Raw genomic sequence first — 72,089 nt, forward strand, 5'->3', positions numbered from 1 at the left:
TTAGTTTCAGGTGTACAACTTAGTGATTTGATATCTTTATAGATTACACATCTAACAAAGCTATTATAAAACATTGACTATTTTTCCTGTGTGTATGTTACATCCCTGTGACTTACATATTTTATAGCTATCTGTTTTTACCTCTTAAGCCCTTTCACCTATTTCAGCTGGTTCAGCTCACTGCCATCTCCTGTGATAGGCTTTGTGTGGGTAGGATCATGTGCAAAGCTCTTTTCTATTGTTCTGGGTTCCAGAGCCCTGTGTCTTCACTCCTCCACTCACTTGAGTCACCCTTCCTGACACACTGGGGCCCTCTGGCCACACTCTCCTGCCTTTTCACTCTAGCAGCAGCCAGTCCCCTGGCTACTTTGTCTCCCAGTGGTCATCAGTCTGGCTGCAATCCAACTTCTCACTGATATTTCACAGCTGCATATTCCTGCCTTGCCTCAGAGCAAATTCATGTAAAAGGGGTCGTTAGAGGCTGAGAAGGAGCACAAGTACAGAGAACTTTTAATACTTAACAAAAGTAAGACCTTATTTAATTCTCCCATTTATACTCCAGAAAATAATTCCTTTATAGCATAGTCATTCATATCCAGCAACACTGTCATTACCTATCTTTTGACACAGTTCAAGCCCCAACAACTTAATCTAAGTCTTTTCTTATCCACAGTATGTCAAAGATGACAAAACTTCCTCCTATTTTGCTAAAGGCTGATTTTCTGCCTTCCCCAGGGCCAGTTACATAATTTATGTTTACTTAGATCTCAGAATTCACTCACATGGTACATGCCCAAACCACACGGTTTGGTGAGCATGCTCAAACCACACGGTTGAGAAGTTAGGTATCTCTACTGCTGCTAAGTTGCTTCAGTTATGTCTGACTCTGTGCAACCCCATGGATGGCCCCCCACCAGTCTCCTCTGTCCTTGGGATTCTCCAGGCACGAATACTGGACTGGGTTTGCCATTTCCTTCTCCAATGCATGAATGCATGTTAAGTTGCTTTAGTCGTGTCCGACTCTGTGCGACCCTATGGGCAGCAGCCCACCAGGCTCCTCTGTCTACAGGATACTCTAGGCAAGAATAAGGAACCTGCTTTCCCTGAAAGTGCCTGTCTGTGGAAGTGCCTGATCTGTATGATTTCTGCAGAGAGCCTCAAAGGATGCAATCATGGGGGGCACAGCAAATGAAGAAGTATTTAGGAGCAAGGACAAGCTGCTGAACCAGACCAGCCTGGGATGAAGGCAGACTCCTGCTTTCTGGGGGGAGGAGTAGGGGGAGGGCCCTTTGACTGGAGGATGAACAAAGCCATGTAATGAGGAAACTACCAGTTCTCCAGTTCTGGTGATGGGACCCAGAGGATATTAAAAGCTGAAAATGACTACATTTTTAGACAGAGTGTATTCAGCTGAACTTTTCTAAGTTAGGGAAACAGAAAACAGATAACATTTTTGTTCATCATCTTTATCTCATTTATTTAAAACCAAGTAATATGGGACTAAAAATTAATTAGAAGAGTAAACTTACTGTGATGAAAACCATGTAATAGATTTCTAAACTGAATTTTATGGGCTAAATATTTTTTATTACAGAGAATAATGGGTTTTAAAGAAATGGTTCCTGTAAGAGTGGCAAGAATTCAAGGGTGTTGGAAGCAACACCTGGTGATCTTTTTAATTTCCTTCCTAAGAGTTGTTCCTCAGTGCATGACCCTACTATCAGGTGAGTGGCTGTATATATCACTCAAATTAGTGTCTTTAAATTAATTAGCTGGAGTCAGTGTTTTATAGCCCCATTAGGATTTTAACTAGTTTATCTTTAAATAGTTGTATTTTTAATGTTTAGATAATGGATAAACAACACTAGTAAATAATTTAGTAATATACTCTGAGTCAAAGATGAAAAAAAAATCACAGACTTCAAACAATTAAATCACATTTTTAGTTACTTGTTCTTATTTGCTATGTATATGTCAGAGAATTCTCTGAGATAATGTCTGTTGGAAATACGTCAACTCTCGCATGGCCATCAGACCCTATTTAGATGGTTTCACTTGTCCTCAGTGTTATACTTTTTTCTTCGTCTCTGAAAAGGCTGTTCTTTGTCTGAGAACTGTATTCTCTCAGCCCACACTTACCCTTCCAGTTCCTTGTCTGACTCACTACTGTCACACTCGTGATGTACTGACAGGCTACCTACTGGCTCTCTCAAAAATGGGGAAGATTCTATCCTGTTTAACATTTAAGTGATCCATGAGCATACTTTTCTTCTTCTTTATATATTACAGTCATGCCCAATGATACCGATTAGAAAGCATTCCTTGGATATGATAGTTAGGCATGTCCACTGTCATTCCCTTCTTTCATCAGTCTCAACAGTGGGCAGTTTCATATCATATGACTTGTGCAATGAAATGTGCTGCCAACGTATCTTCCCTGCCACCTTATTCCATGGACCTCACTAAATTATATGCCCAAGTAATAGTGTTCTTAAGTGTACTTGTACCACTTCTCAAATTGCCCTTTTGAAAATCCATGTGCTACTTTCACAGGAAACATCTGTTCCATCCCCCCATCTTCTTTTTTGTCTGTTTGACAGTGACATAGCTAGAAGGTTGTGTAGCATAGCAGAATAAACCTTGGTTTGGGATGAAAAACACTTCATCTCTGATTCTGAATTTTCTACTTTTTAGTAATTTAAGCCCCATAACCTTTGTTTTTCCCACCTGGAAATTGCAAATAATAATATCTATATCATGAGTTCATTTGGACAGCTTTTAATACAGATGAGTCTCATTTAATACAGATGAGTCTGACTGGTGTGCAATATAGTAGTGGCAATTATCGATGCAAGGAAATTCATGAATTTTTAAAGTAAATTTAGTATAAAGGAAAGGATCACAGACACAAATCAGGATGTGACTTCTGTTCATAAGAGAGAGAATGAGGACCTATCTTAGTCTCTTTGGGGCTGTTACAAAACACCATAATATGGGTGGCTTATAAATGACCCACTCCAGTGTTGTTGCCTGGAGAATCCCAGGGAGGGGGGAGCCTGGTGGGCTTCCGTCTATGGGGTCGCACAGAGTCGGACACGACTGAAGCGACTTAGCAGCAGCAGCAGCAGCAGCATAAATGACAGACAGGTATTTCTCACAGTTTTGGAGGCTAGGAAATCTACGATCAAGGTGCCCACATATTCAGTGTCTGGCTGAGGCCCACTTCTTGGTTGATAAACTGTGTCTTTTCTCTGTGTGCTCAACTGGTGGAAGGGGAGAGGGATCTTTCTGGGATTTCTTTTATAAGAGCACAAATCCCTTTCGTGAGTACTCCATCACCCTGGTGAGCACACCTAGTCACTTCCAGAGCGCTCACTTCTAGATACTATCACATTGGGAATTAGGATTCAACATATGAATTTTGGGGGTATACAACCATTCAGACGATAGTAGGATCTTAAGTGTAAGCAATAAAAGAGAGTATATGATACACATGAGATATCTTATGGTGACAACTTAAAGGTACTTGTTTAAATGATCAAAAGAATGGTGATAACTTTCTTGCTGTTATCTAATGCCAAGATAGTATTAATCAGAGTAGAGAATAAGGAGAACTGGCTACTAAAAAATATATATTATATATATAATATAAAATTTAAAAATATATAAAATAAATATATTTAAATATTAAAAAAAGAGATGAGACAGCACTAAGTTGTGTCCTACTCTTGTGATCCTATGGACTGTAGCCTGACAGGCTTCTCTGTCCTTGGGATTTTCCAAGAAAGAATACTGGGATAGGTTGTCATTTCCTTCTCCAGGGGATCTTCCCCACCCAGGAGAGGAATTGAACCCAGGTCTCCCTCATTGCAGGCAGATTCTTTACTGACTGAGCTTATATATATATATATATATATATATATACATATATATATATATATATATATATATACACACACACACACACACACACACACATATATGCAACCAATCCACCCTAAAGGAGATTAGTCCTGGGTGTTCATTGGAAGGACTGATGTTGAAGCTGAAACTTCAATACTTTGGCCACCTGATGTGAAGAGCTGACTCATTTGAAAAGACCCTGATCCTGGGAAAGATTGAGGGCAGGAGGAGAAGGGGATAACAGAGGATGAGATGGTTGGATGGCATCACCGACTCAATGGACATGGATTTGGGTGGACTCCGGGAGTTGGTGATGGACAGGGAGGCCTGGCGTGCTGCAGTTCATGGGGTTGCAAAGAGTTGGACACGACTGAGCGACTGAACTGAACTGAACTGAAATGATATATATAGTGTTTCAGATGGCAAAGAATCTCCCTGCAATGCGGGAGACCTGGGTTCAATTCCTGGGTTGGGACGATCCCCTGGAGAATGGAAAGGTTACCCACTTCAGTATTCTTGCCTGGAGAAACCCATGGACAGAGGAGCCTGGCAGGCTACAGGCCATGGGGTCACAAAGAGTCAGACATGACTGAGCAACTTTCACTTTCATTCATATATAAATATATATAGCTGGTTTTGAATGTGTTAAGTTTGATTTGTCTGTAGGACATAGTGGATTCATGAAGCATCTGACTAAGAATTGGATATATAGCTCTGAATCTCAGGAGAGGTTTCTGCGCTGGAGAATCATGATTTGTCATTACTACCAAGTGGGAGATGAAGCTATCAGAATTTGTGAGGCCACCAAGGGGACCACATGGAATGAGACAAGCAAGGTTCTAATTGTTTAACTCAAGAAGTTTTCAATTTCATGTTTCAAGTCCCAGTGTTCAGGATTTAAAAAATTACATTGCTCATTCAGTTTGTTTTTCTGTGATATGTGTGGAGTGTCCCCAGATACTAACATATGCAAAACGGTATCAAATTGGGTGCAGCACTTGCATAGTGTCACTGGATACCTGAGTCTTTAACAATTTACTGGGCTTTACTAATTTGCTATAAATATTTCTTTGCCATTGACCAAAATAGAAATCATTGCATTGATAACTGGAGAAGGAAATGTGAATCCACTCCAGTATTTTAACAGCTTTGTGGAAAAAAAATATTTTTAAAATCAGGAAGCAGATTACAATTATAACATTGAAATGTGGAAAACATATGCACTTTGGAGTTGAATAAGTACAATGTACTTGTATAACAGTGCCAGGAAATTTAACTTGTAACTTTGTAAAGGACACTTCCATGAAATGAGAACTATGTATATTTCACTACACAGATAATTTAAGCAAATGTGAATACTTTATGGCAAAAATTCATTATCAGATTTTAGTGTTTCTTAACTAAAATGGTAAACCTCTACAGGAAAATTTAAGGGAATAGTCGTTGATTCTGTAGACTTTTTTTTTTTCTTCTTCCAGTGTTCTAAACTATGATTATTCATTTCCCTTAGAGGAAAGTCTATAAAACTTCATTTGTGGACTGTTTGTGTATGTCAATTATAGTATGTGACTACCCAGAATATTTTCACTGTATCTCTTACTGAGGGAGTTTTTCCAGGTGTGAAGTAAGAGGGAACAGAGTTCTCGAGACCACCTTTACTTCTGTCACTGACTGTAAGATTCCGGGGTGTTCCGCAAACCACACTCTAAGTAATTCATTAGACTCATGAAACACTCCAAAAGCTGTTAAACTTACATTGATGTTAATTACAGGGAAAGCAGATAGATCAAAATCAGCTGATGGAAGAGATGGATAAGGTAGAGACCAAACACAGGGCTTCCGGGCCCCCTCTCCCTGTGTTGTCAGGACAGAGTTGTTTTCTGGCATTATGAAGCATCACCAGCCAGAGAAGCTCTCCTGAGTCTTGGTGTCTAGTGACCTTATCAGAGCTCTGTCTTGTGGGGGTGGTTGACCATCCACATGACTGACCTGTTTCCAGATCCTCAGTGGGTCAAGTTGTGTGACCAAAAATACCCACCCCAAGTCACACTGTTGGTGTGGCTTCCATGCCCTACCCTGCACCATATTGTTCCCATCTTGTTGGCTCAGGGACCACAGGAAAACATAGACATTCTTGTCAGGCATGACATTTTAAGGATTTAGAGATTATCTCCCAAATGCTGAAGGCAAAAGACAGACCTCTCTTTAGTCGAGGTTAAATTCTTCACTGTACACAATTCTCCTGTTTTCTCTGGTGGCTCCTCCCCTTCTCTTTGTGAAGGAGCTAGTATTTATGTGTCTTATACTTTGTCTGCTGGGGTGGAAAATGTCATCCAGCTTGACCAGTCAGCAGTTTCCATGGGAATTTTGTTTTGGACATAGGGATGTAATCTACAGTGTCTTTCAGTTACCACTCTGTTATGTGATTGGCTTTCCTGGTGCCTGTAATGCAGGAGACCCAGGTTTGATCCTTGGGTTGGTAAGATCCCCCTGGAGAAGGAAATGGTTACCCATTCCAGTACAGTCCGTGGCGTCGCAGAGTTGGACACAACTGAGCAACTTCACACTTTTTTATGTGAATGAAGTCTTAGTGCAACAGAAGAAATCAGAGAAAACTGGAGAGAAGTAGAGAGACAGAAAACAAAAGAGGGATATAGACATGAAGATGAAAATAGGAGTGAAATCAGACACCACCACCCCCGCCCCCCACCTTGAGGCTTTGTGTCAGTGTGAGGCTACATCTTGGTCAGTTGTATATAGTATATATCAAGCGTGCATGCTGCATCTCCAGCATCTTCTGGATCTCCTGCTTTGGCACATAGGTTCTTTACTGCTAGCACCACCTGAGAAGTCCAGTATAGGGCATATATACAGTTAAATCTCCTTCTTTACCTCCAATATTTTGGAGTAGAGTTTTTCACCTATAACAGAAAGGCCTCTGACTAATTCAAAGGTCCAAAGTATAACCATCAGTTATTGTTGGGAAGCAGTTGAAACTAGAGAGCTCACTGACAATTGAAACAGTTAGGTCTAGGTGGAGTAATAAATGGGCCATTCTTTTCTGTTAAGTTCTTATGACCTAATCCCTAGAGTATGAATCCTTTTTCATAGTGAAACTCCCCGTCTCTGGCTTTACTTCTCAGCTTGGTCCTGCATCCTTAATAAGAGACACTACGTGTGTGTTTACTGAGTTTCTAATAAGGCTTTAGAGGAAAGGTTGCATCAAAAGTTCCAGAACGTCTGTATGCATCTAATTTGCCATTAGACCCTCCTGTATCAACCCATTCATTAAACGGTAACTCGTGAAAGAAGAAATTTGCTAAAACAGATTTTGGAAACAGAAGTGGAGCTTAAAATAACAATGTTTAATATAAAATGTGTTAAAAGTTAGCAGTGGTTCTAAAGTATATCCATGCCTCTCTGGTGTTTAGGTCTTGTAAAAAATAGATGTAACCTATGTTTCAAACTTTATTTATGTATGTAGACCAGGAACACCTGTTTTAGGAGTAATACCGTGGGCCTACTTCTGACAGAACAACTTGGAGAATGTACTCTTTCTAACATATGGTGTCTTATCTCACACATGTAATATGCAACACAGCTTTGTAAAATTAGTGTACGTAGGCATACACTCCTCATACAGAGCTCTGGCATGTAGGCCTTCATGGTTTTGATTCAGAAATACGTAACAGTGGTCTTGGACAGTTGGTGATGAATATGTAGCTTTATGTACTCCTGTTCACAAAACTAACTGAAGGAATGCCCAGATGTCCATTAGGAATAGAATGAATTAACTGTATTATAGACATACAATAAATGTCATACTGCAATGAACATGATGAATTATAGATGCATATAACAAGAATGAATCATAAGAGATAATATTGAATTAAAGAAGCCAAACATCATATAATAAATATTTTATTATTCTCCTTACATAAACTTCAGAAAACAGGTAAAATTAAACTACATTGTTTAGGAGTATGCAATTTGGTTAGCAAACTATATGATACATATGCAGAAATTAAATCCCATGAAGTTCAGTTGTATTGGTACTCCGAGGGAGGAGGGAATGGATTTTGTTTGAGAAGGAACATGCAGAGGGCATCTTGAATCCTGTTGATATTTAATTTTTTTTTCTTGCCTTGGACAAAGGTTAAATAGGTGTCTAATTTACAGTTCATTAAATTGCACATTTATGCTTTATGTACTTTTCTGTATATTTGTAATATTCCAGATAAAAGAGGTTTTAAAAATGACAGCAAGATGGTCCCTGGTACAGAAGAAGGAAAGAGACAAGAAGAGAAGTCTGCCACTCCTTGTCTCCATACAGGACTGACTGAGCCCTGGATTTTTCTTCCAGTGATGTGACCTTGGGGTGACCGAGATCTCAGAGGGGAAGATAAGAGAGAGTGGTTCTTGCCGAGAAGGGAACAGAACCGTGGGCTGTTTTCTGAACGCCCTTTTTAATCTCCAGGGTGAGCATACTGGGTGTCTGCCCAGTAACACCTCCCCATAGCAGTGTGTGCCCACTATAGACTCTGTTTATAAGGGCCCTGGACTTCCCTGGTGGCTCAGATGGTAAAGAATCCACCCACAGTGAGGGAGACCTGGGTTTAATCCCTGGTTTGGGAAGATACCCTGGAGAAATGAACGGCTACCCACTCCAGTATTCTGGCCTGAAGAATCCCATGGACAGAGGAGCCTGGCAGGCTACAGTTCGTGGGATCACAAAGAATCAGACACTGAATGAGCGACTTTCACTTTTCATAAGGGCCCTGCTCTGTCTACTCACCCTCCCACCAGTTCTCTTGGCATAAAACCCAGACAGAAAGGGACTCACTTAAAGCCCTAAGCTAGCACCTTGACCTCTCCCTGAAGCTTCCTCCTCTCGGATGGGCCCCAGCCTTCCCTTTTGCATCGGATAAGCTATGCCTACCTCCCTTGGCCTGGTGGGAGGTAGGCACAAATCCTCTCAGTTTGCATCACATGCTTGAGCCATTTTTCTTTTTCTCTATTCCACAGTATGGCTCCCCAGGGATGGAGGAAAAAGAAAGTAACTCCTGCTGTGGCTATTGGAAGTCATCAGCAAGCTCCCCACACTGGGCCCTTCTGTTCTAAAATGTGTCTGGCAAATCCCCTAGCAACAGAATTAGTGACTCCCACTAGAATTCTCTGGGTATAGAACCAAGTTGACTGAAATGATAATGTGGACTTCCTTGCTCAGAAATTATGACGGGAGTTTGCTGTATGGCTCAGGAAACTCAAACGGGGCCTCTGTATCAACCTAGAGGGGTGGGATGGGGAGGGAGATGGGAGGGCGCTTCAAAAGGGAGGGGATATATGTATACCTATGGCTGATTCATGTTGAGGTTTGACAGAAAACAGAAAAATTATGTAAAGCAATTATCCTTCAATAAAAAATAAATTAATTAAAATAAATTATGATAGAGAAAATCTAAGACTGTTTTGGACTGAGGGAATCTGTGGTAGAAAATGCATTACTTTGTAATTTTTTTCCAGCTTGAGTACAGTTTTGGATATTTCATAAAATAATTCCATAATTACCTTTGGAAGGAACCCTTACATGGTAGAAATAACACTGATCCCTCTGGGGAGGTCAAGATGTGTAGATAGGAGTCCCTTCCTCTGTAAAGAAAAGTATCTATTGTTAGGTAAGTGAGGGCAAGATAAGAAGCAACAAGAAGAACACAAGTTAGAACATGAAAGGAAAGAAACTGCTTAGAGTTCAAAGGAGGCAGAGATTGCATTAATTCAGAGAAAACAATATAGACTTCAGAGAGAAGAGGGCATCTGGTGTGGACTTGTAGTATGAGTTGTTTATCAATCATCACAGAAGTTTCAGTGTAGAGAGAACAATACAAGTAAGGGCAAAAAGGCAAGGTATTCAGGGCTTAGTCTAGGGTGCCTGGGGTACTTGGTCATGGACAAGGAAGCCTTGGGTCATTATAGTGAAAGCACTGGGACCAGAGGATGAAATGCTGTGAATATACGACTGAAGAACTTGGTCTTAAGTTGGAATGCAGCATAGGTTTACTGAAGTTTTGGGATAGGAGATTGTGAATACTAAACATATATATTGTTAGAATATGTCTTATTTCTCCTCATGTCTGCTTTTATGGGATGTAACAGTAGTGGTTTACCTTTCTTCTTTTTAAAAATTATATATCTTGTTATTTTCTTATATTTCTTTTTTTTTCCAATTCTTTTTTAAGAAACAAGTAGATATTGTCCTTTTCTGCTCTTGGTTGGCCACAAATAGAAAAACACCTACTATTTCTTCAGACTCTTGATTTGTGGAGCATATCCTCCAGGCTTATGGTTACTTTTGTGTTATGACACTCATATTGAAAACATATATTTCCTAGTTTTGTCTTCCAAGAGCCATAATACCCCAGGAGCAATCAGCATACCCAGCATCCAGTTCTTGGTTTATCAATACCATTCTCCAATAAAAGGAACTAGGCTCCTTGAAAAGGTATTTGATTGCAGAGTCAGGGCAGGGAAAATCCAAAATAGATACGGAAAATTTAGTAGTTGTAGAATTAATGAAATCCAGTTCATACAACTCAAGGTTTAGGATTTAGGAACTCTTGGATATTCTAGAAGGTTTTCGATTTTTGCTTATAATCATTTTTCTTTCTTACTGTACCTGGAATTCCAGTTCATATGATAAAATCTTTTATTTTGAAATAATTTAGACTTCAAGAATTAATTATAAGAACAGTACAGAGAGTTCTTATTTATTCGTCACCCAGCTTTCCCTCAGGTTGACATCTTATATAACCATAACACAGTTATCAATACTGTTTTCTAAATTAAATCCTTTTATTTGATTTTCACCAGTTTTTCAATAAATATCCCTTTTTAAGTCTCAGGTTTCAATCTAGGATCCCTTATTGCACTTTATTTTCCCGGGCTCCAGAATCACTGCAGATGGTGACTGCAGCCGTGAAATTAAAAAAACACTTGCTCCTTAGAAGAAAAGCCATGACAACCCTAGACAGTGTATTAAAAAGAAGAGACATTACTTTTCTGACAAAGGTCTGTCTAGTCAAAGCTATGGTTTTTCTAGTAGTCATGTATGGATGTGGAGTTGGACCATAAAGAAAGCTGAGCACCAAAGAATTGATGCTCTTGAACTATGTTGCTGGAGAAGACTCCCAAGAGTCTCTTGGTCTGCAAGGAGATCAAACCAGTCAATCCTAAAGGAAATCAGCCTGAATATTCATTGGAAGCACTGACGGTAAAGCTGAAGCTCCAATACTTTGGCCACCTGATGCAAAGAACTGACTCATCTGAAAAGACCCTGATGCTGGGAAAGATTGAAGGCAGGAAGAGAAGGGGATGACAGAGGATGAGAAAGTTGGATGGCATCACCAATTCAATGGACATGAGTTTAGCAAGCTCTGGGAGTTGGTGATGAACAGGGAAGCCTGGCTTGCTATAGTCTATGGGGTTGCAAAGAGTTAGACATGACTAAGTGACTGAACTGACTGATTGCACTTAATGGTCATATGTCTTTGGTACCTTAATACCACAGTCTTTCCTTGACTTTGATGAACCTGAAAGTTTTGAAGAGTAGTGATCAGGTATAGAATGTTTCTCAGTTTGGATTTGCCTAACTTTTTTTTTCATAGTTAGATGTAGGTTATGTGTATTTCACAAGTGTTCTGCAGAGGTGATGCAGCTTTCTTAATGCAGTATATCAGGGGCTAATAGAACTGCTCACTGGTCATGTTAACCATAATCACTTGGTGTCTTCCAGGACTTCTCCACTGTAAAATTACAAATTTTTCTTCACAATTTTTAAATATTTGGGGTAAATGCTTTGAGACTATGTGAACATCTTGTTCTTAAATTCTCATCAGTAGGTCTTGTTCTAATAGTAATGTTTGATTTCCCTAATTCCATCTACATTTAGTAATTGGAATGCTTCTGTAAGGAAGCATTTGCAAACAAAGATCCGTCTAGTCAAAGCTATGATTTTTCCAGTGGTCATGTATGGTTGTGAGAGTTGGACTATAAAGAATGGTGAATGCTGAAGAATTGATGCTTTTCAACTGTGGTGTTGGAGAAGACTCTTGAGAGTCCCTTGGACAGCAAGGAGATCAAACCAGTCAATCCTAAAGGAAATCAGATCTGAATATTCATTGGAAACACTGATCCTGAAGCTGAAACTCCAACACTTTGGCCACCTGATGCAAAGAACTGACTCACTGGAAAAGACCCTGATGCTGGGCAAGACTGAAGGCAGGAAGAGAAGGGGATGACAGAGGATGAGATGGTTGGATGGCACCACTGACTCAATGGACATGAGTTTGAGTAAACTCTGGGAGTTGGCAATGGACAAGGAGGCCTGGCATGCTGCAGTCCATGGGATCGCAAAGAGTCGGACATGACTGAACAACTGAACTGAACTGTAAGTAAGAATTATCCCCCCCACCTTAATTTACCACATCAATGATTTATTTTTGTCATTATGGTGTCACTGATATTTATTCTTTGATTGATTATGATCCAATATTATTGTTATTTATATTTTTGCTCAAAATTTTCCAGTTTTGGTCCTCGAGTGCTCTTACAGGTTGACTCTGGTGTTCTTTTCATGTATTATCACTCTCTTCTCCATTTTTGAGTACTTCCTTACCCTCTAGACCACTGGATGTTCCAGGATTCTATTGGATTTTCCCCAGGTGTAGAATTAACTACTTCTCTAAAGAGCCTGATTCCTTTTATTGGAAGTAGTATTTATAAACCAAAATCTAGGTGCTAAGTGGGCATATTGCTATTGAGGTATCATTGCTGTCAGAAAACAGAGCTAAGAATTATCTCTTTGTCTACCAAACTGTGTGCACATACCACAGATATGTTTATTAATGTGTCAATATATCTGAATAGATATTGCAAAATATACCCCTCCAGACTCCATGAGTTCACACTGATACCTCTAATTCCAATCTAGCAACTCTGGATTCATTATAGCAATCTACCTTTGCTTACCTATAACTTCTTCCTCCAACAGTGAGAAAGCTGGCTATTCAATATCTATATTTCCCTATGCCTATTGTTTAACCTTGTATACATAGAAAGTGGCTTCAAAATTACTCTTGTGCATAAGGCTGTGAAAAACATTGCTACAGTGTTTGTGTACAGTCCTTTTTTTGTCTTTAATATTAAAACATCCAGTCAGAACAAAGATTTTCTAAGTCAGTTAGGTCGACTCATTTCTCCCCAACCACTTCAATGTGGTTATGTCATTCATTCAAATTACAGTTCAGTGCATTTGCCACAGTCTGCATTCCATCTGTAGTTCTCCTCACAGTCTGGTTGATATTTTAAAATTTAAATGAAACAGAATTCACTCTTTGTGTTACACAGTTCTGTGGTTTCTGAGAAATGCAGAGAATACCAAAGAGAACAATTCCATCACCCCAAAATTTTTCTTTTGCTGCCCCTTTTTAGTCGACTTATTCTCCATACAACCCCCAACAACAGTGATCTGAGTCTCAATAGTTTGGGCTTTTCTAAAATTTACACAAATAGGATCATATAGATTTGAGGGCCTGGTCACTTTTTTATGAGCAAAATTTACTTAAGATTCATGAATCAGTTGTTCTTTTCATTGCCATTTAGTGTTCCATTGTATGGAATAGTTTGCTTATTCACTCGCTGAAGTATTAATATATCAGACTTGTTACCAGGATTTTGTGCTTAAAGATGAAGCATCTATAAATGTTAATGAACAGGCTTTTGTATGAACATAATTTTCACAAAACTTTACAATATAAGTTCATTTGATGAATAGGAGTAGGATTGCTGGATAGTAGGGCAAATGTATGCATAATTTGTTAAAACAAATGAAAAAAAAAAACTGTTTCCTAAAGTGGCTGTATCATTTTGTATGACCCTTAACAATGAATGATAGTACCATTTATTTTCTATCCTGACTGGCACTTGTTTTGTTTTATTTTTAAATATGGTCATTGTCATAGGTGTACAGTTAGTATCTCATTGGGATTTCAATTCGCATTTCCCTAGTGGCTAATGATGTTGAACCTCTTTTTTATATGCTTATTTACCATCTGTATATCTTCTATGTTTAAATAGAACAGAACTTTTGCCTATTTTTACGAAGAGGTTTTCATACTGGTGAGTTTTGAGAGTTCTTTCTATATTATTAATATGCCTTTTATCAGATATACAGCTTTCAAATATTTTCTGTCAGCGTATAGCTTGCCTTACTTTCTCTTAACAGTACCTTTCATTGAGAAAACAATTATAATATTTACAAAGTACAGTTTATCAATTTTCCTTTTATGGGCTCTATTTCAGGTATCATATCTAAACATTTTTACTAAATTAAAATTCATGAAGATATTTTCCTCTTTGCTTCTAGAAGCTTTATGGTTGTACTTCTTTTTTTTTTTTCATTTAGATCTATTTTGAGTTATTTTGTGTAAAGTGTTTTTGTGCATGTGGGTGTGTAATTGTTATAGTACCATTTGTTGAAAAGATTATTTTTTCTTCTTCAATGAATTGCTTTTGCACCTTGATCAAAATTCAGTTAACTGTGTATGTCTATTTCTGGGCCCTCTGTTTGGATCCATTGACCTTTGTGCTAATTATTTTTCCAAACCATATTTTCCACATGTAGTTTTATGGTAAGTCTTGATATCAAATAGTATAACACATCCTACTTTGTTGTCCTTTGCCCAAAATGTTTTGACTATTCTATTTCCTTTGCATTTTGGTGTATATTTTAGGATAGGCTAGTTGATATCTATTTTATCAAATTGGAAAGAATTGATAACTAATCAATATTTAGTTTGACAACCCATATAGTTTGACAATCCAATTTCTCTCTTCATTTAGTTAAGTTTCCTTTGTTTTTTTTTTTTCTTTCAGTGTTTTGTAAGTTTTCGTCTACGTAAATTTGATAAAATAAAATTGAAGTATTTCAATTTTTGTGGTATTTTAAGTGGCATTTTAAAATTTAGGATTCTGACTATTCATTACTAGTCTGTAGAAATATAGTGGATTTTGGCATATTGACCTGTGCCCTTGCTGAGTTCTTGTAGGGTTAATTTCATTCAGGGTTTATTTGTAAGTTATTTGGGATTTTCTGTACACATTAATATTTCTTTGGTGGATAGGTACAGTTTAATTTTTTTCCTTTCCAATCCATATGCTTTTTGTTTTCCCCACTATATTATATTGGCTAGGATTTACATTTTGGATAGGAGTACTGAGAGAGGACATCTTTTCTTTGTCCTCAGGCTTATGTGAAAAGCCCTAAGTCTTTCACCATTGCATATGATATCAGTGACAGGTTTTATGTAGACACCTTTTTATCATTCATCAATTATTGCACTTTCATCATGAATGAATGTTGAATTTTGTCATATTCTTTTTCTCCCTCTATTGCAATGACCATGTGATTACTCTGCTTTAGTCAGTTAATAGAGTAGATGTGATTGATTTTCAAATCTTAAAGTAGAGAGAATTGATCATTTCACCTTTATTAAATGTTTGGTAGAATTTGTTAGTAACACCATCTGGGTATGGAGTTTACTTTGTAGTTATCAAATTTTGAAATAAATATCTTTAATAATACAGTGCTATTGAAGTTATTATTTTCTTCTTAAATGGGTTTTGTTTAACTTACAAAGAGTTGGCCCATTTTTAGCTACTTTGTCAAACTTATTGGCATAGGTTTACTATAATATTTCCTTATTATTCCAAGTAATAATAAGTGCTGAAGAATAATAATGAGTGCTGAAGAATTGATGATATTGAACTGTGGTGTTGGAGAACACTCTTGAGAGTCCTTTGGACAGCAAAGAGATCAAACCAGTCAATCCTAAAGGAAATCAGATCTGAATATTCATTGGAAACACTGATCCTGAAGCTGAAACTCCAACACCTTGGCCACCTGATGCAAAGAACTGATTCACTGGAAAAGACCCTGACGCTGGGCAAGATTGAAGGCAGGAGGTGAAGGGGATGACAGAGGATGAGATGGTTGGATGGCATCACTGACTCGATGGACATGAGTTTGAGCAAGCTCTGGGAGTTGGTAATGACAGGGAAGTCTGGAGCACTGCAGCCCATGTGGTAGCAAAGAGTCAGACACGACTGAGTGACTGAACTGAACTATTATTCCAAGTACTGCTTTGCCTGGATTGTAATGACCTTTCACTGACATACTTCCAATTCTTGCAGCTCATCTTTTTTGCTCCTCCATACCCTTCTGTCAGTGGCTGCAGTACCTTTTCCAGTTCTGCACCACAAAGGAGACTTCCCCAGAATGTTCTCAATGTTTTCTGTGAATATATGTTACATATATATACATTCAGATTTAAATTGAAGAAAGTAGGGAAAACAACTAACCATTCAGTTCAGTTCAGTTCAGTCACTTAGCCATGTCCGACTCTTTGTGACCCCATGAAAGACCATTCAAGTATAACCTAAATCAAATCTTTAATGATTATACCGTGGAAGTGAGAAATAGATGTAAGGGACTAGGTCTGATAGAGTGCCTGATGAACTATGGACCAAGGTTCATGAGATTGTACAGGAGACAGGGAGCAATGCCATCCCCAATAAAAAGAAATGCAAAAAAGCAAAATGGCTGTCTGAGGAGGCCTTACAAATACCTGTGAAAAGAAGAGAAGAGAAGCAAAAAGCAAAGGAGAGAAGGAAAGATATACCCATTTGAATGCAGAGTTCCAAAGAATGGCAAGGAGAGATAAGAAAGCCTTCCTCAGTGATCAATGCAAAGAAATAGAAGAAAACAATAGAATGGGAAAGACTAGAGATCTCTTCAAGAAAACTAGAGATACCAAGAGAACATTTCATGCAAAGATAGGCTCAATAAAGGACAGAAATAGTATGGACCTAACAGAAGCAAAAGATATTAAGAAGAGGTGGCAAGAATACCCAGAAAAACTGTACAAAAAAGATCTTCACAACTCAGATAATCATGATGGTGTGGTCACTCACCTAGATCCAGACATCCTGGAATGTGAAGTCAAGTGGGCCTTAGAAAGCATCACTATGAACAAAGCTAGTGGAGGTGATGGAATTCCAGTTATCCTGAAAGATGATGCTGTGAAAGTGCTGCACTCAATATGCCAGCAAATTTGGAAAACTCAGCAATGGCCACAACACTGGAAAAGGTCAGTTTTCATTCCAATCTCAAAGAAAGGCAATGCCAAAGAATGCTCAAACTACCACACAATTGCACTCATCTCACATGCTAGTAAAGTAATGCTCAGAATTCTCAAAGTCAGGCTTCAATAGTACATGAACCATGAACTTCCAGATGTTCAAACTGGTTTTAGAAAAGGCAGAGGAACCAGAGATCAAGTTGCCAACATCTGCTGGATCATCGAAAAAGCAAGAGAGTTCCAGAAAAACATCTATTTCTGCTTTATTGACTATACCAAAGCCTTTGACTGTGTGGATCACAATAAACTGTGGAAAATTCTGAAAGAGATGGGAACACCAGACCACCTGACCTGTCTCTTGAGAAACCTGTATGCAGGTCAGGAAGCAACAGTTAGAACCGGACATGGAACAACAGACTGGTTCCAAATAGGAAAAGGAGTACATCAAGGCTGTATATTGTCACCCTGCTTATTTAACTTCTATGCAGAGTACATCATGAGAAACGCTGGGCTGGAAGAAGCACAAGCTGGAATCAAGATTGACGGGAGAAACAGCAATAACCTCGGATATGCAGATGACACCACCCTTATGGCAGAAAGTGAAGAAGAACTAAAGAGCCTCTTGATGAAAGTGAAAGAGGAGAGTGAAAAAGTTGGCTTAAAGCTCAACATTCAGAAAACTAAGATCATGGCTTCCAGTCCCATCACTTCATGGCAAATAGATGGAAAAACAGTGAAACCAGTGGCAGACTTTATTTTTGGGTGCTCCAAAATCACTGCAGATGGTGACTGCAGCTGTGAAATTAAAAGATGCTTACTCCTTGGGTTACGACCAACCTAAACAGTGTATTAAAAAGCAGAGATGTTACTTTGCCAACAAAGGTCCATGTAGTCGAGGCTATCGTTTTTCCAGTAGTCACGTATAAATGTCAGAGTTGGACTGTGAAGAAAGCTGAGTGACGAACAATTGATGCTTTTGAACTGAGGTATTGGAGAAGACTCTTGAGAATCCCTTGGACAGCAAGGAGATCCAACCAGTCCATCCTAAAGCAAATCAGTCCTGAATATTCATTGGAAGGACTGATGTTGAAGCTGAAACTCCAATACTTTGGCCACCTGAGGTGAAGAGCTGACTCATTGGAAAAGACCCTGATGCTGGGAAAGATAGAAGGTGGGAGGAGAAGGGGATGACAGAGGATGAGATGGTTGGATGGTATCACTGACTCAATGGACATGAGTTTGAGTAAACTCTGGGAGTTGGTGATGGACAGGGAGGCCTGGTGTGCTGCAGTCCATGGGGTTGCAAAGAGTTGGACATGACTGAGTTACTGAACTGAACTGAATGTTACATACATTTCTATATAATTTGTCGGGTGACTACATGTCAATATCTTAGAATTGCTGTATGATATTCTCTGTTGTTACTGTTTAGTGGATAAGCCATGTCCAATTCTTTTATGACCCTGTGGACTGTTGCCCAACTGGCTCCTCTGTCCATGGGATTTCCCAAGTGAGAATACTGGAGTGGGTTGCCATTTCCTTCTCCGGTGGTCTTTCTGATCCAGAGATCAAATGTGTGTCTCCTGCACTGGTACATGGGTTCTTACGCATTCTTCAGGACCATGCTTTTTTTTTCAGAGTGAGACAAAAGAAATCTAGAAACTAAAGAATGAGTGATCATGATATGAAATGAGAAATCTCTGTTTTTCCTATAGAACCATGGAATTCATATTTCATAATAGTTAGTATAATTATATCTTGTCATCTTGCTTTGAAATAACTTTTATATCTTTTCTAACACTTATGATATTTTTCAATTTTCTTGCTATTTTCACTTATTTGTTGTTCAGAATTCCTCAAAAGTACCTGTATTCTATTTTATCTTTTATATATGCCAAGTGTTATATATTTCATTTGGCTAGCTTTCATCTTTTATTTGTGTAAAATACATTGATACATTTTAATTTCTTTAGAAAATAAGGTATTTGATATGAATTAAATTTGTGTTAAATTATTCCTAGCAATATAGTTAAATGAAGCATAATGATAAGAATTTTTCTTTTTAGTGTATGTAGTTTCTTCCTATAACACCTGAGAATATATATAAAGCAAAAGACCTTTCTGCAATAGGATGGGAATCAGTAGGGGATAGGATTCCATTTTCATAAGAAAAGGAAGAAGAATTCTATCCATGTGTATTTTCACTTAATGTTTCCTAATCAGGAGATTGGTTGATTGATACCTGTCTTTAGATAAGGTCTTTAGACCTTTAGATAAGGTCTCAGTGGGCTTAGAATAGTATTGGACCCTGATCATTTATTCCAAATGTGAAATTCAAGTTTATTTTTCTGTTTTCTCATATGACAAAAGACAAAGAAAAATAGGAGCAAATGTAATAGTCTGGAATCAGAAGGGAGTTAAAACTTTGATTCATTTTAGGAATATGAACTTGAGAGATTCACAGAGGGTCTGAAAGATAGCCTTACATTTTTCTAAATTATATGTTCATATTTTTTCACATTGACATATGTGATAATATGTCGGTGGAATTTTACAATCAGAGAAAACAGGTGGGAACAAGATAGTCGAGTAAAGACTTTCTTTACTCTTCAGGGTTATTTAAACAAGTAACATTTTTCCTGTGTATATAAATAAAGGTATTGACTTTAGTAGCATGAGACCACAAAAATTGTACCACAACACTTCTTGGTATAATAATACTATTAAAATATAATAATACTTTAAAGTAGTATAATAGCTAAATTCCTGTTAATTTCTAATTTTGTGGCAAAATTGTCTTCACAACCTCAAAAGTTTGGTGCAGACTGTAGAATCAGAAATTTTCATGATTGATCTTGAGAAGATACAACAACTAAATCAATATGAACTGCAACTTTATTTTTATATATAAACCAAATTGTACTTTTATGTACAAAAATTTTGTAAGACTCACTTTTAACATTTGGCAGACTGTACTTGCCACAAGTTATTTTGAAGTGATAAAAGGGTTTTGCAAATGCTGTCAAATGAAATATGTATTTCCAAATGCTGCTAGGATGACCAAATGTGTTTTTGTGTGTAAGATGTGTCTTGTAGTCACTTAAAATTGTTAATTGTCTTGGACATGATCTTAATGATACATGTCAAATGGTAATTCTTCTTTAACTTGGCTTTTGAAAAAAATTGGCTGCTCTTATATTGCTTCAGTACAGATAGCACCAACTATTATAGCTTACCCACTCATCATATTATACATTAAATGAGCCACAAAAGTACTCCTGGTGGTATAATGCATGTCTAAAATGAGTTTTAAGATCATGAAAAATTTGGATATGTGCACCAGTCAGGACTTGACGTAGTAAGAGAAAATGTTCAAGTATTTTAAGCATTTGTTGTTGTTTAGTCGCTCAGTTGTGTCTGACTCTTTGCGACCCAATGGACTGTAGCCCATCAGGCTCCTCTGTCTGTGCATTTTCTTAGGCAAGAATACTGAAGTGGGTTGCCATTTTCTTCTCCAGCGGATCTTCCTGACCCAGGAGTCAAACCCGCTTCTCTTGGCAGGTGGGTACTTTACCACTGAGTCACCAGGGAAGCCCAAGCATAAAGCTTTTTAAGCATAAATATATTTAATACAAGTAATTACATATACATAAAAATTAAGTAAATATGAGCTAGATCTAGACTGTGCCTACAGAAATGATTTCTAGAATGCTATATAACCTACTTGCCATAAGAGTGATTCCCTTTGAGACTGCAACTGAAATTTTTTTTATTTTAAAAAGCCTCACTTATAGCTATGATCCCAGGATTTGGAAGCCACTGCTGCAACTTCCTCTCAACACTAACAAACTGGCTGGATATAGAGAGATGATAGAAGAACTTTATTTGGTGGCTAAAACCAGCCAAAACTGTCAGGAATATGGGTTAAATTTTATCTCCCCTGCCCTACCCCAACAAAGTAAGTTGAATGCCTAATCCCTAGGACATAAAACTGTGAGCTTAATTATAAATAGTCTTTATAGATACAGTGAAATTAAGATGAGGTCATTAGGGTGGACCCTAATCTAACAAAACTGTTGTCTTTATCAAAATAGAATATTTAGACACATACATACACAGATATACATAGAAGGAAGACAATGGTAAAAACACAGAGGCAAAGCCATGTGAATGTGGAGACAGAGATTGGAATAATGCTGCCACAACCAAGGGACATGTAGAATGACAGGCACCACTGGATTCTAGGAAGAATCAAAAAAGGATTCTTCCCTATAGATTTTGGAAGGAGCCGGTCTCGCTGATACCTTGATTTTTGGACTGTGATACGATACATTTTTGTTACTTGAACACATTCAGTTTTTGGTACTGCTATGGCAACCCTAGGAAACCAGTTGCCTATGCCAATCTTCTGCTTTCAGATATTGAAATGGCATTTGATTTATGGAACTTTATTTGCTCCAGAATCTTCACTGCAAGGGTGTCTATAAAATGGAATGTTTAGCATTCCACCCTAGGCAGTATATTCAGACATTCTAGAACAAGGCTAGAAAGGAAGCTGATTTAATCCACACTGTCCACCTTGTCCCATCCCCGCCCCCCAAATTATCAGCAAATGAAGATATGGAGCAGTCAAACATTTTAATGTTCCTAATTTTATCAAAAATTTTTTCCATCATTTAATTTTGTTTGTTATAACAGAGTTAGAATATCATTGATAAAAATGGTACAAGAAGGAATCAGGGACGAAAGTGTGGGAAACATATATTTTGATTGTACTTTCCTAAACTCTTATTTTGTAAACATAAGCATTGAATGTACAATAAGGATTCAGACATGTTTTCAGCCTGAATAGAGCTCATAGATGACTTATCTGTGAATTCAATATAGGAAATGTGTTTCAGTAGAATTTGTGGCAGAGAGAAATTTCTTAATGAGCAAAAAGAAGGAGAGAAATATGGGTTTTCTAATTTCAGAAATATGAAATCTAGAGAATTCATGCTATTTATTTGCCACTGATGGAAAAGGTGACAAGGAAGAAAGCCTGACCAGATCTGCAGAAGCAAAATTAGAACAGCAGGCTCAAGAGGGGACTTATTGAACCATGACTGTAATGAGAAACACCAAGCAGTGAAAAGGTAAGAAGAGTAACAAATAAATGTAATATCCACATAGTTATTAAAAATTGAGCAATGAATAAACAGATAAAGGTGAGACCCTCATGGAATGGAAAATACAAGGACCTGGGATGGTAATGTGAATTGGTGTGTGTGTAGAGGGTGCGTAGGTGTCCTGGGGAATAGAGAGGTGCGGTGAGAGAATGGAGTAAGACAGTCAGTGCTAGAGTTCTTTATGTATTCTCCTCTTCCAGTACCTTAAGATGAACAAAGCCTATCTCCCAAACCTGTGATGACCCAGACCTCTGGTACAGAAGTTCTCTGGAGTAAATTCAATAGTTACAGAAGTCCTGGCTTTATGAAGTGCTGATAAGAACCGGTGAGGACAAAGTAGTTAAGAGCAGCCACTTTCCCATCACCCCCACTCCAAAATCCAAGGCCTATTAAATTACAATCTAGGAAATCTCTCCTCTGGTATTACTTGTGTTTAGGGAGAAAAGATGAAGCCTTTATTTGAGAAGTTGTTCTGTAGTGAGAGGTTGTAGTTCTGTAGTGAGAGAGTTGTGGTTTTCTGGTGATTTGATCGTCTACCAGAGTACTCAATGATTCTCTACACCACCACCTCTGGGGTTTTGGAGATACATATGCATTGTCAGAATTATTGATATTTATGAGGAGGGAAAGCTTAGGACTAAAATAACAAGACATTTAAGGACTTTTAAAAACAAAAAACAACACATTTGAATATGCAATTTGACAGAATTAGAAATATTAGAACAGATGCACCAAAAATTTAAAATCACGCTAATAAATTTCAACAATAAGAAAGGGAACATTTTAACCACCTAGACAAGAAAAAGAAAATAAAGTGGTAGAAACACTAATTATGAATAATCATCATTGAAATAAATATTTTAATTAACACTTCATTCAACTTTTTGTACAACTTTCAAAGATCATCATAAAAGTTCTATGGAAAAGAATCACCTGGTACTTCTGTGATGTGTGGGCAAGAGACACTTGTCATATCTAACACTCTCAAGTTGTTGTAATTAGCATAGTGTGGTATTAGTGCAAGAATATGTAAACTGACCAATGAAACAAAATACAAAGAAACAAAATCACAGATGTATGGAGTTTGACATATGACAGAGGTAGCAGGTGAGATAAGTGTGAGAAGAAGGGAGTGGTCTTTGATTGAAAGTAGGAAAAGGGTTATACATGAAGAGAAAAATTGTACACTGACTTCAATAATCAACTGCAACTGGACTAGAGACTTAAACATAAAGCATGACTTTAAAAAACAAATAGAAAAGATTTAATTAAAAAGAAACATGTATTGGCTATACAATAAAAGATTAGTAAACTTGAATACATAAAATTAAAGTCAAGTCCCTTCACTGTTCTGCTTTTGCCCTACTTCTCTGGCCTTATTTTCTTCCTCTGTTTCTCACATTGCAGCATTCTTTCTTTGCATTATTTCATTATACTTCTCTCCAGAGGCTACTTCCTACATTTTCTAACCCAGAAAATTCCCAGTGCACTCAGAAAACTAATGTCTGTTTAGATGCATAATCCACCTTTGATGTCAATAGTAAATATTTTTCTACTGCAACTATCACAGTATATTTCTGAAATATAGAAAATTAGAGTATATTTCTAAAAGCATAGAAAATTAGTGTATAGAATGCAATTTATAAGTATGGTTTTTTAAGAAGAAAGGAAGGTAAGCAATAAAAACACTGAAGTTCTATAGTTAAAAGCAGTGAGGAAGAGACATAGTGTTATCTATGATACTACTAAATTGCATAGAATCTCATCAATAAATAATAGTAATAATAGTTAAGGATTATAAAGGGATAATAAAAAGTGGTTATATATAATAATATAAAGTGATCTTCACCTGGGAATGTGAAGACCATTCAGTTGAGGATGATTTCTGAATTCAAACACAGAATTTCAAGTTTCTAAAGTCAGTTTTCCCAGGAGTCATCCAACAGTACATTTTCGTCAAACATATTTTACCAAATGGTCTGAAAAAAACCAACTGTCTTCAGAAGCAAAGTGTATCTTTTCTAACAAGGACACAAAAAGATTTTATTAATAATGCAAGAAAAAATGTGCCAAACTAACCCATGCTGATGAAATATCTTGAATTTTAGGTTTAAGTGCCACCCTATACATTCCAATATCATTGTGCTACATTTGACTAGATTTAAAAAACAAGAAAAAAATAACAGGCAATGCTATAAGGGCTTGAAATTGAAAATATGTTTTCAAATATTGGAGATTCTGAACATCATTGGATGTTTGGACCAGACATGTAATATCTAGGAGAAATCACTCCCGAGGATTCAAAAACAATGAGATGAGGAGTGTAGTAATCTCTTTATCCAGAAAAAAGTCATGTAACTAATAAATATTTGTAAAAAATTTTAAGTTTCCAGAAATTGTTCTTAGGGGCATAGAGCAGATGAAGAAATATTCACTAAAGGAAATCTGCTCTACCTGGGTAGGAAGAATGAGAGACAATGGCGTTTGAGCCACGGCCTTCTCCCTTGCCCTTTATGCAAGCTCTGCTTTATGGGGGCTCCACTTGCGGTGCTCTACTCTCAGGGGAGGCAGTCAAGTGTGCAGGGTTCTCATCCTCCCCAAACCCATGTTGCAGAAGTTCTGTTCTTCCTGAGTGTTGTTAGAAGACTGAGGTCCTTTAAATCACTCAGCTCTTTTGTGTACGAAGGGAAAGGTTACTCCAGGAAGAGCAAGCTGAGAATACTGGGAACCTGATCATCCCTGAACCAACTTACTTATAGTTTCCACACCAGGAGGGGCGATCTGAAAAGACAGGGGGCTACCACCTTCCCCAGTGTCCATTTGTAGAGCAGAGATGTCACTCTGAGATAAGGGAACTGCTTACTGTTCCTGTCCCCAGTTCTTGTGTAGTGGCAAAGAAGTGCTGCCTGGGAGAGAGGCAGCATATAGGATGAAGATGTGAGGAGGCTAACTTATTACGGTAAGAGCATGAAAAATTCCATGACTGTGTTACTGTGAACAGTGGAAGCCTTACTGAAGATTAGTCAGGAAGATTCTCCATAGCTCCATGTTACTAGCAGAGACTAGCAGAACGGCAGAGCAGTCAGCTAGAAGTTTAACAGAGAGAACAAAGGAGAAAGACAACCAAAAAGAACCTGCTAGAGTTAGAGGCAACCCTGAGCATTGAGAATTCTGAGAGCATTCATTAGTCTGTAAACATTTAGGAGCAATAAGAATAGAATGTGGGACAGACTTGAGTGGAAAGGAAGAAGTAAATTGTACTTGCTGGTAATATAATCTTATATGTAGAAAATCCTAGGAAATATGCTAACATTTTCAGAATAACTAAATACATTCAGTTAGGCTTCAGGGCACAGGATGAATATATAACAATTGGTTATATTTTTGATAAACTAGTAATGAAAAATTTGAAAATGAAATTAAGAAAACAATTTCACTTACAATGACACCCAAAAACATAATACATAAAAGCACTCTCAGCACTGAATAAGAAAAAGACAAAGGACTCAATTTAAAAATGAGCAGAAATTTTGAACAGATACTTCTTTGAAAAAGATAAATGATTGGTCTATAAACACCTGTAAAGATATACATTATTAATCTTTAGGGAAATGCAAATCTAAGCTGCAGTGAGATACTATGTCACATTCACTAGGCTGCCTAATCTCAAAAAGATGATAACAAGTGTTGGTGAGAATATAGACAACTCTCACTTCCAATACCAAGTATAAAATCCAGGGACCCCAAAACACCCTCAGGTTCAATAATTCACTAGACAGGGAGGATACACAGAATTCACTGACAGCTGTTACACTTGTGGTTACAGTCTACTACAGAAAAAGGACACAGGTTAAAATTAGTCAAGGGAAGAAGCACAGGGGTGGAGTCTGGGAGAAGCACTTCGGTGTTTGTCTACAAACATGGCCTATCGCCAACCGTGAAGTTTGTCTGAAGTAGGGAGTTTTATTGGGGGTCTTTTACATATTACACTCTGATTGATTTATTGACCACGTCCTGAGTGTAACTCCATCTTAAGTCACATTTTTATTCTATCTATACTGGCCTATGGTCTCCAGGAAGACTCCTGTCAGAGATGACATAAGAGATTACCTCACAGAGGAAGAGGACAAATGCCAAACTTCTTTTGAGGCACACAAGTTCAGTTCAGTTCAGTCGCTCAGTTGTATCCAACTCTTTGAGACCCCATGGACTGCAGCACACAGGCTTCCCTGATCATCACCAATTCCCGGAGCTTGCACAAAGTCATGTCCATCGAGTTGGTGATGCCATCCAACCATCTCATTTTCTGTCGTCCCCTTCTCCTCCTGCATTCAATCTTCCCAAGCATCAGGGTCTTTTCCAATGAGTCGGTTCTTTATGGGACACATAAAGGGACCTTTTAATATACAGGGGTCCATTTTGCATCACATTGGCGAGAATTAACTCCCTTGGAATCTCTGCTCTCCTGTCTCGTCTGTCTCAGATTCCTTCCTTTCTACACTCACTGAATGAAATCGTTCCCTTTGTAGAGATATGCTCATTGAAAGTGAAAGTGAAATCACTCAGTTGTGTCCGACTCTTTGCGACCCCATGGACTGTAGCCTACCAGCCTCCCCTGTCCATGGGATTTTCCAGGCAAGAATACTGGAGTGGGTTGCCATTTCCTTCTCCAGGAGATCTTCCCAACCCAGGGATTGAACTCGGGTCTCCCACATTGTAGGCAGACGCTTTACCATCTGAGCCACCAGGGAAGTTCAATGAAGTGGTACTTGTAATGGTGTGTAATCCTGGTGCTGCTCATAGCCACCACAGAGGGATCAGATTGAGACTCCTGTGATTGTCCAGGTTTATTTGATTTATATATTCTTTGGAATTAGCTACCATTGCAGCAAAACAAGCATTAGTGTTTTAGACTATGTATCATGAAAACATTCTGAAGAGTAATATTAACACATTTTTTAAAAAATAAAAAAATTGTATTAATAATTTATTTTAGAAGATACTAAATTTATCTAGGAAGATACCAAATCCCACTTTTATACCACTGATTTCTTCCTTTTTTTTTTTTTGACTTCGGCTTTATCATTCTCATATCGCACTGTTCTAACTTTCCAGTTCTAATCCTGTGGAGACATTCCATTGTACTCAGAGCCCCTCTAACTCTGAGGTATACAGGTAACAAAGAGAAAGCCTACAATGTTCTCAAACAGAACTTTTGTCCTTTGCTCTGTGGTTACCATCTTTCTTTTACTCCTTCTCCTCTGGGTGCCACCTCATTACTCATGAGTCATTGTGGTCTCCAGCTTCATGGAAGCTATTTCTGATCCACCTGGTCCAGCACCTTCCACTCCTCACCCCCACCTTTCCCACAGAGGTGCATGGGAGCTGGCTGGGGCAGGCATCTTTATGGTTCCACTCCACAGTTATTCATAATGCTGGAAAGAACTTGAGAGAGCTGTTTTATTCCCACAGAAATGAAGTGACTTGCTCTAGATCACACTGTTCTGGAACTCAGAGACTTGGCCCTAAGACCAGTTGTTTTTCTGCAAAGGGAATGTCTTCAGCTTTCAAATCAAAGCATCAGATGAAGCAAACACTGCTGAGAGGTGCCTCAGAGACTGGTAATAATTACACAAATTCTCATATGGCAAAAATGTTCAGTGTACATTTTTCTTTTATTCTAAAGTTCTTCTGAAAACCAGTGCTTTCTGTAAGTTCTTGACATTATATTGGAGGAGACTGATTCGAGAAAATGAAATAATTTCATCTTACTATATTATCAATGTTTCCTTCTATCCTCAAAATTTTGCCTATTTCTTATAAAGTTGCGGTATTGAGAATATATTTCTTAGAGTTTAGCAGCTTGTGGTTTAATTTACTATGTTTTATGGCATTCTCCTAGTAAGTTTGTAATGGTCTTAGTAAACTATACTTTAAAATTTAATATAGAAAACATGAACATTTTATGAACAAACCAATTATTATGCTTCTAAATTAACAAAACTGCTTTAGATATACAAAGAGATGCTAAAAAGCAAGCACTGAGTTTGTTTCTATCTTCCTTGAAATATCTTTATTTTAACTATAATAACAAAACAAATGGAAAGAATTTTGGTCACTCCAAAATCTTTGTAAATTAAATCTCTACTCCTATGGGATTCTAGTTCCTATCTCAGACATTTGAAAACAACTAAACACATGCTTTTTCCTATATACAGAAGAAATGAGATAAATAATGAAGGAAACTAGTATTTAAACTCTTGACATATTCTTTTAGGGTCAAGTCCACATTTAATAATTGTTTCTAAAACTCAGCATCATTTGGCCACTGCTTTCTGTTCTGTCCATCAACCCTTTTGAACTCCTTACTGCGGTCAAACTAGTACGACTTGCTTTTATAAACACAATGGGCTTTGTCTCATAGGCAGGCCTTTGTAGATGCAGTTTCCTCAATCTGGAACACTCCTTCCTACCCTCTTAAATGGTTCAATTTAGATATTGTTTCTTTCATGCCATAGGGCCTATTTAATAGTAAAAATATCATCAAATCTGTCAGAATGATGAACAAGTAAATGAGTGAATGATGAGTGATATCTTCTGGTGGTGAGAGTAACCCATGTTTTGCTGTATCCTTTCAGTCCTTGCTTCACGAGTAGCAGAGACCAGGGCTACAGAAGACAATGACAGGATGATTGTGGGAAGATGCAGTGAGGGATTGGAAGTTTTGTAGCAATGGACAAGGGATAAGTGGAAAAGATCAAAATTCTTGGAAGATGATATACAGGCCAGGACATGCTGAACCTTTGCAATACCCTTAATATTCTTACAGTCCTCATCATATTACTATATACCAACATGTCTGGTATTTTTCTTGGTACATTTTGCTTTCATTCCTCTTTATATCTTAGAAGAACTTAAATACTTTGGGCAACATTAACCTGAGCATTAAGTTGTCAGTCTCATTTCTGAATCCTTCTTCCTCTCCAACCCTCACTTCAGTGCACCGCTATCTGGATTTGAACATGGCTAAACAGTGTGTTGGGGATCTGTTCACTATCATAGGTCACCTTGTTTTCATCAGTTCATCTCCAGTCTCACTTCTGGAAGATCCCTTGATCTTCAGAAAGATTCTCCCTTATTTCTAGGCTTTCTCTGTTTGCCACAATCACCAAACGTGTTCAGTTCAGTTCAGTTCAGTCACTCAGTCGTGTCCAACTCTTTGCGACCCCACGAATCCCAGCACGCCAGGCCTTCCTGTCCATCACCAACTCCCGGAGTTTACTCAAACTCACATCCATCGATTCAGTGATGCCATCCAGCCATCTCATCCTCTGTTGTCCCCTTCTCCTCCTGCCCCTATTCCTTCCCAGCATCAAGGTCTTTTCCAATGAGTCAACTCTTCGCATGAGGTGGCCAAAGTATTGGAGTTTCAGCTTCAACATCAGTCCTTGCAATGAACACCCAGGACTGATCTCCTTTAGGATGGACTGGTTGGATCTTCTTGCAGTCCAAGGGACTCTCAAGAATCTTCTCCAACACTACGGTTCAAAAGCATCAATTCTTCAGCACTCAGCTTTCTTCACAGTCCAACTGTCACATCCATACATGACTACTGGAAAAACCATAGCCTCGACTAGATGGACCTTTGTTGGCAAAGTAATGTCTCTGCTTTATAATATGCTGTCTAGGTTGGTGATAACTTTCCTTCCAAGGAGTAAGTGTCTTTTAATTTCATGGCTGCAATCACCATCTGCAGTGATTTTGGAGTTCCCCAAAATAAAGTCTGCCACTGTTTCCACTGTTTCCCCATCTATTTCCCGTGAAGTGATGGGACCAGATGCCATGATCTTAGTTTTCTGAATGTTGAGCTTTAAGCCAACATTTTCACTCTCCTCTTTCACTTTCATCAAGAGGCTTTTTAGATCCTCTTCACTTTCTGCCATAAGGGTGGTGTCATCTGCATATCTGAGGTTATTGATACTTCTCCCGGCAATCTTGATTCCAGCTTGTGCTTCTTCCAGCCCAGCTTTTCTCATGATGTGCTCTACATATAAGTTAAATAAGCAGGGTGACAATATACAGCCTTGATGTACTCCTTTTCCTGTTTGGAACCAGTCTGTTGTTCCATGTGCGGTTCTAACTGTTGCTTCCTGACCTGCATACAGGTTTCTCAAGAGACAGGTCAGGTGGTCTGGTATTCCCATGGCTTTAAGAATTTTCCACAGTTTATTGTGATCCACACAGTCAAAGGCTTTGGCATAGTCAATAAAGTAGAAATAGATGGTTTTCTGGAACTCTCTTGCTTTTTCGATGATCCAGCGGATATTGGCAATTTGATCTCTGGTTCCTCTGCCATTTCTAAAACCAGCTTGAACATCTGGAAGTTCACGGTTCATGTATTGCTGAAGCCTGGCTTGGAGAATTTTGAGCATTACTTTATTAGCGTGTGAGATGAGTGCAATTGTGCGGTAGTTTGAGCATTCTTTGGCATTGCCTTTCTTTGAGATTGGAATGAAAACTGACCTTTTCCAGACGTGTGGCCACTGCTGAGTTTTCCAAATTTGCTGGCATATTGAGTGCAGCACTTTCACAGCATCATCTTTCAGGATTTGAAATACCTCAACTGGAAATCCATCACCTCCACTAACTTTGTTCATAGTGATGCTTTCTAAGGCCCACTTGACTTCACATTTCAGGATGTCTGGCTCTAGGTGAGTGTGAGTGATCATACTATCGTGATTATCTGGGTCATGAAGATCTTTTTTGTACAGTTCTTCTGTGTGTTCTTGCCACCTCTTTTTCAATATCTTCTGCTTCTGTTAGGTCCAAACCATTTGCATCCTTTATCAAGCCTATCTTTGCATGAAATGTTCCCTTGGTATCTCTAATTTTCTTGAAGAGATCTCTAGTCTTTCCCATTCTATTGTTTTCCTCTATTTCTTTGCATTGATCACTGAGGAAGGCTTTCTTATCTCTCCTTGCTATTCTTTGTAACTCTGCATTCAAATGTGGATATCTTTCCTTTTCTCCCTTGCTTTTCTCTTCTCTTCTTTTCACAGCTATTTGTAAGGCTTCCTCAGACAGCCATTTTGCTTTTTTGCCTTTCTTTTCCATGAGGATGGTCTTGATCCTTGTCTATACAATGTCACGAACCTCTGTCCACAGTTCATCAGGCACTCTGTCTATTGTGTAGGATGCATTAAATCTGTTTCCACAGATGTAATTTAGTTTTCCTTACATAGGTTTCCATGATCCAGTCAGGTTCTTATATCTCTACTTGTTCTTTAGTGTAATTTTTTCCCTTATTAAACCATATTTCTGTTATCTTGAAGCATTGCAGGCAGATTCCTTACCAGCTGAGCCATGAGGGAAGCCCAGGAATACTGGAGTGGGTAACCTATCCCTTCTCCAGGGGATCTTTCCAATCCAGGAATTGAACTGGAGTCTCCTGCATTGCAGGTGGATTCTTTACCAACTGAGCTATCAGGGAAGCCCAGAACTTGAAGAATAGTCAATAGGGAATGTGAAGTAAATGGCAAGGTGTGAGTTGGCTACAGTGCTTGGGCGAAGAGTGGTGGAGACTATTGAGGACCGAGCAAAGTGTGGAAGTCTGGGGGCACCAGCGTGTCTGGATTCTTTTCATGGTATATAGAACATACTTGCTCTGTGGACCCATGCCTTCCGGTCAGAGCTCTCTCACGTGCCACCTTTTCATGCAATCTGTTCTGCTTTTTCTATTTTGAACTTGCTTTTCTGTGATCTCCTGAAGGACTAAAGACTATGCAACTTAAATTACAGTTTGTACTTTTGAATTCTTATTAATATGTATTTACCTAGACTCTTTAAGCTGAACTGTGTATTTTCAAAATCATGCATGCTTTATGGTTGGGGTGATGCCTCAAATGTATTCTGTCCCTCTAACAATATCTAACACAATTTTAGATACAAGTATAAAATGCCCAAATCTATAAAGTTGGAAAAAGACTTAAATGGGTTAAACACATGCATATTAAACTCTTATATGCTGAGTACTTCTCTGGAATGCAGTAAGAACTCTGCTCTTAAGGAACTGAAAATTGTTTGTGGTAAAAGATCCAGCACATGAAAAAAAAAAATTCAGCACGTGGTTTAAAGGTACAAATATGTACTATGGCAATTTAGAGAATGAATTCAAAACTGGAAACAGATGCTATCCAGAGAGACTCACAGAGGAAGGAGGCTTTGAGAGGAATGAGAGTAGGCACACTTTATGCTGAGGATATACTTACATGCTGCTTTTTTTTCCTATGAAGTATTTTCAATAGAAATTAGTTTTAGTGAATAGTACAGGTCACTTAAAGGATTATATTTATAAATATGCCTAGAGAGTACTGAGTTAAAAGAGAAATTTTTTTTCGTAAGATTTCACAGTATTTCTTATTTTGATAAGTAATATGAGTCTCTAAGATCAGCATAAAAAAGTATTTTTATCATTTGTTTGATTTTGAAACCACTAATTCCCAAAGTATCTCCTGAGACTAGGGTTCCCTAGAACACATTTTGGGAAATGCTGAGCCAATTGAAAGACCCTGAGAGGTGAACATCTGTGGCATGTGCTGTGGATACTCTAGCACCTTGTTATAAGCAATTTATGGTAAACATCTGTGTTGATAGTGAGAAGTATTGATGCAGTTATAGGTTGGAACATAGGAAAAGACCTGGTTTTAATCTGCCTTTCTAGTTTATGAAGAGACACAAAAGGGATTTGAGGATCAGAGTAAGATCTTCCAAAGAGGAAGATAATTCTGGTTTAAATGTGAAGAATGCATTGCAGAAGCCAAATATCTTTGACAGAAAAACCAATTAGGAGGCTATTACAGTAGGGCAGGTGAAAGATAATGGGGATATGAACTAACACAGGGGCAAGTGGAGCATGGAAAGGACAGACAGGAGGCATCATAAAAACAGAATAGTCATGAAATGTAAAGATTGTTCACCCTTGCAAAAACTATTAATTCACTGTATTAATAGATCGAGAAGAATTTTCAATCATCTTGATTACTTCAGCAAATTATTATGTAAAATTCAATACTTATTCCTGTTTTGAAAACAAAGACAAAAACAGCCTCATAGTAAATAGGGGATAGACGTAAACATTCTTAACTTGATAAAGAGAATTTACAAAAAGCCTGTAGCAAACAGACTATTTTATGGTTTTACATTCAGTTCAGTTCAGTTCAGCTCAGGTGCTCAGTCATGTCTGACTCTTTGCAACCCCATGGATTGCAGTATGCCAGGCTTCCCTGTCCATCACCAACTCCTGATTCTTGCTAAACTCATGTCCACTGAATTGATGATGCCATCCTACCACCTCATCCTCTGTTCCCTTCTCCTCCTGCCTTCAATCTTGCCCAGCATCAGGGTCTTTTCTAATGAGTCAGTTCTTCACATCAGGTGGCCAAAATATTTATATTAGAGCCATTTTTATTATCGTCAGGATTTATTGGAGGTCTTAGCCTTTTAATAAGATAAGAAAAGAATTAAAAGAAATAAGGAATAAGAAAGATGTATTTATTTCTAAGTGGTATGATTTTGTATATAGAAAATCTCTCAAATAATTAGACAAGAGAGTTAAACATATTAAACATAATTTATACAGGGCTAGCAAATTGCGGCTTTCTAAATGCCATTCCAAACTTTGTAGCATGACTTTACTGGATACAAAAACCTAGAAATGCTAAGAATATATTTACCAGCCTCTCTTTCGGCTCAGTTTCCACATGTGATCTGGCTTCCTCAAGCAGACACTCACAGGGGATATTTACAACTAAAATTGATGCAGAGAACATGCGTCTGTTGTTCTTGCTGGCAGTGACAGTTGGAAGAGCATTTGGTGTTCTGCGGTGGCAGTAACGGTGTCCCAGTGTTTGGACCCTCCCTAGTTTGTTGGTGCTAAGAAGCCTCCTTCTTGGGGGCTGAGGAAGTATGGACCTGGAGTCAATAGCTGTGGATGAGCTTCTTGATGCCTCCTGGATTGTGACTGAGCTTCTTAGCCTTGGAGTCAGCACTTGGACAGTGATTGTTTTCCTTCTCCAACCTTGAGTTTTTGGCAGATATATTTTTTCCCCTGCAGGCCAGTTCTAAGATTCTATTCTAGGTGTCCCTTCTGGAATCTTGGCTGAGAGTTTCCTAGTCTAGCCCTTTCTACAATTTTGTAAGCACTTCATTCCCTGTATTAAATCCTTATCTTTGGGGGAGAGGACTAGAGTGATATCTGTTATCTGTAAGACCCTGACTGATATACTTAGGTTGCCTGATATAAGATTAATACAATCCAGTTGTTATTTCTATAAAAAGAATACTTTATAAATAACTTCAAAAATGCCCATTTACAATAGCAACAAAAAAGTTGCACGGCCTTTGCAAAGAAAATTGAAATTGCTTACTTAAACACATTACAGAAAACATAAAATATGAAAAAAATACAGTACTCATGGGTAGGAAGATCCAGTATTATCAAAATGTCAGTTCTCTTCAAATTAAAATAAAGATTCAATGAAATTTCTCTCCAAAACCACAACAAGTTTTTTTTTGTAAGTGTAAAATTTTACAATCTTATTAAAGAAAATTGAAATTACAGTAGAGAGCCAAAATAGCTTGAGTCAGTTTATATTGATTTAATTACTGAATGGCAGAGACAACTATATTGACTTTTTTGAAGTATAGTTGATGAACAATATTGCATTAGCTTCAGGTGTACAATAATGTGATTCAGTATTTTTACAGATACATGGATATTATAAATGGTGTTGCTATGCTGCTGTGAATATTGGAATACATGTACCTTTTTGAATTACTGTTTTCATTTTTTTTCTGGATGTATATCCAGGAGTGAAATTGCTGTATCATACGGTGGTTCTATTTCTAGTTTTCTGAAGAACTTCCGTACTGTTTTCCATAGTGGCTATTCCACTTTAAATTCCCACTCACAGTGTATAAGTTTTCCCGTTTTCTCTAAATCTTTACTGACTTTTGTTATTTGTAGAATTTTTGATATCAATTTTGACAGATGTGAGGTGATATCTTATTTTTCATTTATCTAATAATAAGCAATATTGAGTATCTTTTCACATGCTTTTTAGTCATCTGTATGTCTTCTTTAGAAAAATGTCTATTCTAGTCTTCTGCCCATTGTTTTTTTGGATTGGTTTATTTATTTTTTTGATATTGAGTTATATGAGCTATTTATATATTTTGGATATTAACCCCTTTTAGATCATATCATTTGTAAATATTTTCCCCCATTCCATAGGCTGTGTTTTAATTTTGTTAATGGTTCCTTTTGTTGTGCAAAAGCTTCAGTTTAATTAGATCCATTTCTTTATTTTTGCTTTTATTTCTATTGCATTAGAAGACAGATCCAAAAAATATTGCTACAATTTATGGTAAAGAGTATTCTGCTTTATGTTCTCTTCTAGAACTGTTAAGGTTTCAGTTCTTAAATTAAATTCTTTAAACAATTTTGAGTTTATTTTTGTGTATGGTGTGAAATGTTTTATTCTCATTTTACATGCAGCTGTCTGGTTTTCCCAGGACCATTTATTGAAGAGATTCACTTGTCTCCGTTTTCTCTTCTTGCCTACTTCAGCATAGGTTGATTGACCATAAGTGCAACTGTTTATTTTGGGGCTCTCCATTCTGTTCCTGACTCTTTGCGACCCCGACTACTGCAGTCTGGCAGACTCCTCTGTCCACTGGATTTCCCAGGCAGGAATCTTGGAGTGGGTTGCCATTTTCCCCTCCAGGGGATCTTCGCAACCCAGAGATCGAGCCTGTGTCTCTGGCATCTCTTGTATTGGCAGGCAGATTCTTTACCACTGTGCCACCTGGGAAGCCCTTGCAATGACTTATTCAGTCTTTTCTCTCCTGTTGCTCCTGCCTTCTCACAACAAATACATTGCTCTTCTTAATAAAACATGTCTTTCATTATATGAAGGGCAATGGTTTTTAATATCTTCACATCAGTTACAGAACTGAGGTTAAACTGCTGTATTTGTCATTAAGTTTCTTTCATAGTCTAATTCCACCTTCTTTGTCAATCCTTATCCAGCTGCCCTATACATGTTTGTTTTTTTTTCCTCCAGAATAATTTCCATGTATGGTAACTCTGGTAGTAACTCGACTTCTTTCCTTTGGGACTTTTTTTACTCCATTCTTCCCTCCATTATTTCTATCATTCATCTATGTATCTCAGGCCCAACTATCACCCTTCTATGGTTCTAATTTTGAAAAGTACTTATTTGAATCCTACCAAAACCAAACAAGTATTGTTAATTTCTTATGTGTTCATGTCTCTAAACTGCATGTGCCTTGAAAGTAGGGACTAGCTTAACTGTATCTGCCCCATGATCCTACATTCACCACAGAGAAAGCTTGACCTATGTAATTTTCAAGGATATATCCGGTAAATGAAAATAATTGTGGGGTTATTACTTGTGGACTCAGAAAAAGTTTTCAAACCACCAAAGAGTTTGGGCAACAAAGCTATTTTATAACAAAAGATGATACTATATTGCTCACCTTTACCTAAAACAATCTTCTTGGAGAAGTGATAATATTTCTAAGCAAAATTACAATTTATTTGAGATTCTGTTGTTTTGCAATGCTTCTGATGTGTCAGGTTGTCCAGAAAGCTTATCCATACAGAACTCAGTCTACCACTCCCACTCTTGGTTTCTCCCTCCTGACCCACCTGAATTACTGGGAAGGCTGATGCAGCTTTAAATTACTATTTCTGTCAAAAACAAAAGAAGAGCTATCATCATATAATACATATTAATACCAGAGCAGATCAACTTGAGGCTCACCTGGGGCCTCAGATAACTAGTGGTTCCTGAATCATTTTCAGAGTGGACTGTTTTTGTATGTGTGTGAAATATGCTGCTTTTTAGAGAGAAACATCCTTGAGGTCTCTTTTATTTTTATGGTCACTTCTGTGTTTCACATTTGCCATATATTTTAAGGACACACCTGACTGGCCTGTGTTTTATCATGCACAGCCCATTGCCTGACTGGTGGGCACCATACTGAAGCTCACCTCCTCTGCACAGCTTGCTAATTTCTGCTCTGCTTTTCCTCCATCCTCCTCTGTAGTCAGGGAACATTTTCTGTTACTCCTATCTGTAACTAGTGATTCCCTATTTAGATCCATGCAGTTTTTCCCTTAAAAAAAAAAAAAAGTGGCCTTGCCTCATATGTGTGGAAATCCATTGTGTTTATTACCAATATCAGTTTGAATTCTCATCTTAACCTGAATGTTGCTAAATATCTCTACCAACCTACATTTTTATCCCATTACCGAGGACACTGATGAACTTTTAAAAAAATTGGTCCCAGTATTCACCCTGGCAGAATACTGCTTGCTATGTCCCCTCTGGGTAACATTACTCTTACGGATGAAATTTATTCTGAATGACCCTCCAACTAGCAATTAGGCAGTCTGGGCCATAATTTCTCATTGAATTGATAATGGGGTAATGAAGGGAAGAATGTAAAGCCTTGCTAAAGTCAAAAGGGGCTCCATTGTCTCTCTTCCATCTACCTATCCTGTCATTTCTTCATAGAAGATTAATCTTGTAATTTCATAAACTGCTGACACAAGCTTTACGGCTTTATCACCAAGTAGTTGATATCCTCATTATGGCCTTCTTGTGGCTAGAATAATTCTTCTTACAACCTATTTGAATTCAGATAAAAATGGGATTTCAGAAGGTTACTAGGAATATTCTTTCTTTATCATAATTCTTATGATATTTCTCCACAATCAAGGGAAATGCCTAACAATGATTTGGGGTCTTAAATTTGAATGACAAGCTTTCTGCCTATGAGAGAATAGAGTTCTGTTGTGGTCTGCAAGATTGTAGCATAGGTTCTGTTTCTGTGGTCTCATGAGCATCCTCAAATCGCCAGAGGGGAAGACAGCAAAGACAGAGGGTTTATGCTTTGAATGTCTTCGAAGCACTACTTTATATACCATGAACATGAGTCATTCGGAAGGGGTGAAGGGCTGTTAATAGTAAATGTATGATAAGAAATGGTTATGGTGTCAGAAAATAACAACTGTCTTCTGATGCTGATCTTACTATGCATTACCATGCAGGCTGAGATTGTCAATCTTACTAAGGCTTAATTGGGCCTAGTATTGGAATGAATTGCCCATGACACCCAGTCTATAAATTGGCGTGTTTTTACTTCTCTGAACAGTGACTCATTAGACCATTGAAATGAACAGAGATTTGTGTGTGTGTGTGTGTCTACTGCACACAACTCCAGAGCTATCTCAGGTTTAATGTGCCTTCGTCAAGTTACTATGATGCCCTTCAAAGCTCCTGCCTAGAGCAGAGCTGCTTGAACATCTATTGCAGAACTTGTGGTTCCATGTGGGCTTTAAGAAGGAAGGGGTCACTTCTCCTCGAAGGGCGGGACATTGAATTTGGGTTTAGTTTGCATGTTACTGAATCCATTACTTTGTCTAATCTTTCTCATCATACCCTCACTTAAAAAATATTTTTTTCTCATGCAGATCTCATAATAGACTCTATGTTAATTTGATTTTTTTACGTTTGCCTATTTTATTATGTTTACCATTACAGTTCAGTTCAGTTGCTCTGTTTTGTTCGACTCTTTGTGACTCCATGGACTGCAGCATGCCAGGTTTCCTTGTCCATCACTAACTCCCAGAGCTTGCTCAAACTCATGTCCATTTGAGTCGATGATGCCATCCAACCATCTCATCCTCTGCTGTCCCCTTCTCCTTCTGTTACTTCTCTGTTTTTCTAAATCATTAGTTTCCAGCTTCATCTTTCCTTCTTTTAGCTATTCTGTTCATAGAATGTGCTTTTTTGGGGTATGACTTACTTGTGTTTGATATATAACATTTTCATTTCTCTTTAATTGTTAATAAAGGAATTTAATGCTATGTAATTGCAACAAATAGTTTTGGCCACATAACTGCTTAGTGTGGCAGCTTAACCTGCCGTAATAAACAAATCTGAAAAGACAGTGGCTCCAACAAGGTAGTAATGTATTTCTCTCCAATATACTAGTCCAGATAATTAAGCCAAGTGGCCCTGCATTATAGCATAATTTATATGACATAAGTTTCTTTCATTTACTTATTCTGCGATTCCTGCAATGTTGTCTTCGTCTTCATTATTAGAACTAAGACAACACAACCCTCAGGTCTAGTCCACAGAATAGAAAGAGAGAAAAATCCCAGAATAATTAACTTTGTCTATAAGATGATGGCCTGGAAGTTGTGCCATTTATTTCTCTAAATCTCATTGGTGAGACCATTGTTACATGACGAATCTTAGTTACAAAGAAGGCTGGAAGATGTAGTCTTTAGCTTTGTGACATTCTAAGTCAATAAAAAGAGACGCAAAATCTGTATTAGATCTCACCCTTATTTTAGGAAGCAATGATCTCACTTTTTTCCTATTTCCTAAATAGTTTATTATTTTATTTTCCTCTTTGATTTAGTAGTAATTTTGAGGAATTTCAGAATTCCATTAATTTGTTTAAAAATTATTAATTTCAACTAATTTCTATTAATTTATAAATATTAATTCTCTTGTGGTTAAAGAAACAAATATGTTTGCTTTCTTCTTGTTAATAAGAGTTTAGGCCCTTTTCCGTTATTATAAATATTCTAGGATTCTTGAAAAAAAAGTCTAAAGTCTATTTTTAGGGTTAAAAATCCAAGTGTACTTCATAATAACTTTCTTAATATTTTCAACTTTGTCAACATTTGTGCATTATTTTTTCCTTTGATCTAGAAAAAGAGATTGCTGTATTAAGAGCTCCAACAATTATTGTATCTCTAAAATTTTTACCTTATATATTTTATTCTGTTTTCAACACACAAATTTATGACTTTTATTTGAAGGTGATAACTTTTATTGATATAAAATAACTGATCTTTTAAAATTTTTGTTTGAATCTAATATTTCATACTATTAAGGTTGACTTTTGTGCTTTGTTTTTATTGGTTTATTGAGCTTAGTAAGGAGAAAGTTGAAGTATTTTGGAGTGTGAGAGTAGATGTGTTCAGCATGAAGGGTGCTTATTGGTGGGGGGAGGGGGAAAGAATGTGTGGAACATTTTGAATTAAAAAAAAAAACGACCTAGGGACTCTCTGGTAAGGAAGGAATTGAGAAACCTTTTCCTTCCCCTAAGATTTAGGTTACTTAAATCTGTCAATGTAGTTAAGAGTAACCTGTCAAGATTCTGGTGCTTAGGAATAGATGAGCTTACTGACATAACATCACCATGTGGGTTTAAATGGGCTGGATCAGTGGACTTCTCTGAGTACTAGGTTGTTTGTTAAAGGTGAAATGGGCTTCTGGCTTCCTGAGCCAGTGGACATGGAACTTTCCCAGCCCAGTCATCTTCTGGCTGTGCGTTTGCCCAGAGGAACCAGGCCTGGAGGTGAATCCATATAGGAAAGGCAGGATGGATGCCTGGATCTTTCCCTTTACCAATTTTCAAAATAATTACCTTCAATGTCCATAAATTATTTTAGTATGATTATGAACTCAAATTATTTTTTCTTTGGTTATTTGAGGCTTTTTGAATGTGACTCCTGTGTCTCTTTACAGTGACCTGATTAGTCTTAGATAATTTCTTGCTTTTCAGATACAACATGTCCAAGTCTTGTACATTTACATTTTCTGTACCCAAACATGGATTCTGTCATTTTCTGTAGGAACCCTGAATCCTCTTAAGTATAAATGGATTTAGGGATAATAATATAAGCACTAAGAGTACCCATTGCTACTGAGTTGCTGTTTCTTTTAGTCCTTTTTAATTCACAAAACCAGAAAATATGTACTGTTTACAAAGGGAAAATAAATCAAGAATTTATGCTCATCTCTCCAATTCAAATGAAAAGATTATAGCTATTAATAACCCTAACCCTATTTAAAGTATTACAATAGTTGTATGTTTTTTCTCTTATCCTGAAAATCTTGGATCCTTATGGTGCTAATAATATTTCCTTACTCCTCGTCTATCAATCATCTTTGTTTCGATCCATCTATATCTATCTGTAGTACTTTCTTTCTTAGTGTAGACACTATATTGAGGTCCTGTTTAGAGGCCAGGCATTTGCCCTTTTTGAGCAGCTGATCAAGTTCTTATCCCAAACACTTCCCTTTTGTGGGGATCCTATACACTTATCCTTATCATCTTAGAGTTAAATATGAAAAAAACAAGGGGTCCTGCCTCTCTCCAAGAACTTATTCAATTCAGATAATCCTCTGGAAACCTGTGAAACCTAGCTAACCTCTTCTTGCTTGTCACATATAAGCTTCTTCTTCCAGATCCAGCTTATTGTTATCTTGTCCCTTGTCCCTAGCAACCTCCTGTGTGGACCTGTGTGTTGACCTTTTCTTGTTTGGAGCAATAAATAACAAAGAGTTCTGCCTTTCATCTATTTAAGTATTTTTTTGTGAGTGTCCCGCCAACAAAATAAATCTGTAAATCTTATCACACATGATGTCTCTCTCTGTTTCTAAATAAAACAGTATTGTTATCAATAATCAGATGAGTGAATGCAGTTTAGGTGTCCTTGTGCATATTTTGTTTTTAGAACAGTTCCCCTTAGGAAAGTGCAGCCCAAATACATTATGCTTCAAAATCCTTCTCTTTCTTGAAATAATATTCTGTGTGACTCTGCCAACAACTTGACATACAGGTAGGCTCATTTGTTCGTCTGTTTTTGATTTTAGGTATTGCTTTGTTTTTGTTAATTTAATTTCATTTAAAATTATGCAAAATATTTCCATAGCTACAAGGTTAGATGTACAAAACAAGATAGATGATGATAAGACTAACTTCCATAACTGCCCCCAAACTGTCTCCCATTCTGCCCTTTCTCTATAGGCTACCATTTTTAATATTTCTTGATTTCTTATCCCATTGTTTCTTTATGAAAAAGTTTATATGTTCTCTCTCCCCCTTTCTCTTTCTCTGTCTCTGTCTCTCTCTCTCTCACACACACACACACACAAATGTATGCATATGCATATATCATTGAATATTATGTCACTGAGTGTATGCCATTGAATGTATGTACAAGTTTATTCATGTGCCTTCTGAGGGTAATCTTGACGGTTTCCAGTTTTTGGGATTATGAATTGACTTCTAGAAACATCTGTGTTGATGCTCCTGTGTGGACCTAAGTTTTTGACTTAGTTGGAGAAATCCTTAGAAGCATGATTGCTGAATCATACAGTAAGTCTATGAAACTGGTAAAGTAAATCTTACTATTTTATTTTATTAAACCCAATATATCAAAAATATTTTCACTTCAAACATATAATCTACATACAAATTGCATGTAAGACATTTTACATTAATTTTTGTACAAAGTATGAAATGCAGTATTTTACACCCTCAACAATCTATTTGGACTTTTTTTACACTTAAAGTACTCAATGGACACATGTGGCTAATGGCTACTGTTTTAGGATTAGCCGAGTTATAGGCCATAATTTTCTTTCCTATAGCTTCCATAACATGTTAGAAAAATAGAGATCTTTTAAAAATTTTATTGGTAATACAGTATAAAATTCATATTTCAATATGAATTTTAAGTGTAGCTCTCAAATTATTAAATTAAAAAACTAATCAATTTGTAAATGTCCCTATTCATTTTGAGGAGTTAGTTTTCTTTAATTGACCTCACTCTCATGTTCTAATTTTTATTAACTGAACCTAGACTTTTGATTCCAGTGTGTGTTTATCTATTTTTAGCCATATAAAGTACACTTAAAATAGTCGTCTTTGGTTTCTACATCTGTTTGTTTTTTTTTTTTTAATCACATAATATCCCTCTGTATTCTAATAAAATTACCTCAATGATTCTTTAGTGTATCATAGGGAGACTCCTATGTAAGATTTTGAGAATCAGGTACTTACTATGAAATATTAACCCCTAGCTATCATTCTTGTTTCTTCTATTTTTGTTTTGTGCCATTCCTTTGATCCTTAATTAGGATCATGCATTTGGACCCAATGAACATAATTATTTTCTTCTTGTGACTCTTTCTCTAAGCATGTTGTACTGAGTGTCTCTATAAGATACTCAGCAAATTTTTTTTGGTTAGATCATCACTGCTTATTGCTAGAATACTTTGTAGTTTTAGCTATTTCTTCTAAATGCATTTCAGAGAATTTCATATTGTTATGAGGTATTTTGTACATAACTGTACAATGATTTAGGCCTATTACAAAATCGTATTTCTTATACTTACAAGAATTGTTTTCTTCAAAAAGGCATGTTACCCAGCATGCCATTTTCTTCCATGAATTTGAAACTTTGCTTTTATGTTAACAGAAAACCTTATTAATGTGATATTGGTTTATGTAGGATGGCAAGAGGACTGCTAGTCCCTAGATATCTAGATGCTCTGTTACTTTAATAAAAAAAAATTTAGATAATCTCAAGCAAGTTAATTGCAATTCTGTATTTTTTTCTTTCTCTGGTCCCCTGTGTTAAGAATTAATAAGATTTTTACTGCATTATGTTAGCATTTCCCTGATATTAAAATTAAGCTTATAGAACTGTAATTTCTAGAGTAATTCTTTTTAGCATTTTAAAATGATGTTAGTTCTCTGATTTGAATATTCTACTTGTTTTCCATGATGTCTCAAATTATTACCAATATATATATATATACATAATTTTATCAATTTATATCTGTCTTTTAAAAGTAATTCTATTCTTATAATTTTACCAAAAAGATAAATTAGGAAGTACTTTCTCAAGTATGTTTTTTTCAAAAGTATTGTTCTCATTATAGAAAGTCATCATAGATTTCCTTTAAGTTGTGCTCTTACCTCTTGCCAAACTGCTGAAATCAAGATTATCTGTGTGTGTGTATATCGTGAAAGGAGAGAGTATATGTCAAAAAGGGAGAGAGTGAAAAATGAGGGAACTGGTAACTAAAGGGAAGGGAAGGAATCAAAAGCCAGCAAAGAGTCTTATATGAGCAATTAGGAAGTGCATAACTATATTTATGCTTTAGATAATGAATCATCAGCAAAGCAGAACTGCCAATAAGGAAAATTAAGTTTTCCCTTCCTTATGAATAAGATTCTGAAAAACCCACAGGTATCTTTCCACTTTTGCCACCTTATTTATGATCACTGGAAACAATGAAAATAGTATGGATATATAGCTGGGCTTGGAAAATAGGAGAGTGCAATTTGTGTGCTAGTGCTACTCCTGAACTTGCATCTGACTAAAGCTCACAATGTGCTAAGGAAAATTAATGAAAAGAGAGCAATATTTAGATACAGGCAACACATATTTCTGCAAATGTCAAGGTTTTTAGATATAACAGAAACACTAAAGGCAAAATATATGACACATCAACAAACAAGCCAAACAAAGCTAAGTTACCCACAAATTAGAAAAATCAATTTGATCTGAAATATCTCTCAAACATTAAACCCTCTAAATAAAATACATATTGATTTGTGTAGTTAATTTGTTATTTTCTGAAGGACAAGGAGAGAATGGTTCAGATGAGAAAGTGTATGACAATAGAAAAACCATATGCCTGACTGAAAATTTTCTTTAGATATTTCAATGTCCACAATTAAAAACCTCAACAAAGTAAAATTGTGAATAATCATTGACATCAGTTAAATATATAATTCATCTTACTTCCAATTAATTTTATATTTTATTAATGTATTACATGCATATTTTTTAATTGTCAATTAATATGAACAAAAAGCAGCAATATCCTGCTCCATTATTCTAATCCATTTCATAGAGGCAGCCACTTCCTTATCTCGAAGGTGTTTCTTTGGGTATTTTAAACATATTTCTATATATCATACTTATAATTTCATTTCATAAATTATGAAATTGAGGCATTATTGACTTTAATTGTTAGAGCTGATGAATCAATTCTCTTTTTTCTTATACCATTTTCTATTATAGTTGTATCATAATTTTTGTTAAATAAAAATTTTAGTCTTTATTTTGGTCAAATAAAAAATTTGTATTACTATGACTATGAAAATATAATTCCTCAATAAGTCACGTGGTACACCATAATTATTTTTTCTTTGACATACAAATGTTTTCTTGGATGCAATAACTATTTTATTATGTAAAATTTGGGGTTTTCCATTGAGATAATGTTATTTCCCCTTCAGTTTTGAATAAATCTGTCAAAAGTCTGACAACAGATTTTCCAAATATACACACGTATTAGATCTGCCTTTCCTATTTTATTATTGTTATCATCATCATTATTATTATTTTAATCTTTGTGGCCTTCCTTTTTTTATTTCTTACTTTCTTCTGGAATTGGTACTGACTTTTGTCTTGCTTCATACTGTCATCCTGAGAGTTTCTGTGTTATTGCTTTTTTCAGATCCATGTCCTTCTCTATGCTTTACCAAAGTAAATCTCCTTGGAACTCCTAAGCAATCTTTGAAAGATATATTTTTGGTTTATTACATATCTTAAATTGATATTATTCTATCATCATATCTTATATATTATTCAGTTGAATGGAGAATTTTATATTGAAAGTTATTTTTTTTGTAGAATCTTGAAAATATTGCTCCACTTTTTCCTGGCACTAAGAGATACTGTATACTTTCTGGCTCCTATTACCTTAAGATTTCTTTCTGTAATTTTAGAATGTTCTTTATATTTGTATTCTTAAATTTCACAAATGCTATGTCTTCATGAGGATTGATTTGTAATCCATGTGCCGGTGCACACCATAACATGTAATTAACATAGAAACAGCGATAAAGAGAGCATTCTAAAGGCAAGAGAAAAAAAAATCATATGCAAGGGAATACTCATAAGGCTATCAGCCTATTTTTCTGCAGAAACTTTGTAGGCCAGAAGGGAAGGCCATGATGTATTTAAAGTACTGAAAGGGAAAAACATGCAAAGTAAGATACTTGACCCAGTAAGGTTATCATTTAGAATTGAAGGAGAGATAGAGTTTCTCAGACAAGCAAAAACTAAAACAGAGTTCATCAACACTAAACAAAACTTGCAAGTGTTAAAGGGTCTTCTTTAAGTGAAAAGGAAAAGGCTACCACAAGAAATAATAAATAATAGGAAGGGAAAAAATCCCACTTGCAAAGGCAAATTTGTAGTAAAGGCAATAGATAAACTGCTTATATAAGCTAACATGAAGGCTAAAAGACATATATTTTAAAAGCAACTATAACTACAATAAACAATTAAGGGATAGGCATGAATATGTAAAATGTGACATCAAAAACACAAATATGGAGGGCAGTACGAACGTCTATCTTTTATAATGTTTGAACTTAAATGATCAGCTTTTAAAAAGTTGATCTAGCTATAGGTCAACACATAGGAGCACAGTGGTAACCACAAATCAAACACCTATAACAGACACACAAAATATGGATACCACAGAAGATAAAATAACTAAAGAAAATCATCAGACTGCAAGAGGAGAAACTAAAAGAAGCAAAGAAAAAACTACAAAAAAAAAAAAGTAACAAAATGGCAATAAGTACATACCTATTAATAACCACTTTAAAAGTCAGAGGACTGGTGGTCCCGAGATGGCGGAGGAATAGGATGGGGAGACCACTTTTTCCCCCACAAATTCATCAAAAGATCATTTGAATCTTCAGCAACTTCCACAAAACAAGTTCTGAATGCTAGCAGAAGACACCAGTCACCCAGAAAGGCAGCCCATTCTCTTCAAAAGGAGGTAGGACAAAATATAAAAGACAAAAAGTGAGACAAAAGAGTTAGGGATGGAGAACCATCCTGGGGAGGTGGTCATGAAGGAGAAGTTTCCAAACAACAGGAAACCCTCTCACTGGCAGGTCTGTGGGGAGTTTTGGAATCTCAGAGGGCAACATAACCAGGAGTGAAGAAACACACACACACACACAAACACACACACACACACAGAATAGGTACCTAATTGCAACTCCCAGCAGAGAACTAGCCCAGACACTTGCGTCTGCCACCAGTGAGCAGGGGCTGGATAGGGAGGCACAGGTTGCATGTTTAGGGTAAAGACTGGGCCTGAATGCCCTGAGGACAATCTGAGGGAGCTAACATGGGATAGCAACCCAAACTGTGGGATAGCCAGAGAGAGAGAAAAATAAAAGAACTTTCCCATGAAAGTCTCTAACCTAACACACAGCCTGGCCCACTCACAGAACAAAGGAGTAAGTGAATACCAATGGAGAGCTATCCAGCTGTGTACAGGCTTCTCCGCCCCGCTGGAGGCAGAGAGGCAGGTGTGCAACAGCCAGAGACAGAAGGCAAGGGGCAATCTCGGCCGCAAAGACCTACATCCTCCACCAAACTGTGAGCAGGCTCCCAGTTGGTAACCACATCTTCCTTGGATACTGGATGGTTGACATCTGCCAGGAGGGTCGCAGCCTGAGATCACTCCACAGAGGATACCAATGGCACAACTGAGATGGTACTCTCACGGTGCACCTGGGAAACTGAGCAGCCAGGACTGGGGAGGTGATTAAGATGCTTGGACCACCTGGGACAGTGTTTTCACCAAGCACCTGGTCACCTGAACTGCTTGGGCCTGGGAAGGGCACAAAACACATGCCCAATCGATCTGTGCCCTTGCAGAGTACCCGAGAACATGAACCTGAGCAGCTTAGACCTGGGAAGTGCACAAAAGGCAGGGCCCACCTTGGACAGTACCCCTGCAGAGCAACCTGGAGCCTGAGCAGTGTAGACTGGGAAAGCACATGCTGCCATGAGCTGGGGCAAACCCAGTGTGGCTCATAAACTGCGAGCACTCTTCACACATGCCAATGATATTTGTTTGCAGTGTTCCTCCCTCCCTACAACACAACTGAACAAGTGAGCCTAAATAAGTGACCATCTTCACCCTCTTGTGTCAGGGCGGAAATGAGACACTGAAGAGACTTGCAAACAGAGGAAGCCAAAATAAACAAAGAAGAGGGAACCGCTCTGGAAGTGACAGGAGCAACAGATTAAAATCCTGTAGTTAACATTGACTAAGCTTGGAAGGGGCCTATAGTCCTTGAGAAGAAGTACAAGCTGGAACAAGGAACTGTCTGAAACTGAACTGACCCCACACTGCCCACAGCAGCTCCAGAGAAATTCCTAGATATATTTTTACTATTATCATTTTTAAATTCTTTTTTAGTTTTTAATTTTTAAGTTCTTTATTACCCCTTTAATTTTCATTTTTATAACCTACTATTACCATTAAAAAAAAAGACCCTATTTTTAAAGCAAATTTCATATATAGCTATATATATATTATAATTTTTGTGATTGACCTTGTTTTATATTTTTAATATTGTATTTTTGAGAGTCTAACCTCTACTCTAGATTTTTTAGTCTTAGCTTTTTGGTATTTGTTATCAACTTTGTACCTTCAAGAAGCTACTCTTCAGTATCCATTTTCACTTAGGGGTGTGATTACTGGCTTGATTGCTCTATCCCCTTTTGACACTCCCTTTTCTATGCCAAGGTCACCTCTATCTCCTCCTTCCTCCTCTTTTCTCCACTTAACTTTGTGAACCTCTTTGGGTTTTCCGAGCTATGGAGAACACTTAAGGAACTGATTACTGGCTAGATTTGTTCCAACCCCCCTTGACTCCCCCTCTTCTCCTCCTGGTTACCTCTATCACCCTCCTCCCTCTTCTCTTCTCTGTGTAAGTCTGTGGACCTATTTGGGTGTTCCAGCCTGTGGAGAGCACATAGGGAATTAATTATTGGCTAGATTGCTCTCTCCCCTTTTGACTCCTCTTCTTCTCCTCCTGGTCACCTCTATCTCCCTCCTCCCTCTTCTCTTCTTCATGTAACTCTGTGAAACTCTGGGTGTCCCTCACTGTGGAGAATCTTTTCACCATTAACCTAGATGTTTTGTCATTGGTGCTGTATGAATGCAGAAGTCTTGAGGCTACTGTAAGAATAAGACAGAAAGCCAGAGCCAGGAAGCTTAAATCCAAAACTCGAGAACACCAGAAAACTCCTGATTCCTGGGAAGATTAATTGACAAGAGCTCATCCAAAGCCTCCATACCTACACTGAAACCAAGCTCCACCCAAGAGCCAACAAGTTCCAGAGCAAGACATACCATGCTAATCCTCTGGAAACACAGGAATACAGCCCTGAGCATTAAAATACAGGCTGCTCAAAGTCGTGCCAAACCGGTAGACACCTCAAAACTCACTACTGAACACTTCACTGCACTCAAGAGAGAAGAGCTCCAGCTCCACCCACCAGAACACAGATGAAAGCTTCCCTAACCAGGAAACCTTGACAAGCTGCTAGTTCAACCCCAGCTGCAGGGAGCAATCTCCACAATAAAGAGGAACCACAAACTTCCTGAATACAGGAAGGCCACCCCAAACACAGCAATCTAAACAAAATGAAGAGACAGAGAAATACTCAGAAGGTAAAGAAACATGACAAATGTTCACCAAACTAAACAAAAGAGGAGATATGGAGTCTACCTGAAAAAGAATTCAGAATAATTATAGTTAAGATGATCCAAAATCTTGAAAACAAAATGGAGTTACAGATAAATAGACTAGAGACAAGGATTGAGAAGATAAAAGAAATGTTTAACAAGGACCTAGAAGAAATAAAAAAAGAGTCAATCAATAATGAATAATGCAATAACTGAGATCAAAATCACTCTGGAGGGAACCAACAGTAGATTAACTGAGGCAGAAGATGAGATAAGTGAGGTGGAAGATAGAATGGTGGAAATAAATGAAGCACAGAGGAAAAAAGAGAATAAAACTAAAAGAAATGAGGACAACCTCAGAGACCTCTGGGACAATGTTAAATGCCTCAACATTCAAATCATAGGAGTCCCAGAAGAAGACGACAAAGGTCATGAGAAAATAATTGAGGAGATAATAGTTTAAAACTTCCCTAAAATGGGGAAAGAAATAGCCACACAAGTCCAAGAAACCCAGAGAGCAGAACCCAGAAACACCACAAGGCACATATTAATCAAATTAACGAAGATCAAACACAAAGAGCAAATATTAAAAGCAGCAAGGGAAAAGCAACAAATAACTCACAAGGGGATCCCCATAAAGATAATAGCTGACCTTCCAATAGAAACTCTTCAGGCCCGAGAGGAATGGCAGGATATACTTAAAATGATGAAAGAGAAAAACCTACAACCCAGATCACTATACCCAGCAAGAATCTCATTCAAATATGAAGGAGAAATCAAAAGCTTTACAGACAGCCAAAACCTGAGAGATTTAAGCACCACCAAACTAGCTCTTCAACAAATGCTAAAGGCTCTTCTCCAGACAGAAAACACAGAAAAGGTCTATAAACTCGAACTGAAAACAACATAGTCAATGGCAACGGGATAATACTCATCAATAATTACCTTAAATGTAAATGGGTTGAATGCCCCAACCAGAAGAAAAGGACTGGCTGAGTGCATATAAAATAAGACCCCTATATGTGTTGTCTACAAGAGACCCAGCTCAAAACAAGGGACACATACAGACTGAAAATGAAGGGCTGGAAAAAGATGTTTCACACAAATGAAGACCAAACGAAAGCAGGAGTTCAGTTCAGTTCCGTTCAGTTCAGTCACTCAGTCGTGTCCACTCTTTGCGACCCCATGAATTGCAGCACGCCAGGCCTCTCTGTCCATCACCAACTCCCGGAGTCTACCCAAACCCATGTCCATCGAGTCAGTGATGCCTTCCAACCATCTCATCCTCTGTCGTCCCCTTCTCCTCCTGACCTCAATCCTTCCCACCATTAGGGTCTTTTCCAATGAGTCAACTCTTCGCATGAGGTGGCCAAAGTATTGGAGTTTCAGCTTCAACATCAGTTCTTCCAATGAACACCCAGGACTGATCTCCTTTAGGATGGATTGATTGGATCTCCTTGCAGTCCAAGGGACTCTCAAGAGTCTTCTCCAACACTACAGTTCAAAAGTATCAATTCTTTGGCGCTCAGGTTTCTTCACTGTCCAATTCACATCTATACATGACCACTGGAAAAACCATAGCTTTGACTAGATAGACTTTTGTTGGCAAAGTAATGTCTCTGCTTACTCATATCAGCTAAAATAGACTTTGAAATAAAGGCTGTGAAAAGAGACAAAGAAGGACACCACATAATTATCAAAAGATCAATCCAAGAAGAAGATATAATCATTATAAATATATATGCACCCAACATAGGAGCACCTCAATATGTAAGGCAAATGCTAACAAGTATGAAAGGGGAAATTAACAGTAACACAATAATAGTAGGCGACTTTAATACCCCACCCACACCTATGGATAGATCAACCAAACATAAAATTGGCAAGGAAACACAAACTTTAAGTGATACAATAGACCAGTTAGACCTAGTTGATATCTATAGGTCATTTCACCCCAAAGCAATCAATTTCACCTTTTTCTCAAGTGCACACAGAACATTCTCCAGGATAGATCTCATTCTGGGCCAAAAATCTTGCCTTGGTAAATTCAAAAAAACTGAAATAATTTGAAGCATCTTTTCTGATCACAATGAGGTAAGATTAGATGTCAACTACAGGGGAAAAAAACCATAAAAAATACAAACATATGGAGGCTAAACAACGTGGTTCTGAATAACCATCAAATCACAGAAGAAATCAAAAGAGAAATCAAAATATGCATAGAAACAAATGAAAACATGACAACTGAAAACCTATGGGATTCAGTAAAAGCAGTGCTAAGGGGAAGGTTCATAGCAAGACAAGATTACCTCAAGAAACAAGAGAAAAATCAAATAAATAACCTAACTGTACACCTAAAGAAACTAGAAAAAGAAGAAATGAAGAACCCCAGGGTTATAGAAGAAAAGAAATCATAAAAATTAGGGCAGAAATAAATGAAAAAGAAACAAAGGAGACTAAAGCAAAAATCAGCAAAACTAAAAGCTGGTTCTTTGAGAAGATAAATAAAATAGACAAAACATTAGCCAGACTCATCAAGAAAAAAGGGAGAAGAATCAAATCAACAAAATTAGAAATGAAAATGGAGAAATCACAACAGACAACACAGAAATACAAAGGATCATAAGAGGCTACTGTCAGCAACTACATGCCAATCAAATGGACAACTTGGAAGAAATGGATGAATTCTCAGAAAAGGATAACCTTTGAAAAATGAAGGAATACAGAATATTAACAGACACATCAGAAGCATGGAAATCGAAACCATAATCAAAAATCTTCCAACAAGCAAAAACCCAGGCCGGATGGCTTCACAGGTGAATTCAACCAAAAATTTCTTCAGTAAATTCAGTCGCTCAGTCGTGTCCGACTGTTTGCAACCCCATGGATTGCAGCATGCCAGGCCTCCCTGTACACCACCAACTCCCAGATTTTACTCAAACTCATGTCCATTTACACACACTCGAGTTGGTGATGCCATCCAACCATCTAATCCTCTGTCGTCCCCATATCTTCTTGCCTTCAATCTTTCCCAGCATCAGGGTCTTCTCTAATGAGTCAGTTCATTGCACCAGATAGCTAAAATATTGGAGTTACAGCTTCAGCATCAGCCCTTTCAATGAATATTCAGGACTGATTTCCTTTAGTATGGACTGGTTCAACCTCCTTGCAGTTCAAGAGTGTCTCAAGAGCCTTCTCCAACACCACAGTTCAAAAGCATCAGTTCTTTGGTGCTCAGCTTTCTTTATAGTCCAACTCTCACATCCATACATGACTACTGGAGAACGATAGCTTGGACTAGATGGACCTTTGTTGGCAAAGTAATGTCTCTGCTTTTTAATTTGCTGTCTATGTTTGTCATAGCTTTTCTTCCAAGGAGTAAGTGTCTTTTAATTTTCTGGCTGTAGTCACCATCTGCAGTAATTTTGGAGCCCACCACCACCACCATAAAATAAAGTCTGTCACTGTTTCTACTGTTTCCCCATCTGTTTGCTATGAAGTGATGGAACCAGATTCCATGATCTTAGTTTTATGAATGTTGAGTTATAAGCCAACTTTTTCACTGTCCTCTTTCACTTTCATCAAGAGGTTCTTTAGTTCTTCTTCACTTTCTGCTGTAAGGGTGGTGTCATCTGCATATCTGAGGTTATTGATATTTCTCCCAGCAATCTTGATAGCAGCTTACACTTCATCCAGCCCAGCATTTCTCACAATGTACTCTGAATATAAGTTAAATAAGCCTGATGACAATATACAGCCTTAACATACTCCTTTTCCTACTTGGAACCATTCTGTTGTTTCATATCCAGTGCCAACTGTTGCTTCCTGACCTGTATACAGGTTTCTCAGGAGGCAAGTCAGGTGGTCTTTTATACCCCTCTATTTAAAATTTTTTCATAATTAGTTTTGGTCCACCTTGTCAAAGGCTTTGGACTAGTCAATAAAGCAGAAATAGATATTTTTTCTGGAACTCTTACCTTTTTGATGATCCAGTGGATGTTGGAAATTTGATCTCTGGTTCCTCTGCCTTTTCTAAATCCAGCTTGAGCATCTGGAAGTTTCAGTTCACCTACTGTTGAAGCCAGGTGTGGAGAATTCTGAGTATTACTTTGCTAGTGTGTGAGATCAGTGCAATTATGTGGTAGTTTGAAAATTCTTTGGCATTGGTTTTCTTTGGGATTGTAATGAAAAGTGACTTTTCCATTCCTGCGTCCACTGCTGAGTTTTCCAAATTTGCTGACATATTGAGTGCTGAACTTTCACAGCATCATCTTTTAGGATTTGAAATAGCTCAACTGGAATTCCATCACCTCCACTAGTTTTGGTTTTAGTGTTGCTTCCTAAGGCCCACTTGATTTCACATTCCAGGATGTCTGGCTCTAGGTGAGTGATAACACCATCATGATTATCTGAGTCATGAAGATCTTTTTTGGTAGTTATTCTGTGTATTCTTGCCACGTCTTCTTAATATCTTTTGCTTCTCTTAGGACCATACCTTTTCTGTCCTTTATTGTCCCCATTGTTGCATGAAATGTTCCCTTGATATCTCTAATTTTCTTGGAGAGATCTCTAGTCTTTCCCATTCTATTGTTTTCTGCTATTTCATTACACTGATCACTGAGGAAGGCTTTCTTATCTCTCCTTGCTCTTTCTTTGGAACTCTGCATTCAAGTGGGCATGTCTTTCCTTTTCGCCTCTGCCTTTCTCTTCTCTTCTATTCACAGCTATTTGTAAGGCCTCCTCAGACAACCATTTTACGTTTTAACATTTCTTTTATTTAGGGATGGTCTTGATCCCTGCCTCCTGTACAACAATGAACCTCTATCCATAGTTCTTCAGGCACTCTATCTAACAGATCTAATCCCTTGAATCTACTTGTCACTTCCACTGTATAATAGTAAGGGATTTTATTTAGGTCATTCCTGAATGGCCTAGTGGTTTTCCCGACTTTCTTCATTTTAAGTCTGAATTTGGCAGTAAGGAGTTCATGGTCTGTGCCACAGTCAGCTCCTGGTCTTGTTTTTGCTGACTGTATAGAGCTTCTCTATCTTTGACTGCAAAGAATGTAATCAACCTGATTTTGGTGTTGACCATCTGGTGATGTCCATGTATAGAGTCTTCTCTTGTGTTGTTGGAAGAGGCTCTTTGCTATGTCCCTCCAATTTGTTTTCTTGACACAACTCTATTAGCTTTTGCCCTGCATCATTCTGTACTCCAAGATCAAATTTGTCTGTTACTCCAGGTATTTCTTGAGTTTCTAATTTTGCATTCCAGTCCCCTATAATGAAAAGGACATCTTTTTTGGGTGTTAGTTCTAGAAGGTCTTGTAGGTCTTCATAGAACTTTTGAACTTCAGCTTTTTCAGTATTACTGGTCAGGGCATAGACTTGGATTACTGTGATATTGAATGTTTTGCCTTGGAAAGGAAAAGTGATCATTCTGTCGTTTTTGATATTGCATCCAAGTACTTTATTTTGGACTCTTGTTGACTCTGATGGCTACTCCATCTCTTCTAAGGGATTCCTGTCCACAGTAATAGATATAATGGTCATCTGAGTTAAATTCACCCATTCCAGTTGAGTTTAATTCACTGATTCCTAAAATCTTGTTCACTCTTGCCATCTCCAGTTTGACCACTTCCAATTTACCTTGAGAGGAGATACCCCACGTACAAGGTAATGATCAGTGGCTCTGCTTTGCTGGAGCAGCCGTGAAGAGAAACCCCACTTCCAAGGTAAGAGAAATCCAAGTAAGACAGTAGGTGCTGACAGAGGGCATCAGAGGGCAGACAGACTGATATGACAATCACAGACAACTAGCCAATCTGATCACATGGACCACAGCCTTGTCTGACTCAAAGAAAATAAGCCATGCTGTGTGGGGCCACCCAAGACTGCCAGGTCATGGTGGAGAGGTCTGACAGAATGTGGTCCCCTGGAGAGGGGAATGACAAACCACTTCAGTATATTTTGCATTGAGAACCCCGTGAACAGTATGAAAAGGCAAAAAGATAGGACACTGAAAGATGAACTCCCAAGGTTGGTAGGTGCCCAGTATGCTACTGGAGATCAATGCAGAAATAACTCCAGAAAGAATGAAGGGATGGAGCCAAAGCAAAAACAACACCCAGTTGTGGATGGGACTGGTGATAGAAGCAAGGTCCGATGCTGTAAGAGCAATATTGTGTAGGAACCTGGAATGTTAGGTCCATGAATCAAGGCAAATTGGAAATGGTCAAACAGGAGATGGCAAGAGTGAACACTGACATTCTACGAATCAGCAAACTACGATGGACTGAAATGGGTGAATTTAACTCAGATGACCATTATATCTACTACTGTGAGCAGGAATCCTTTAGAAGAGATGGAGCAGCCATCATAGTCAACAAAAGAGTCCAAAATGGAGTACTTGGATGCAATCTCAAAAAAGACAGAATGATCTCGATTTGTTTCCAAGGCAAACCATTCAATATCACGGTAATTCAAGTCTATGCCCTGACCAGTAATGCTGAAGAAGCTGAAGTTGATCGGCACTATGAAGACCTATAAGACCTTCTAGAACCAACACCCTCAAAAAAGTCCTTTTCGTTAAAGGGGACTGGAATGCAAAAGTAGGAAGTCAAGAAACACCTGGAGTAACAGCAAATAAGGCCTTGGAGTATGGAATGAAGCAGGGCAAAGGCTAATAGATTTCTGCCAAGAGAATGCACTGGTTATAGCAAACACCCTCTTCCAACAGCACAAGAGAAGACTCTACACATGGACATCAGCAGATGGTCAACAACGAAATCAGGTTGATTATATTCTTTGCAACTAAAGATGGAGTAGCTCTATATAGTTGGCAAAAACAAGACCGGCAGCTGACTGTGGCTCAGATCATGAACTCCTTATTGCCAAATTCAGAGTTAAATTGAAGAAAGTTGTGAAAACTACTAAGCCATTCAGGTATGACCTAAATCAAATCCCTTATGACTCTACAGTGGAAGTGAGAAATAGATTTAAGGGACTAGATCTAATAGACAGAGTGCCTGATGAACTATGGATGGAGGTTCATGACATTGTACAGGAGAGAGGAATCAAGAACATCCCCAAGATAAAGAAATGCAAGAAAGCAAAATGGCTGTCTGAGAACGTCTTACAAAAAGCTGTGAAAAGAAGAGAAGCGAAAAGCAAAGGAGAAAAGGAAAGATATACCCATTTGAATACAGAGTTCCAAAGAATAACAAGGAGAGATAAGAAAGCTTTCCTCCGTGATCAATGCAAAGAAATAGAGGGAAGCAATAGAATGGGAAAGACTAGAGATCTTTTCAAGAAAATTACAGATACCAAGGGAACATTTCATGCAAAGAAGGGCTCAATGAAGGACGGAAATCTGTATGGTCCTAACAGAAGCAGAAGATATTAAGAATAAGTGACAAGAATACACAGAAGAACTGTACAAAAAAGATCTTCACGACTCAGATCATCACGATGGTGTGATCCCGCACACTCACCTAGAGCCAGACATCCTGGAATGTGAATTCAAGTGGGCCTTAGGAAGCATCACTACGAACAAAGCTAGTGGAGGTGATGGAATTCCAGTTGAGCTATTTCAAATCCTAAAAGATGATGCTGTGAAAGTGTGCACTCAATATGCCAGCGAATTTGGAAAAGTCAGCAGCAGGACTGGAAAAGGTCAGTTTTGATTCCAATCCCAAAGAAAGGCAATGCCAAAGAATTCTCAAACTACCATACAATTGCACTCATCTCACACTCTAGTAAAGTAATGCTCAAAATTCTCCAAGCCAGGCTTCAGCAATACGTGAACTGTGAAATTCCAGGTGTTCAAGCTGATTTTAGATAAGGCAGTGGAACCAGAGATCAAATTGCCAACCTCTGCTGGATCATCAGAAAAGCAAGAGAGTGTAAGCATCTATTTCTGCTTTATTGACTATGCCAAAGCCTTTGACTGTGTGGATCACAATAAACTCTGGGAAATTCTGAAGGAGATAGGAATACCAGACCACCTGACCTGTCTCTTGAGAAACCTGTATGCAGGTCAGGAAGCAACAGTTAGAACTGGACATGGAACAACAGACTGGTTCCAAGTAGGAAAAGGAGTACATCAAGGCTGTATATTGTCACTCTGCTTATTTAACTTATATGCAGAGTACATCGTGAGAAATGCTGGGCTGGAGGAAGAACAAGCTGGAATCAAGACTGGCAGGCGAAATATCAATAACCTCAGATAAGCAGATGACACCACCCTTATGGCAGAAAGTGAAGAACTAAAGAGCCTCTTGATGAAAGTGAAAGAAGAGAGTGAAAAAGTTGGCTTAAAACTCAATATTCAGAAAACTAAGATCATGGCATCTTGTCCCATCACTTCATTGGAAATAGATGGCAAAACGGTGGAAACAGTGGCTGACTTTATTTTTGGTGGCTCCAAAATCACTGCAGATGGTGATTGCAGCCATGAAATTAAAAGACACTTACTCCTTGGAAGGAAAGTTATGGCCAACCTAGACAGCATATTAAAAAGCAGAGATATTAGTTCGTCAACAAAGGTCTGTCTAGTCAAGGCTATGGTTTTTCCCTTAGTCATGTATGAATGTGATAGTTGGAGCATAAAGAAAGCTGAGTGCCAAGAATTGATGCTTTTGAACTGTGGTGTTGGAGAAGACTCTTGAGAGTCCCATGGACTGCAAGAAAGTCCAACCAGTCCATCCTAAAGGAGATCAGTCATGGGTGTTCATTGGAAGGACTGTTGTTGAAGCTGAAACTCCAATACTTTGGCCACTTGATGCAAAGAGCTGACTCAATTGAAAAGACCCTGATCCTGGAAAAGATTTAGGGCAGGAGGAGAATGGGACGACAGAGTATGAGATGGATGGGTGGCATCACTGACTCAATGGACATTGCTTTGCATAGACTGAGGCTGTTGGTGATGGACAGGCTGGCCTGGAGTGCTGCGGTTCAAGGGGTCACAAAGAGTCAGACACGACTGAGAGACTGAACTGAACTGAACTGAATCTACCTCGATTCATGGACATAACATTCCACGTTCCTATACAATATTGCTCTTTACAGTTTTGGACTTACTTCCATCACATGTCGCATCCACAACTGGGTGTTGTTTTTGCTTTGGCTCCGTCTCTTCATTCTTTCTGGAGTTATTTCTCCACTGATCTCCAGTACCTAACGGGGCACTTACCGTCCTGGGGAGTTCATCTTTCAGTGTCCTATATTTTGCCTTTTTATACTTTTTATGCGGTTCTCAAGGCAAGAATACTGAAGTGGTTTGCCCTTACCTTCTCCAGTGAACCATGTTTTGTCAGAACTCTCCTCCATGACCCGTCTGTCTTGGGTGGCTCTACAAAGCATGGCTCATAGTATAATGAGTTAGACAAGGCTGTGGTCCATGTGATCAGATTGGTTAGTTTCTTGTGACTGTGGTTTTCGGTCTGTCTGCCCTCTGATGGAGAAGGATAAGAAGCTTATGGAAGCTTCCTCATGGGATAGACTGACTGATGGGGAAACTAGGTCTTATTCTGATAGGCAGGCCAACATTCAGTAAATCTTTAATGCAATTTTCTGTTGATGGGTGGGGCTGTGTTCCCCCCCTGTTATTTACCTGGTGCCAAACTATGGTGGAGGTAAGGGTCCTGGTGTGCACAAGGTTCTGTTTATGCCCACCAAGAGTCTGTTTCTCAGTCCTGTGTAAGTTTTGGTGCCTCTGTGGTGGGGTTAATGGAGACCTCCTCCAAGCAGGCTTATGCAATACCTATGTCTGCTGCCTACCCATACCCAAGTCTGTTGCACATGGAGCTCCTGCCTCTGCCGCAGTCCACTGCTTACCTGTACCTCCACAGGAGACACTCAAACACAGCTCTGTCTCAGTCTCTGTGGGGTCTCTGGGTCCTGGAGCTCACCAGGTTTGTTTGAGCCCTCTGAGCATTTCTGATGGAATGGAGTTTGATTCTAAATCCGATTTTTCATCTCCTACCATCTTTCTGGGGCTTCTCCTTTGCTCTTGGATGTGGGGTATCTCCTCACAGTTGCTCCAGCACCACACAGCTTCTGCTGCCATGGCTACCATCTTGCTGGGGCTTCTCTGTCCTTGGACATGGGGTATGTCCTCAGAGTCACTCCAGTGCTGAACAGTCACTGCCGACCCTCCAGTGCCTACCATCTTGCTGGGGCTTCCTTGCCCTTGGACATGGGGTATCTCCTCACAGTAGCTCTGGCTCCCATGTTGCACAGCTGCCACTCCCAAAATTTAGAAAAGAACTAACACCTATCCTACTCCAACTATTCCAGAAAACTGCAGAGGAAGGTAAACTGACAAACTCATTCTATGAGGCCACTATCTCCCTAATACCAAAACCAGACAAAGATGCCACAAAAAAAGAAAAATACAGGCCCACATCACTGATGAACATAGATGCAAAAATCCTCAACAAAATTCTAGCAAATAGAATCCAACAACATATTAAAAAGATCATACATCATGACCAGATCGGCTTCATCCCAGGGAAGCAAGGATTCTTCAATATTCACAAATCAATCAATGTCATATAGCACATTAATAAATTGAAAGGTAAAAACCATATGATTATCTCAATAGTTGCAGAGAAAGCCTTCAACAAAATTCAACATCCATTTATGATAAAAACTCTCCAGAAAGCAGACATAGAAGGAACATACCTCAACATATTAAAAACCATATATTATAAACTCACAGCAAACATTATCCTCAATGGTGAAAAATTGAAAGCATTCCCCTAAAGTCAGGAACAAGACAAGGGTGCCCACTCTCACTGCTACTATTCAACATAGTTTTGGAAGTTTTAGCCACAGCAATCAGAGAAGAAAAAGAAATAAAAGGAATCCAGATTGGAAAAGAAGAAGTAAAACTCTCACTGTTTGCAGATGACATGATCCTCTACACAGAAAACCCTAAAGATTCCACCAGAAAATTACTAGAGCTAATCAATGAATGTAGGAAAGTTGCAGAATATAAAATTAACACAGAGAAATCCCTTGAATTCTTGTACACTTACAATGAGAAAACAGAAGGAAAAATTAAGGAAATAATTCCATTCACCATAGCAATGAAAAGAATACAATACTAAGGAATAAATCTCCTAAAGAAACAAAAGACCTATATATAGAAAACTATAAAACACTGATGAAAGAAATCAAAAATGACATGAATAGATGGAGAAGTATACCATGTTCACGGATTGGAAGAATCAATATAGTGAAAATGAGAATACTACCCAAAGCAATCTATAGATTCAGTGCAATCCCTATCAAGCTACCAACTGTATTTTTCACAGAACTAGAACAAATAATTTCACAATTTGTATGGAAATACAAAAAACCTCGAGTAGCCAAAGCAATCTTGAGAAAGAAGAATGGAACTGGAGGAATCAACCTGCATGACTTCAGACTATACTACAAAGCTACAGTCATCAAGACAGTATGGTACTGGCACAAAGATAGAAATATAGATCAATGGAACAGAATAGAAAGCCCAGAGATAAATCCATGCACCCATGGACACCTTATCTTTGACAAAGGAGGTAAGAATATACAATGGACAAAAGATAATCTCTTTAACAAGTGGTGCTGGGAAAACTGGTCAACCACTTGTAAAAGAATGAAACTAGAACACTTTCTATACTATACACAAAAATAAACTCAAAATGTATTAAAGATCTAAATGTAAGACCAGAAGCTATAAAACCCCTAAAGATAACATAGGCAAAACACTCTCTGACATAAATCACAGCAGGATCCTCTATGACCCACCTCCCAGAGTAATGGAAATAAAAGCAAAAATAAACAAATGGGACCTAATTAAATTTAAAAGCTTTTGCACAGCGAAGGAAACCATAAGCAAGGTGAAAAGACAGCCTTCAGAATGGAAGAAAATAATAGCAAACAAAGCAACTGACAAAGAATTAATCTCAAAAATATACAAGCAGCCCTTGCAGCTCAACTCCAGAAAAATAAATGACCCAATCAAAAAATGGGCCAAAGAACTAAACATTTTTCCAAAGAAGACATACAGATGGCTAACAAACACATAAAAAGATGCTCAACATCACTAATTATCAGAGAAATGCAAATCAAAACCACAATGAGGTACTATCTCATGCTGGTCAGAATGGCTGCTATAAAAAGTTTACAAACAATAAATGCTGGTGAGGGTGAGGAGAAAAGGGAACCCTCTCACACTGTTGGTGGGAATGCAAACTAGTACATCCACTATGGAGAACAGTATGGAGATTTCTTTAAAAACTGCAAATAGAACTACCATACAACCCAGCAATCCCACTGCTAGGCATACACACCAAGGAAACCAGAATTGAAATAGACACATGTACCCCAAATGTTCATCACAGCACTGTTTACAATAGCTAGGATATGGAAGCAACGTAGATGTTCGGCAGACAAATGGATGAGAAAGCTGTGGTACATATACACAATGGAATACTACTCAGCTGTTAAAAATAACACATTTGAATCAATTCTAGTGAGGTGGATGAAACTGGAGCATGTTATGCAGAGTGATGTGAGTCAGGAAGAAAAACACTAATACAGTATATTAATGCATACATATGGGATTTAGAAATATGGTAACCATGACCGTATATGTGAGACAGCAAAAGAGACACAGATATAAAGAACAGATTTTTGGACTCTGTGGGAGAAGGTGAGGGTGGGATGATTTGAGAGAGAAGCATTGAAACATGTATATTACATATGTGAAATAGATCACCAGTCCAAGTTCAATGCATGAAATAGGGCACTCAAAGCTGGTGCACTCAGGCAACTCTGAGGGATGGGATGGGGATGGAAGTGGGAAGGTGGTTCAGAATGGGGGACACATGTACACCTATGGCTGATTCATGTCAATGTATGGCAAAAACCACTACAATTTTGTAAAGTAATTACCCTCCAATTAAGATAAATTAATTTTAAAAAAGTCAGTGGACCAAAGGCTCCAATCAAAAGACATAGGGTGGATGAATGGGAAAATAACAAAAACAATAAGAACCATCTATATGCTGCGTTTAAAAGAATAACTTCACGAGCTAAAAACATAGACTATAAGTGAGAGGATGGAAAAAGATATTCCATTCAAATGGGAATGATAAGAAAGCAGGCCCAATAATACGTATACCATGCAAAGGAGACTTTAAAACCAAGTCTATAATAAAAGAAAAAGAAGAACATTATATAATGATGAAGGGATCAATACAAGAAGAGAATATAACACTTGTTAACATGTATGCACTAAATATAGGTGCACATTAATATATAACATGTTTTAATAGACATAAATGGAGAAATTCACAGTAATAAATGTTCAAACTACTGTACAATTGTGCTTGTTTCACATGCAAGCAAGGTAATGCTCAAAATTCTTCAAGAAAGGCTACAATACTATGTGAACTGAGAATCTCCAGGTCTACAAGCTGGATTTAGAAATGGCAGAGGAACCAGAGATCAAATTGCCAACATCTGTTGGATCATAGAAAAAGCAAGAGAATTCAAAAAAAACATCTGCTTCATTGACTACACTAACGTCTTTAACTGTGTGGATCACAACAAATTTTGGAAAATTCTTCAAGAGATGGGAGTGCCATACCACCTTACCTGTCTTCTGATAAACCTGTGTGCAAGTCAAGAAGCAACAGCATGAGACATGGACAATGGAATGGTTCAAAATTGGGAAAGGAGTACATAAATGTTGTATATTGTCACACTGCTTATTTAACGTACATGCAGAGTATATCATGTGACATTCTGGGCTGGATGAATCACAGGCTAGATTGTCAGGAGATTGTCTAGGATTCAAGTTTGTCGGGAGAATCAAGATTGTCGGGAGAAATATCAACAACCTCAGATATGCAGATGACACCACCCTAACAGCAGAAAGTGAAGAGAAACTAAAGAGCCTCTTGATGAAGGTGAAATGGGAGAGTGAAAAACCTGGTTTAAAAACTCAGCATCAAAAACACAAGGATCATGGCATCCAGTCCCATCATTCATGGCAAATAAAAGGAGAAAAAGTGAAAGAAGTGACAAATTTTCTTTTCCTGGATTCCAAAATTACTGTGAACTCTGACTGTAGCCACAAAATTAAAAGACACTTCCTCCTTAGAAGGAAAGCTATGACCAGCCTAGACAATGTATTATAAAGCAGAGACATCACTTTGATGACAAAGGTCCGTATAGTCAAAACTAAGGTTTTTCCAGTAGTCAGGTAAGGATATGAGAGTTGGATTGTGAAGAAGACTGAGCACCAAAGAGTTGATGTTTTCTAATTTTGGTGCTGGAGTTGACTCTTGAGAGTCCCTTGGACATCAAGGAGATCAAACCAGTCAATCATAAAGGAAATCAACCCTGAATATTCATTGGAAGGATTGATGCTGAAGGATTTGGCCACCTGATGCGAAGGGCTGAGTCATTGGAAAAGACTCTGATACTGGGAAAGATTGAAGGCTAAAGGAGAAGGGGAAGCAGAAGATGAGATGGATAGTTAGCTATCCATTGACTCAATAGGCAAGAATGTGAGCAAACTCTGGGAGATAGTGAAGGACAGGGGAGCTTGGCATGCTGTAGTCCACGAGATTGCAAGGAGTCGGACACGAGTTAGTGATTGAATAACAACAGTAGAATAAAGCCTTCTGGTGGGTTTTCTGGCCTTAAATAGTATATCCACTTTAACATGCCCTCTTATCCAAGTCTTTTAATTCCTTTTGCTACCCTCTGCATTGTAATTTCTGCATTTCCATCTCACGTTGAGCCATCACTCTTCTCACACTTCCAGTAGTCATCCTAGGTGCATGTTTGGGCTGTTTTCTGAAATCCTTGCCAGTGTGTTTTATTCCCTGAGAGAGTGCTCTCAACATGATCGGCTTTGCATTATCAACCCTTATGTTCCACAGTCTTTGATCAAGATCCTTCAGAATTCAGTCTCATACATATTCTCCCAGCCTTTGCCAATACATGTAGCTAAGGTCCTACAGATCCCTTAGCGCACCCTTCTTCCTACCTTATCAGACCCAGCCCATCTCTAGTCAAGTTTTGTCATGACTTAACCCAGATTTTTGGTCTACAGTCCAGGAGAAGATTTGGGGATTATCCTTAAGTGGGCTTATTTTTTTTATTTTGGGGGAGAGGCTTTGCACTATTTTTAAACAAAATGATAGTACTAGTCCTTAAGTAGGAGCAGCGAGCAACTTCTGTTGACTCTGGGGGTTCAGTGAATCAAGAAGATCAAGATTTTTGTGTGATTCAATTAAATGTTCCATGTGTCACAGACCTGAAATTGCCAAACCAGAGTCCTGACATTGATATAGCGTACTTGCTCAGGCTGCAGTAACCTCTGTGGGTTCTGCTACTCTTATGATTAGGAGTATGTTCTCGTCTTTCTCTGATGTCCTGTTTTTTAAACTACTAAGGAGGCCCTTAGATTTTAGTTGTGACTAATCACTCTCAGCTTTTCATTGTCTTCAGTTGAGCTTAGCAACCGTTACTCATTTTTGCAATCCTTATAGTTATTGTATCCCACATATTTCTTAAGTTCTTGATATGCCACTAATACATTCACCTTTACCAGTATGCCATCCCAGTTTACCATAGGTAAGGGTTTTAATAATTGCACTGGTAGCTTGTAGTGGGGCTCTCAGTTCTCCACCCTAAGAAGTTATTAGTTTCTCATTACCAGCAGGGTAACAGGTGATCCAGTCTACTTTCTTGGACCACTCCTGGCATGAACTGTCACAGATGGAGTTTCCAAGGAAACGTTTTCTGAGATGGAGACGAGCAGCAGGAGGGATGTTCTGGATAGTAACACTTGAGGAAGGGAGGGCCTTGAAGTAGAATTAGATAAAAGGAGAATTTGAACTGTATTCTCAGTAGCAAACTATGGAGGATGAATTCTCAATGAGAATCTTTGAAGCTGAGGTGACCCTTCACTTTGTTCTGTGTTTGAGAAAGGAGTCAGATGTTGTTTATATCCCATAACATTCAGTCTGTAGATGTGGGCTGCCCTTAGGAATGGGGTGTAATCTTGGGTGAGATGCTTCTTTTCAGTTAAGGCAATCCCCTAAAGGGAGGTGAGCACTAAGGCCTTCCCCCAGGGAAGACCTTTTCTCCACTGAAGGGGAACTTAAGAAGAACTGTGCAATATTCACCAAGTATAGACATGAAAAAGGACAAGAAAATTCAAAACAATAACCAAAACTAAAAACTAAACTGAAGGATGTATACATGCAGATATCATGACCTATTTTAAAGCTATAGTAATTAAATTATTATAGTAATGGTGTAATAATAATAAATGATTGTTAAAATAGAATGAAGAGTCTAGAAACCACCCCATACATATACGAGTGCTTGACTTATGATGATAAAGTTGGCATTATAATGAGTTTGTAAAAGTATATCTTTTCAAAAATGGTGTTGAGCCAATTAGATATCCATATGGAAAAAAATGAATCTTGATATCCAAAATCAGACCATATAAAACATTCAATTCCAGATGGAATGTGAAAGAGCTGAATATAGAGGCTAAAAATTAAAGTGCTTAGAAAAAACACCACAGGAGCACATGGAGGATATCTTCAAGCAACTGAGTGAGGCATAAAACACTAATCATAGAAAAATCATTTGATTAATTGTATTGTTAAAACTAAGATACTTCGTTATCAAGACATATCAAAAACCTTAGGAGATAATAAAACAAACTAAAGAATGGAAGATATTTGCTACAAATACATATTTAAGTCATATTTTAAAATATGTGAAGAACCTGCGTGAATCTAAGAAAAAAATTGAAACATTCAAAAAACGTAAAATGTCTTAAATAAGCACTGCACAAAAGCTGATATCCCAAAGTCAAATTAATATATGAAAATATGTTAAATTCATTTCTCATCTAGGAATTATAAATTAAAATTTACAGTGATATATTTCAACACACTAATCTAAATGGCTAAAACTAAAAAGAAAATTAATAATATAAGTGAATTTTAGCATGTATAATAGCTGGTACACTCACACTGCTTGTGTTAATTGACACAACCACTTTGCAGAAGTCTTTTATAGTATTTACTAAAGCTGAACAGACATAAACAGTATAGCCAGTAATTAAGTTCCTATGCATATTTAAATCAGAATTGTTCACCAAAAGATATATACAGCTACTTCATAGCAGTAATATTGGTGTATGTGTGTGTTTGGCCGCGTCCAATTCTTTGCTATCCCATGGACTATAGCCTTCCAGGCTCCTCTGTCCATGGAATTCTCCAGGAGAGAATGCTGGAGTGGGTTGCCATTCCCTTCTCCAGGGGATCTTCCTGACCCAGGAATCGAACCTGGGTCTCCTGCATTGCAGCAGATTCTTTACCATCTGAACTATAAGGAAGTCCCAGTGTAAATCACCATAAAAGGAATAGAATGAATAAATAAACTGAATACATTCATACAATACAATTATAATTATCAACAACCAAGACACAAAAGAATATGTATTATAATGAAATAAGTTGTGTGTGTATCTATATATTTCAAAATCAGGGAAATTATTATATGGTATTATATATTAGGATTTTTCTTTTATGTGGAAGTATTTAATTCTGGGGCTTCCCTACTGGCTCAGATGGTAAAGAATCTGCCTACAATGCAGGAGACCCAGGTTCGATCCCTGGGTCAGGAAGATCCTCTGGAGAAGGGAATGGCAACCCACTTCAGTATTTTTGCCTGGAGAATCCCATGAACAGAAGAGCCAGGTGGGCTAAAGTCCATGGGTTTGCAAAGAGTCGGAGACGACCGAGTGACTAACACTTTCACTTTCACATTGTAATTCTGTAGGGGCAGAAAGATACTTCTAGAGGGTTGGAGATACTCTCTACCTTATTCTGGTGCTGGTTACACAATTGTCGAGCTTCATTGAGCTATACATGTAAAATCTCATGTATTACGTTTTATGCCTCTTGTGCTTCCCTTAAAGTATTATTTACAAAAAACGGGAAGGATACTCCCTTAACATGACAACTCTTTAATATCGAAATAATATTGTGCTAGTAGATGTCCCAATAATGTCAGGAATCCATAAAACTACCTCTTTTCACTACTAGTGTTTAATACTTTCTGGAAACCCTATATGTGCAGTAAGTTAAGAGAAATGAATTAGGGATATGACTAATATGAGGTAGTGTCAAAATTATCACTCTTATGTAAGTAATATATTTGACAATCTGAGGAAAATAAGAGAATTCACTGTAATTATTACATTTAACACTAGAGATAGAGAGATTGCCTTGTTTTAAAAAATATATGTACATATACACCATTGCTGTTTAGTTGCATTAACCTATTTTAAAATAAGATTTTATTTATGAATGTGTATAACAAAACAGAAACAGATTCATGGATATAGAAAACAAACTAGTGGCTACCAGTGGAGAGAGGAAAACGCAGAGGGGCACTTTGGAGATAAAGGATTAACAGATACAAAGTACTGTTTAGAAAACAGATGTCTTGTATATAGCACAGGGATTATAGTCATTATTTCGTAATAACTTTTAATGGAGTGTGTGTGTGTGCATGCTTAGTTGTCCAGTTGTGTCCAACTCTTTGCAACTCCATAGACTGTAGCCTGCCATGCTCCTCTGTCCATGGACTTTTCCAGACAAGAATAGTGGAATAGGTTGCCATTTCCTCCTCTAGGGGATCTTCCTAACGCAGGGATTGAAACCATGTCTCCTGCATTTCCTTCATTGGTAGGTGGATTCTTTATCACCACATCATCTAGGAAGCCCTTTAATGGAGTATAAATTGTAAAAATACTTAACTGCTATATTGCACACCTAAAACTAATATAAATGAATTATACTTCAATAAAAACTTAATAGTGAAACTAAAACAGGATTAATATATGAATATTATAATATGATATGTTTGTTATTAATAGTGTTCCTTTTCACTATTAAGGTCTACTGGTGTGTATAACAAATTATATTATCCTGCTAATCAGCAAGAATAAATTAAAATATGTACAAACAAACCTAATAAGAAATGTAAGATGAGTGCCAAGAAAACTGCTAAATATAATGACTATATGGAGGCAAATACCAAGACTCAATACTAAAAATATTACTTCTCTATATTGCACAATTTATAATATGATATAATTCCAGTCAAAATATCAATGGATGTTTTCGAACAGTTTTAAAGATGTTTCTAAAGGTCATCTTGAAAAATTAATGATTATAACATCCTACAAATTCTGAAAATAAAAGAATAATGAGAAATGGTTTGTACTGGTTAATACTGAAATGGTATTAGAATGCCAAAGTCATTAGAATAGTTTGATATGGGATAAGAACTGACTGATTAATTGCACCAAGTATAAAGCATAAAGAGATCTAATCACATTTATATACAGAATGTGACACAGTTCACATTAAGAAACTTACTTACAGAAAGTAAGATGTATTGGGGAAATGCTACATTCTAGATGATTAAGTAGTTAAAACAAGAAAAAGGGACCAAACATAAAATGACTAAAGGAAAATGAAAGTGAGGGATTTAGGAAAAATATTGTATGTATAAAGGATAGTAAATTCTATGGTCATATTAATATTTTGCAAAAATAACAATAACAATTGATATATTAGTATCATTTGTTTTATTATTATTAAAATAAAAATTAGAGAATGCATACAATGTCTAATGATATTACTATATAAAAGATTTTAACACTTAGTAACAAAATATATGAACACACTAATGAAAATAGCCAAAATATATTGCTATGGGTTGAATATTTGTGTCTTCACCAAATTCGTATTTTCAAACCCTCATCTCCATTGTGAAGATATTTGGAAATTAGGCCTTTGAGAGATAACTAGGTGTAAAGAGTGGAGCCCTCATGAAGGACTTAGAGTCTTATAGAAAGGAACACAAGAACGTTTACTTCCTCCCTCTGCCAAGTAAGGATGTAGTAAGAAGGCAACCTTCTGCAAACTAGAAGGAGAGTCTTCACCAATGACTCCATCATGCTGGCAACCTGATCCCAGATTTCCTAGTCTCTTGAACAGTGAGAAACAATTTTTTTTTTTTAGGTCGCCCTGTCTATGGTATTTGTTATGAAACTAAGACATATATAAGCAGATGATTAATAGTGACATTAATTATTACTCATCAATAATGACAAAACACCTTGTTAAATAGTTTGTTACCAAAATCAAATATATATATATCAAGAAAATGAGAGGCTCTAGTCAATCCATCCTTTGTAATTTAACCCTTAATGACTTAATCCATAAATTTCTGTAGGACATTTGCTCTAGGACATTTTTAGTTTTAGGAATGGATTTAAAAAAAATTTTAGCAGATCAGTTACAGCATTTGGTTTTTGTAATTACCAGTAGGGGGTAGATTCTGTATTTTTGATGACTACAAAAGAGTAATGAACTCACAACCAATGATACTTAGCATGTATAGAATATTTTGTCCTTAAAAAGTATCTTAATAACTATAATTTCATTTTATTCTCATGCATTTTATTGTAAACATATTTACAGATTCATACTTCTTTTCTTACTACATGATAAAACTAAAGTGAAATAGAATATTATGTCTACCTCTTTATTTGTAAACGTTAGTTTGGTTTAAAATGCAATATATAAAAGAATAAATAGATATATTAACATTAAGAAGTCATAGATGCAGGCAAAAATAATTATGCTTAATAGTAAGTAGAAATATTTGCAGAATATGTGAACAGTCACAAACTTCATACCTTTAACAATATTGAATTGGAATGCATCAAGCAAAGAACTTTAAGAAGAGTTTGATAAACTTTTAACAAACATCTCAGAATCTGATGAATCATATAAAGAGAAAATTACTGAACATGTAGAAAAATTGAACAACACAGTTAATAATGTTAATATAATTGATTTTAATAAAAACCTCATCTCAACATAGACAATAAGCATTATTTTAAAGCACATATAAAAAGAACTACATATTAGGTCATAGAAGTAATTTTATTAAACAGAAAATATTATCATGCAGACCAAATGTTTATAAATGCATTATGGATATAAATGTTAATCAATGTTTGTCAAAAAGATCTGATAAATTTGGAATCTGAAGTCATACTTTTAAAAAAATATACTTCAATAAAAAATATATACCTTTACATAGTTTATGACTCAAAGAGGAAATCCTAATGATAATAGAAAAATATTTAAAAATAATAATCATACTTATATGATGAAGCTTCAATTTAGAGGGCGTATGTTGCCTTAAATCCAATTTTTAAAAAAGAATTATATATAGAATAATAAATCTTAAAACTTCTGCTTTTATTCAAGAGAACAGAAACTGAATCACTTACCTTAAAGAAAAGTGAATAAAATATTGAAATGATGATTTTTTAAACATTGAGCAGACAGCACAAGAGAGTAAGATCTGAGAAAAGAGCATCAAATGAGGTGAGCTGTATGATTTATTTCCAGTTTAATGACTGAAAGAATTTCCAGAATGCACAGCAGGAAGAGGGAAATCAAAGTAAGTCCACTGGTTGACAAGACAGAATTCAGATGTTGGGAGGCCAAGGTGCTGAAATTCCTAGGGAAGAGTATTGGAGTCAAGAAAATTGCACTGGGAAGGAGAGCTCCAGAGATTTGCTCAGGATTCCTCCAGAGTTTTTAGCTTTGTGCTGATTGGTTCAGGTACCTGATGGAATTATCAAAGCTGGGGAAAATCTTATCAGAAAGGATCTTGTGGAACAATTCACCAGGGCTTGGAATAGTTGTTCTTATCAGTCAGAGTTCTTTGTTACCCAGGCTATCTGAATTCATCTGACAAATCTTAAAAACAAGACTTGAAGGGATCAGATTATTTTCAGATAACTGCATAATAGAACAAAGCTAGAAGTATTTAAAGAAAGTCTGACATCAAAAATTATCAGGCATAAAAAGAAGCAGAAAAATATAATAATGATGAGAAAAAGTAATCAATAGACATAGAACCAGAAATCGCAAACATGGAAATTTAGCAGACAAGAATATTAAATGCATGTGTGGCCATAGGACTGGAAAAGGTCAGTTTTCGTTTCAATCCCAAAGAAAGGCAATGCCAAAGAATGCTCAAACTACTATACAATTGCACTCATCTCACACGCTAGTAAAGTAATGCTCAAAATTCTCCAAGCCAGGCTTCAGCAATACGTGAACCGTGAACTTCCAGATGTTCAAGCTGGTTTTCGAAAAGGCAGAGGAACCAGAGATCAAATTGCCAATATCCGCTGGATCATCGAAA

The sequence above is a fragment of the Giraffa tippelskirchi genome, chromosome 2 (assembly GCF_054371585.1).
Source record: "Giraffa tippelskirchi isolate mGirTip1 chromosome 2, T2T-mGirTip1v1.2.pri, whole genome shotgun sequence".
In the NCBI taxonomy this organism is placed as follows: Eukaryota; Metazoa; Chordata; class Mammalia; order Artiodactyla; family Giraffidae; genus Giraffa; species Giraffa tippelskirchi.